We start from the raw sequence: 72,089 nt of genomic DNA, 5'->3' as shown, positions 1-72,089 counted from the left end.
TGGAAATATTTGCAAAAAAGGGCACCTTACATATTGAAACAACGTTTCTAAAAGTCTTACATACATTTTCAATATATCTGTCTTTATCATGGAGTCACAACCTTTGATTGATTGATTGCATTATAGGAAAGACAGTAAATATTTCAAAGAATGTCATCTAATTTTCCTCTTAAGACATTACCCTCTAATATATTTCAAACTCAAATAAAATTTTGTGAGTGTCCTGATCCTCTTGGCCTTATTTTGTTCATTGTTGCTTTCTACTTGCTTCTCCTCCTTGACTTTGCCATTGAAACCCATGCAACATTGACCTTTCCTTTTTTCATATTCTCGTACCTTCATGTCCCATAAACATGACCAATATGACTATCTGCTGTAATTTGGGAAAACAACATACCTGCTATATCTATGAATTCTTCCAAAGTCTGTCTTTTCATGGTGTATGTTTTAAAATGGCATGTTTTATAATAATATCATGAAATCTTATTTAATAGTGGGGCATTATAATAAATACCCAGATTTCAGTAAATCATACTTGATATTTTTATGTGAAAACTATTTAATTTTAAACTAAGTTTTAAATTTAAAAATCAACAAGGGAGATAGTATTTACAAATATGTAAAGGTCAATTTTATCATCATATGACACACTTGAAAACAAACATGGATAATTTTGTTGATTTACTTCGGAATTATGTAAATTAATTGAAGATAAGGAAATGACCCCAAACTGAAGATTCAGTACAATCTAGTCAACAAAGTTCATAAGCTTTAAATAGAAAAGGAATTATTAACAAATATGATACATAGCACCTTGTTTTATGATGACTAATAATTCTACTGATAAAAAACAAAAAATAAGACTTCTATATCTGTGCAGCTACTACTTACACTTTATAAAAAACTCATTAGAGAATAGCAGGAGAAAAACTGAAGTATTTATGCTATGTAAATAATAGCATTTTATAACCATATAGTGTCAGAGCTTGGAGGGAACACAGAGTTAATTCTAAACGAGTGCCATTATAAAGGTCACCCAACCGGTTTAAAACAGAACCAAAGCAGAATAGAAGCAATATGAAAAGAGAAAGGAATTAACATAGAGTCCCTATGGGATTGATAATGGGTTCTTTACATAAATTCTGTCTTGTAATACTTCTCAAACCCTGGTGAGCTAAGTACTATCATTATTCGCATTATACCAACGAGGCAGCTGAGACTCACCCAGGGTCAATTCAGTACTGATGAACCAAGTCAGTCTAGGTCCAAAGTCCTTGCTCTTTCCATTATGCTGCTCTGCCTCTCATATTTTCTTTTCCTGATTTCCTGTCCAGTGTTCTTTGGCTATATCATTCTGTTGATGTGCCTTTTCTGCTTTACCATTAATAATAGAAGCTCAAAGTGCAAGCAGATTTGAAACCATGCCTTATCCTACATTTTGTAGTACCTATTATATATATATATATATATATATATATATATATATATATATATATATATATATTATATCTCCACTGCTTCACTTGAAATCTCAGCCACGTGTGTGTTGCATAGATAGCAATTGCATGAAGATGAGAAAGTGTAATAACTTCATAATAGAATGATAATAATGTGCACGGCCATTAGGGCATGTTTTAATTCCAACATGCACTGAGTCTAGGATCAAGAAAGGATCCAATGGATGTAGTATTGGACCATAAGGTAGGAAGGGCACTCCTTAACCTTCTCTGAATCTTAGAAGATTTAAAAAGTGTGAAAGATAGACTGTGTCACAGACTTTCAAGCTCTTTTTCTCAAATCCATTTATAGAAAGCAGAGGGTAAAAAAAGGGAGTGCAGACATGGCCAGGCTCCAGAACACCCACTTCCACTGTAACTGTAAGCTCCATTTTCATCTGTTTTGTACATTAGACTTCTGTTTAGTACTTGATTTGAAGAAAATATATTTCTGCCAAAAATTTTAAAATAAAAATATTTTGATGATCTTTAAAGTTCCCTACTGTTCCAAATAATGTTGGTAGTATCATGATATTTATAAAATTTATTTAAATCTGACTGAAAACAAAGATCTGTTTAAGTAGTAAGAATACTTAGACTACACAATTTTTTTTTCTTCTGCTTATACATTTTCTTGGAAACACACCATTTTTTTTGCTGGTTTCAACTAGCACAACAGTTTTTTATCCAGCAAGTAATTTTTAAGGTCTCTAGTGTTTGAGTATATAGAAGGGATGTAAAAGGAAGCTATAAATTATAGAAGTTCTTTTTGAAATAATGAGAAAAACTGTCCTCTAAGACTAGCCAACTATAGAGCAAAAAAAGCTAATTAAATGGGTCTGAATGTGCAAAAATGTGCTTCTGACTGGCCTAACAGAAGAAATCAGTGTTCTTTGTTTTATTTCCCTTGGAATAATTAATTTATCATTAATCTATTTTTAATCAAAAATGTGTATTAGTCACTTACGTTTTTTATTAGCAGACTCATCCTGCCATCTAGTGGTGAGCTTGATGACAATTATTGTTTAAATAAGATAGTTATTTAAACCTACTAGGTAACTCGGTGATAAATGGAAAAGAATCCCCAAAAGCAAAAAAAAAAATCAAAGAATTTGTGTCAGAGTAATTGAACACCTTTTTACTTCCTTTGTATCATCAGGTATATTTCTCAATTCCTTTTCTTTTGAGTTACCTAGAACATTTAAAATAGTTTTGTACACTGGTTATCCTTAATTGTTTGCTGTCATTTTTACTGACCTTGATGAAAATGTTACTGTCAGTTAACTCATCCTCATTATTTTGAGAACTCTTAGGAACATCCAGCGAGCCTATCTAAAAAGAACTTTCTTTTTGTTATTGAGAAGACTTCCATCATCACCCTTTTAAAAATACTTCAATGTTTTTGTATTTTATTTATTAAACAGTAAATTGAATTGAGTAAAAATTCTTACTTTAACTTCTTGCCAATCTTATCTTCTCATGATTTTGTATGTCTATTCTAAGCTTAAGCCAAATCGAACTATTCACTGTTCCCACAAAACCCCACTTCTGTGTTTTGACCATCTTTTCACTTTACCTAGAAAGATTGTTGAATATATCTCTGTCTCTCAATATTCTACATATCTTTTAAGATACTTTCATTCATTTAGTAATATTTAAGTGTCCACTTTATGCAAAGTATAATTCTGGGAATAGTTGAGGTAAGTGAAAAGAGCTTAAGGGTTTATGTCAGAAAACCAGAGTTTAAATGTTAGCTCTGCTTCTACCTAGTCATGAGACATTGAACTAGTCATCTCCCCTGCTTTAGCCTCAGTTCTTTAATCTCTAAAAAATTGAATTAATAATAGTTGCTCACTGGATTGTTGTAAATAATGAATTACATAAGATACGCAGAAAAAAGAAAAGTATGCCATAAACATCTAGCACGGTGTGTCTGCCACATAAACACACCTTGAGTAAAACGTTACTTCTTCTTTGAAGCCTTTATCACTCACAAAGATGTGTTTTCCTTTACCACACAACACTTTGGAGAAGTATGGCATAACAGTTAAGTGTGAAGTTTTGGGAGCTAGATAGATGGAGGTTCAAATGTCAGCTTAATACTCACTAGTATGTGAGCCTGAGAAAACCACTTAATCTTCTGATCCTCAGCTTCCCCCCTTCAAACTTTAGATAATAACAGCTATTACTCACAGGGTTCTTCTAAGGATTAAATGTTATGCATGTAAAATGCTTTGATAGTATCTTCTGCTGTTGGTATCATAACCACATTTTAATATTTGTCTAGTCTCCATTACCTAATTGCAATATTTCTGAAGAAAAAGCTATATTCTACTCATGTTTATGTCATCCATAATGCCATGGACCTAGGTTTGTCTCAATAAATGTTTGTGAAATGACTTTGGAAAGCAAGCATTCATTCTTCAGGTATCACTGTGCACGTGAAGGAGTGGAAAGCACTGATGTACATGTAGGGTTACTTTACTAATCTCAGTGCCTCAATTCACATAAAACTGAGATCAGTTGCTAAATTTCTCTTAATATGTGTGTTTTGTTAAAACAGTCAAAAACACTTTGCATTGCTTTTTCCTTTCAGACATAAAATATTCAAGTGTTCAATATTTCCGGGCCACAAAACATCAAAACTGGAACACAAATGAACATGAAGCATCAAAGGCACTAGGTGGGCAATGGGCAAACTATTGCTAGTAATCTTACCAATATCTAGGCTTTGGCTAGAAATAGCAATTCCTTTGCCGTAAACTTGATGATTTTCAGCCTCCTATAAGTAGGAAAAAAAGTATTAAACATTTAATTATCTTAAAGTGACTTTGCTAAGTGAATTATCCAATATAACAACAAATCTGTGACAGAATAAAGTGTAGAATATGTGCTTACTCCACAGACTACTGGCTATCTAGGTGTTCTGGCTGTTTATCAACATTACTATTAAAATATGGTGTGGTTCTCTAAAAGATCTGGAGTTTCCCTTTTCTTGGAAGGCTGTCTTGATTAGAGTCAGACAGCCCTAGCCTTGAATTCCAGCTTGCATGCTTATTGTCTGTGTGACATTTAATGAACGGCTAAACCTCAAAATAAAATAAAATAAATAAAATAAAATAAAATAAAAGGTCTAGAGGTTCTATGAAAGTAAAAAAAAATGTATATTAAATATCAGAATCAGTTTACATTTATGAAAACTCTTATGGCAATTATAAGGTAAGTTTTCATTACCTCTTTATGTGAATGAAATATCACTCTGGTAATTGTTTTATCTTCAATCAGATACACTTCACAAATATAAAGTAAGAGATTCATTGGACCATTCTAATCTATTTTAGTAAGTAAAATGAATTGCCCAATTCAGAGACCATAATTTCTCTCATAGAAATTGTCTCAAATCCTTTTCTGGAGAGGAAGTGAAAAAGGCAGAAAGCAACCTAGTAAAATTCATCAGCCATTCACTTTGAAAAACCCAGCTTTAAATCCCACAATTTCTATTGACTCATTAAGAGGAAAAATGAATGTTATCATGGGACTCAAATTTTTTTTTATTTTTGTTTGCCTAGACAAAGTTGGTATGGAATTTGCAAAAATAGACACTCAAAAATAAGAACATGACCATGTATGCAGAACAGAGTTGTATAAGAAACCTGGACAAGGAATGTGCCATCAGGTCTGAACACTCAAACACAACAATCATTTGAATAAATTACTTAAACAGATTGTGCCCATCTCTCCCTTGAGATAGTTTAAATGCAGCATCTTTAAAAATCATGTTCAATCTTATGTCTACTGTCTGGCATAATTTAAGAGAATGATGCCCAAGGCTAGGTAATAGACTAGATTAAGCCTAGAGAGTCCTTCTGTTCTTTTATAATTATGATACAGTGAAATTTCAATTAACCAGAATATTTGGAGGACTGAACATCCTGAGAAATTTTATGTTATTTTGGTTTTTTTTTTGAAAATTGAAAAGGAAACCCATCTTAAATTTGGTCCAATTTTGTAAATCTTTTTTAGGTTGTCTGATTCTACTTTCCTGTCACATGACTATCATATTTTCTTCTTTGAAGCTTTGTAAAATTCAGGATCATCAACTTGCCCATCAATTCTTATTATCCAGGATTATTGAAATAACCAAGTTCAAGCGATATATTCTTAAGGCAGAGCAAACAAGATTTTATAATGGATTTGATGTGTGCACAAAGGAGAAAGCCTAAAGATTACACCATGATTTTGGGGCTGAGCAAGTGGCAGGAAGGAGTTGCCATTAACTGAAATGGGAAAATATGTGGAAGGATCTCATTAGGGTTGAAATATCAGGAGCTCAGTTTAGAATGTTCCTTTTGAGATGACTACTTGCCATTCAAGAGGAGATGATTGGTAGGCAGCTAGTCGTATGGATCTGTAGTTGAGGGGAGAGCCAGGTTTCTACTGCACAATTACCCAATCATTCTGTAATCCCCAACTTTAGTCAAAGTAACCATGTTCTATATCAGCGGTCCCCAATATTTTTGGCACCAGGGACCGGTTTCATGGAAGACAATTTTTTTCATGGATGGGGGTGTGGGAGGGGGATGGTTCAGGCAATAATGTGAGCGATGGGGATTGGCAGATGAAGCTTCGTTCACCTGCCTGCCACTCTCCTGCTGTGCAGCCTGGTTCCTAACAGGCCGCAGACCGGTACCTGTCGGTGGCCCGGGGACTTGGGACCCTTTTCCTATAGCATCGGATACAAAACTTTGAAGCTTCAAAGACATTTCCCCCCGCTAAATCATTTTTCCTCATGGTTTCCTATTACACATAAAAATGTATATATAATGTACTAAAAATCATAATAACAATACCCAATATATGCGTTATCTCATGTAATTCCCAAACTAATACTAGATGAGAGATACTTTTATTATCCTACATTACTGATGATGACACTGAGACTTAGATAGCTTTACCAAGGTCACACAAATGTGAGTTGAGTACTGGTTTAACTGTCTTCAGATCCCCAAATTTTAACCACAACCTTGTTCTGCCTCTCTCTGATGACATCATTTTCCCCTTTCTGCATTATTTTGCTTTTTTCAGCACACGTGCATGCACACACACACACACACACACACCTGCTTGTCAAGGTTTGTTATCAGTACAGATCAAGGTTAACAGAACTGCCATAGGCTCAGGTGCTTCTTACTACTGGTAGCTTCTTCAATCCAATTTCTCCTTTTCCCCTCTCAGTGTATTCATTTTGTTTTGGTATCAGATGAGAAAAATATTTGTTACATACTTGATATACATATGTGAGTACTTTGACATCACACTTCTCAGTTACAGCAGTGGGGGGAATATAGAGCTGGCAAAAATTGACATAATTTTAGGTAGAAAAGGGGCTCCAATTAATATTTTGGCATAATTAAATTTGCTACAATTATTTTGCCATGCAGATTGATTTCTGATGATAGTATTTTTGAATTCTGTAAACATGTTGTCAAGAAATCACTTGACATATAACTGAGTTATGCTTCTACTTACAACAGTAATGAAAACAAATATGGAAGCTATGCATTCTGGGTTTTTTCCCCACAAATAATACTTTCATATTGTTGATCAATGTATTTTTTCTCTCTTTCTCTTCATTTGTACTCAATGTGAGGATAAATTTGTCTATCATAGTCTAAATTTATTTTAAATGAATTTCTATGTCATCTTTTTACAGTTCCATGTACTTGTAGTTTCAAAATCATGTTCACAACCTGAGTTCGATTTCATTGACAATAGTCCTGTTTTATAGCTGAAGAGCCTCAGGGTCAGAGAAAGTAGGTGATTGACCCAAAATTTCTTATTCTTATGAGCAGCAGAGCTAAATTTACAACCTGATGTTCGAGTGCAATTTATCTCAAAATTTAGTGTACATAAGAATCACCCATGGATCTTGTTAAAATGATTAATTTGATTCATAAGATCTAGAATGCAGTCCAAGAGTGTATTTCTAACATGCTCCCTATTGGCAATAAGGCCACCAGGTCCAGGACCACATCTTGATTAGAAAAGGGCTAGATCAAACTGCTGTTCATAGTTGAATTCAGAAGAAGGATTTAGACTATTTGCTAAGTTTATTCACTCACTTTCAAATACATACTATGTTGAAATTTTGTGGATGTAAAGATGAAGAAGCCATAGTCCTTGTCTTCAAAGAATTCACAGTCAAATTGACAAGGTAAACGCCTGTAAAAACAAGTACATTGTAAAATATACATATATGAATGTGAGGTAATTTTAAAAGGAAAGCAGGATTTCATTCTTTCTGTAACTACAAAAACTCAAACAATGAAAAGATATACAATATATAAAGTGAGAGATCCCCTTTCATTTTCGTTCTTAGTCTTCAAAAGTAACTACATTTTTTCCAGTTTTATTGAGATATAATTAATATACATCACTATATAAATTTAAGGTGTATAACATAATGGTTTGACTTACATATATTGTGAAATGTTTGCCACAGTAAATTTAGCTAGAAGTAACTACTTTTAATAGATCAATGTATATTCTTCTAGATTTTGAAAATGAACAGAGAGATACATTAATTTCCAAAAACAGGATCATAGTCTATGTATTGTTCAGCAAGTATTTCTTTTAATTCAACAATGAACATCTTATTTCAATGTATCTATATATCTTTTTCCTCATTATTTTTAAAATTTTATACATAGCAAATTTTTTTCCAGTAGCAGTACAGCTTTATTAGATATTCTGATTTTGACTGTTTACATTATATAAAAAAAAACAATTACTCTGATTTGTATCAGCCAAATTGAAAATTTTAAAGGCATCAATATTAAAAAATGGAAGAGACAAAAATTCCCTGCTTATATTCAAGTTTAAGCTCTCAAATTAATATATTCTGAGTATTTTTCTTTTTCTTCAGTTACATATATATTATTTTCCATATCCTTTTCCATTAAAGTTTGTCACATAATATTGAATATAGTTCTCTGTGCTATACAGTAGGACCTATTTGTTTATCCATCCTATATATAATAGTTTACCTTTGCTAATCCCAAACTCCCAACCCTTCCCTCCCCTACCCCCTTTCCCCCTTGTAAACCACAAGTCTGTTCTTTATATCTGTGAGTTTCTTTTTGTTTTGTAGATATGTTTATTTGTACCGTATTTAACATTCCACATATAAGAGATATCATATGGTATTTGTCTCTCTCTTTCTGACCTACTTCGCTTAGTATGATAATATCTAGGTCCACCCTAGAGATATTCCAATGTGTATATGTGTGTGTGTGTGTGTATGTGTGTGTGTGTATGTATATATATATATCTATATATCTATATATATATATATATATCTCACAACTTTTTAATCCATTCATCTGTAGATGGACATTTAAGTTGTATCCATGGTTTAGCTATTGTAAAGTGCTGCTATGAATATAGGTCTGCATGTATCTTTTCAAATTACAGTTTTGTTCAGGAGTGCGATTGCTGTATCATATGGCAACTCTATTTTTAGTTTTTTGAGGAGCCTCCATACTGTTTTCCATAGTGGCTGCACCAATTTACATTCCCAGCAACAGTGTAAGGGGGTTCCCTTTTCTCCACACCCTCTCCAGTATTTGTTATTTGTAGACTTTTAATGATGACCATTCTGACTGGTGTGAGGTGGTACCTCATTGTAGTTTTGATTTGCATTTCTCTAATAATTAGTGATGTTGAGCAGCTTTTCATGTGCCTCTTGGCCATTTGTATGTCTTCTATGAAGAAATGTCTATTTAGATCTTCTGCCCAGTTTTTTGATTGGGTTATTCTTTTTTTGCTGTTGAGTTGTATGAACTATTTGTATATTTTGGAAATTAAGCCCTTGTCATTGGCATCATTAGCAAATATTTTCTCCCACTCCAAACGTTGTCTTTTCATTTTGTTTATGGTTTCTTTTGCTGTGCAAAAGCTTATAAGTTTTGATTAGGTCCCATTTGTTTATTTTTGCTTTTCATTGCTATTGCCTTGGGAGACTGACCTAAGAAAACATTGGTACAATTTATGTCAGAGAATATTTTGCCTATGATGTCTTCTAAGAATTTTATGGTGTCATAACTTAGGTTAAACTTTTTAAGCCATTTTGATTGACATGCAGCTGTCCAACTTTCCCAGCACCAGTTGCTGAAAGGACTGTCTTTTACCCATTTTATATTCTTGCCTTCTTTGTTGGAGATTGATTTACCATAGGTGGGTAGCTTTTTTTTTTTCGGGCTCTCTCTTCTGTTCCATTGATCTGTATGTCTGCTTTTGTACCAATACCACACTGTTTGGTCTGAAGTCTGGGAGGGTTATGCCTCCTGCTTTGTTCTTTTTCCTCAGGATTTCTTTGGAAATTCTGGGTCTTTTATGGTTCCATAAAATGTGGAAAGTTCCATGAGTAATTTGATAGGGATCATTATAAATCTGTAGATTGCTGTGGGTAGTATTGCCATTTAAATTATGTTAATTCTTCCAATCCAAGAATATGGGATATCTTTCCATTTCTTTGATCATCTTTAATTTCCTTTTTTAACATTTTGTAATTCTCAGCATATAAATATTTCACCTCCTTGTTGATGTTAATTCCTAAGTATTTGGGGTTTTTTTTGATGCAATTTTAAAAGGAATTGTTTGTTTACATTACTTTTCTGATATTTCATTATTAGTGTAAAGAAATGCAATTGATTTCTTGTATTGTGCTATGTTGCTGAATTCATTTGTCAGTTCTAGAAGTTTCTGTGTGAAGTCTTTAGGGTTTCCTATATGTAGTATCATGTCATCTGCTTATAATGAAATTTTTCCCTCTTCCCTACCAATTTAAATACATTTTATTTACTTTTCTTGTCTGATTGCTGTGGTTAGGACTTCCAATTCTATGTTGAAGAGAAGTGGTGAGAGTCTACATCCTTATCTTGTTACAGATTTTAGTGCGAAATCTTTCAGCTTTTCACTATTTTTTGTATTATATTAGCTTTGGGTTTGTCATAAATAGCTTTTATTATGTTGAGATATGTTCCCTCTATACCCACTTTGGTAAGAGTTTTTATCATGAATTTATGTTGAATTTTGTCAAATGTTTTTTCTGCATCTATTGAGATGATCATGGGTTTTAGTCCTTTCTTTTGTTTATGTGGTGTATTGTATTGCATTGATTAATTTGCATATGTTGAACCATGCTTGTGACCCTGGGATGACTCCAACTTGGTCGTGGTGTATGACCTTTTTTATGTGTTGTTGGATTCAGTTTGCTAATATTTTGTTGAAAGTATTTTTGTCTATATTCATCAAGGATACTGGCCTGTAATTTCCTTTTTCGGTAGTGTCTTTTTCTGGTTTCAGTATCAGGATGATGGTGGCTTCACAGTATATTTTTGGGAGTGTTCCTACCTCTTCAAATTTTTGGAAGAGCTTGGGAAGCATCAGTATAAGTTCTTCATTTTATGTTTGGTAAAATTACCCAGTGAAGCCTTCTGGTCCTAGACTTTTGTTTGTAGGCAGTTTTTTTTTTTTTTTTTTTTGGTTGGGGGGGACATTTAAATTACCGATGCTGCTTCATTTCTAGTGATTGGTCTGTTCAAGTTATCTATTTCTTCTTTATTCATTTTCAGTGGGCTGTATGTTTCTAGAAATTTGTCCATTTCTTCCAGGTTGTCAAATTTTTTGGCATATAATTGTTCATAGTATTCTCTTTTTTTTTTTGTATGTCTGTGGTATCAATTGTGATTTCTTCTCTTTCATTTCTTATTTTGTTTATTTGGTTCTTCTCTCTTTTCTTCTTGGTGAACCTGGCCAGAGTTTTGTCAATATTTTTTTAACCTTTTCAAATAACCAGCTCTTGGTTTTATTGACTTTTTATTGTTTTGTAAATCTCTATTTTATTTATTTCCTCTCTGAACTTTATTATCTCCTTCCTTCTGTTGACTTTAGGTTTTGTTTGTTCCTCTTTTTCTAATTATTTTAGGTGGTGGGTTAGGTTGTTTATTTGAGATTTTTCTTGTTTCTTAAAGAAGGCCTATATTGCTATGAACTTCCCTCCATGAACTAGTTTTGCTGCATCCCATAGATTTTATCTGGCTGTATATTCATTGTCATTTGCCTCAAGGTATTTTTTAATGTTTTCTTTCATTGTTCACCTATTGGTGTTTTAGTATCAGGTTGTTTAGTCTCCATGTAATTGTTTTTTTTTTTTTCTTTTTTTCCCCCGTCATTGATTTCTAGTTTCATGCCATTGTAGTCAGAGAAGATGCTTAAAATAATTTCTAAACTCTTAAATTTGATGAGGCTTGTTTTGTCTCCTAGTATGTGGTCAGTCCTAGAGAATGTTCCGTGTTCACTTGAAAAGACTTTTCTGCTTTATTTGGAGGTAATGTCCTGAAGATGTCTATTAAGTCTAACTGTTCTATTGTATCATTTAGGATCTCTGTTGCTTTATTGATTTTATGTCTTGCAGATATGTCCATTGATGTGAGGGGGGTGTTAAAATCTCCTACTATTTTTGTATCCCCATCAATTTCTCCTTTTATGTCTGTTAGTATTTGTTTTATGTATTTGGGTGCTACCATATTGGGTGCATATATGTTGATGGTTGCAATATAATTTCCTTGTGTTTACCTTTTATCATTATATGGTGTCCATTTTTATCTTTCTTTATAGCCTTTGTTTTAAAGTCTACTCTGTCTGATGAGTACTGTGACCTCTGCTTGCTTGTTATTTCCATTTGCATGAAATATCTTTATCCATCCCCTCACTTTCAATCTGTGTATGCATTTGCCCTAAAATGTGTCTCTTATAGGCAGCATATTATAGACTTTTTTTTTAATCCAATCTGCTGCTCTATGTCTTTTGATTGGAGTATTTAGTCCATTAACATTTAAGGTAATTATTGATAGATATGTACTTATTGCGATTTTAAACCTTATTTCCCATTGATTTTATATTTCTTCTTTGTCCCTTTCTTTTTCTTGTTTGTTTTCCTTTCGAGGTTTGATGATTTTCTTTTGTATTATGCTTATGTTAGCTTCTTTTTGTTTTTGTGAATCTATTGTATGTTTTTGATATGTGGTGCCCTATTTTTCAAACATGTTAACCCCTTCCTATCTCTACTTGCTTTAGACTGGTAGTCATATAGGCTCAAATACATTCTAGAAAAAAAAAAAAACCTGCATTTTATTACACTCTCCCCCATATTTTATGATTTTGATGTCTTCTTTTGCATCTTCATGATCATTATTTTGTTGTTCATCGTGGTTATCATCACTTTCACAGAATTTTTTTATTTATTTTTTAATCAGTGTACTGGTTTATTTAAGTGATTTACTTTCCAATTGTGATTTTCTCTTTCCTATAGATTCTTACTTCTTTTCTATTTAGAGAAGACCTTTTGATATTTCCTTTAGGATAGGTTTAATTTTGCTGTATTCTTCTAGCTTTTGCTTGTCTGAGAAAATATTTATCTCTCCATATATTTTAAATGCTAATCTTTCTGGGTAGAGTATCCTAGGTTTCAGATTTTCCCTTTCAGAATTTTGAATCTATCTTGCCACTCTCTCTGGCCTGCAATGTTTCTGTAGAGACATCAGCTGATAGCCTTATGGGGGTTCCCTTGTAACTGACTCTTTGTTTTTCTCTTGCTGCCTTAAGAATCCTCTATCTTTAAATTTTGCCATTTTTATTATAATATGTCTTGGTGTAGGTCTGTTTGAATATATCTTATTTGGGACCCTCTGTGCTTCCTGTATCTGGATATCTGTTTCCTTCTTTAAGTGTGGAAAATTTTCAGCCATACTTTCTTCAAATATATTTTCAATCCCCTTTTCTTCTCATTCTGGGATCCCTTATTATTCATGGATTGGGACACTTCACATTATCCCATAGACCTCGTATATTGCTTTAATTATTTTTTATTATTATTTTTTAAATTTGGATTTCTGTCTGCTGTTCTAATTAGGTGATTTCCATCATTTCATCTTCCAGATCACTTATTTGTTCTTCTGTCTTATTCATTCTGCTATTCATAGTCTTTAGTTCAGCTTTCCTCTCTTCAAATGAATTCTCTAATTTTTCTTGTCTCCTCCTTATACTTTCTAGTTTGTTTGTACAGTAATCTGCATTTCTGTCAATAGCTTTTCTTAATTCTTTCAGTGTTTTTATTATCTCCTTTTTGAAATCAGTGTCTATTAGACTGAAGAGGTGTATTTCATTGTTCTTTCAGGGGAATTCTTTCGATCTTTTAATTGGATGTGGTTCCTCTGCTTCTTCATTTTACTTATATTTCTCGTGCTCTATGAGTTTAGGAGAAATAAGTATCTACTGTGGCCTTGGAGGGCTATATTTATGTGGGAATGTCCCTGTGTAGCCTGTGTGGGTTTAATATTCTTTGGTGCAAGGGCTGTTTTAGTATGGATGCCTGCCACTTCTTTCCTGAGTGTATGACAATTATCCCCTTGATAGGGAATGTAACTGAAGTTTTGGTGACCAGAGCCTTGATAGGAGATATAACTAATGTTGTGGTGACCAGAGCCTGAAATGGATATTGAGCAGGATCTCCTCTTTGCTCTGTGGTTCTCACTGCCCTGTCAGGGTCAGGGTCTGCTTCTTAGTTTTCGAGTAGAAACCCCCAGATCTGTTTCTGAATGCATTTCTGATCTGCAGTGCAAGGTAGGTGGGATTGGGGTGTTCCCACTGGGAGAGGAGTCACTGAATATTCCTGTGCTGGATCTGTTCAACTGTGAGCATGCTTTGTTGTGTCACCTGTCACCTGTAGAGTGTGCTCACAAAGAGCACTGTTGTTAGCACTGTCCTTGGCCCCATCTCAACCATGGGTATTCTGGCAATCAGCTCTGGTATCTCTCAGGCATTTACCCCAGGCTACCAGCACAGATCCACTGAAGTCTGGTCCCAGGACTGCAGTAGTCGTGCCCCTTGGCCCACTGTAGGAGTTATGGAGGCATCTCAGACCAGGGCCCAGCCCAGCTCCCACGTGTACATGCCCACAAAGCCCACAGCTGTTAAGGCCAGATGTGTCCCAGCCACGGAAGCACTTGCTGTGTGTTCAAATGTTCCACAGGTTCTGCATTTACACAGCCAGCAAAAGTATGTAAATAAGATCGTCTATACCAATGTTTCCAGGTTCCACATATATGTGTTAATATACAATATTTATTTTTCATTTTCTGACTTACTTCACTGTATGACAATCTCTAGGTCCATCCAACTCTCTACAAATGACCCAGTTTCATTCCTTTTTATGGCTGAGTATTATTCCATTGTATATATATATATCATATCTTCTGTATCCATTTCTTTGTTGATGGACATTTAGGTTGTTTCCATGTCCTGAGTGTTGTAAACAGTGCTGCAATGAACATTGGTGTTGCACGTGTCTTTTAGAATTATGGTTTTCTCTGGTATATGCCCAGTAGTGGATTTGCTGGGTCACTTGGTAGCTCTATTTTTAGCTTTTTAAGGAAGGAACATCCCTACTGTTCTCCATAGTGACTGTATCAATTTACATTCCCACTAGCAGTGCAAGAGGGTTCCCTTTTCTCAACACTCTCTCCAGCATTTATTGTTTTTAGATTTTTTGATGATGACCATTCTGACAATTGTGAGGTGTTATTTATTTACAAAGCAGAAATAGAGACACACATGTAGAGAACAAATGTATGGATACCAAGGGGGAAAGGTGGAGGGTGGGATGAATTGGAAGATTGGGATTAACATATATATCCTATCAATACTATGTATAAAACAGATAACTAATGAGAACCTACTGTATATCACAGGGAACTCTACTCAATGCTCTGTTGTGATTTAAATGGGAAGGAAATCCAAAAAAAGAGGGGATATAATTATACTTATAGTTGATTCACTTTGCTGTACAGTAGAAACTAACACAATATTGTAAAGCAACTATACTCCAATACAAAGTTAAAAAAAAAAGGAATATAGCCTCATCTCTGGAAGGGTTTCAAAGTGGATATCACAGGAAACAGGATTCAATGTTTAGAGGACTTGGGTAGTCTGAAGCAATCTGGGGCACGTTGGATGTGGCAAAGGCTGTCATAGTCTCTCAACAGCCATTGTTCTCTCCCACTGAGCAGAACACTGACATTTTGATATGCACATTTCACAGGTTCTTTTGTAGGTAGGTGAGGCCATGTGATTAAGCAGAAGTATTGTATGGAAGCAAAAGTATTGTATGGGAGTAAGTACTTAAGTAAAGAAAGAAATTTAAAAATGAAAAAAATAAAATAAAACAAATCAAAACAAAGCCAGAAGTGGAGAGGTGTTAATTCATAGTGCATGCAGCTGTGGGGAGAAATTTCAGCTCTGTTTCCTAAGTCGCACCCTGGGGCTCAGCTGTGATTTCAGCCCCACACCTGCACTTGGGCAACTTACCCACATCTGTTTCCAGGACCTGCCTGGGTGGCCAGGGCGAGGGAGCTTACCCAGGCAGGAGAGAGCCAGGGTGGTGGCCATGGCATGAGAGACTGCTCAGGTGGGAGGTGGCCAGGGCGGTGACGTGGACACACCAGCCTGCCAAGGCGGGAGCCCCTCCTGGAACCTGCAGTGTCAAGAGCCAGGGTGTGGGGAAAGAGGCTGCAATGGCAGCCCCACCTCTCCCTTTCATGCCACTTAACAATGGCACTTCACATCTATAGCAGCCCGGGCTTTGTCTGCAAATACTCCCAGTTGCGGCAACACACACTCCAGCCCTTTCAGGCTGTCTTCACGCAGCCAACAGCTGTCCTCTCCCCAGGTCTGTTCTCCACCACCCAGCCCTTGCCCACACTGGTGGAAGTGCATCTCTGGCTGGGCCATGTAGGACAGTGGCAGAGAAAATCTGTGTAGATCTCTTTCTGTCCTGCTTGTCAAAAACTGTTTGTTGCACTATCCTCTGAGACTCTGAAGCTCCTTTTCTGTCACGCTAAGCTCCTCACCAGGGCGGGTGCTTCTCAGGGTTCAGGAACCTCTACTTTCCTTCACCTGCCTCCCAGGGTCTCGCAGGTCCCATTCCACTTCCTCTTTTTTTTTTCCTTTTGTCCTACCCAGTTATGTGGAAACCTTTCTTGTCCTTTCACATCTTTGAGGTCTTCTTCTAGGGTTCATTAGGTGTTCTGTGAAAGTTGTTCCATTTGTAGATGTATTCTTGATGTATCTGTGGGAGGAGGTGACTTCCAAGTCCTACTACTACACCATGTTTATTGGAGACTCTTTCCTCACTCATTTTAATGATGATGTAATTTTCCTATTAAGGAGACCACATAATTTGTTTAACTATCCCCCTATTATATACATTCAGTTTGCCTCTATTTTTTTTCTTGGTACAAATATTGCTTTAAGGGAGACCTTCAAGATGGCGGAGGAGTAAGACATGGCGATCACCTTCCTCCCCACAAATACATCAGAAATACATCTACATGTGAAACAACTCCTACAGAACACACTGAACACTGGCAGAAGACCTCAGACTCCCCAAAAGGCAAGAAATTACTCACGTAGCTGGGTAGGGCAAAAGAGAAAAGAAAAAACAGAGACAAAAGAATAGGGACAGGACCTGCACCAGTGGGAGGGAGCTGTGAAGGAGGAAAAGTTCCCACACACTAGGAAGCCCCTTCACAGGCGGAGATGGCAGGTGGCAGGGTGGAAGCTTCGGAGTCATGGAGGAGAGCACAGCAACAGAGGAGCAGAGGGTAAAGCAGAGAGATTTCCACACAGAGAATTGGTGCCGATCAGCACTCACCAGACCAAGAGGCTTGTCTGCTCACCCATGGGGGCGCGTGGGGACAGGGAACTGAGGCTCAGGCTTCAGAAGTCAGATCCTAGGGAGGACTGGGGTTGGCTGCGTGAACACAGCCTGAAGGGGGTTACTACACCAGAGCTAGCCTGGAGGGAGTTTGGGAAAAAGTCAGGAACTGCTTAAGGGGCAAGAGACCACTGTTTAGTGGTGCACAAGGAGAGGGGATTCAGAGCACCTCCTAAACGAGCTCCAGAGTCAAGCGTGAGCAACGGCTAACAGTGTGGACACAGAGACGGGCATAAAATGCTAAGGCTGCTGCTGCAGCCACCAAGAAGCCTGTGTGTAAGCACAGGTCACTATCCACACCTCCCTTCCTGGGAGCCTGTGCAGCCCGCCACTGCCAGGCACCCATGATCCAGGAACAACTTCCCCCGGAGAACACACAGTGCACATCAGGCAGTTGCAAAGTCACGCTGACCTCTTCTGCCATAGGCTTGTCCTGCATTCCGTACACCTCCTTCCACCCAGTCTGAGTGAGCCAGAGCCCCTTAATCAACTGCTACTTTAACCCAATTATGTCTGAGCAAAGAAGAGACGTCCTCATGTGACCGACATGCAGAGGGGGGACCAAATCCAAAGGTGAACCCCAGGAGCTGTGGGAACAAAGAAAAGAAAGGGAAATCTCTCCCAGCAGCCTCAGTAGTGGGGAATTAAACCTCCACCATCAACTTGGTGTACCCTGCATCTCAAGAATACCGGAATAGACAATGAATAATACCAAGATTGAGGTGGTGGACTTTGGGAGCAACTGTAAACTTGGGGTTTGCTTTCTGCATCTAATTTGTTTCTGGATTTATGTTTACCTTAGTTTAGTATTTAGATTTTATCATCATTGGTAGATTTGTTTATTGATTTGGTGGCTCTCTTCCTTTTTTTAATATATAGAAATATATATATTTTTTCCCTTTTCTCTTTGTCTGAATGTGTATGTGTATATTTCTTTGTGTGATTTTATCTATATAGCTTTACTCTTACCACTTGTCCTAAGGTTTTGTCTTTTTTTTTTTTTTTCTTTTTAGTATACTTTTTAGCACTTATTATCATTGGTGTATTTGGTTTTTGGTTTGGTTGCTCACTTCTTTCTTTCTCTTCTTTTTTTAATTACTTTTTTAATTTTTAATTTTTACTAATTTGTCTTGTTTATTTTAATAACCTTTTAATTTTATTCTTTCTTTCTTTCTTTCTTATTTTCTCCCTTTTATTCTGAGCCTTGTGACTGACAGGGTCTTGGTGCTCCGACCAGGTGACAGACCTGTGCCTCTGAGGTGTGAGAGCCAAGTTCAGGACATTGGTCCACTGGAGATGTCCCAGCTCCATATAACATCAAACAATGAAAGTTCTCCCAAAGATCTCCATCTCAACGCTAAGACCCATCTCCACTCAATGACCAGCAATCTAGTGTTGGACACCCTAGGCAAAACAACCAGCAAGAAAGGAACACAATCCCACCCATTAGCAGAGAGGCTGCTTAACATCACAGTAAGGTAACAAACACCAGAAAACACACCACCAGACACAGTCCTACAAACCAGGAAGACAAGATCCAGCCTCATACACCAGAACACAGGCACCAGTCCCCTCAACCAGGAAGCCTACACAAGCCAGTGAAACAACCTTAGGCACTGGGAGCAGACAGCAAACAAAAGGGAACTATGACTGCATCCAGAGAAAAGAAGACCCCAAACACAGTAGGTTAAGCAAAATAAGAATACAGAGAAACACACAGCAGATAGAGGGGCAAGATAAAAACCCACCAGAACAAACAAATGAAAAGGTAATAGGAAGTTTAAGGATTTTTATAAGGAACTGTGTACTGAATTAACACAGCTCTCAGTTGTCACTGCTGTACATTTGTTAAATATATGTTCATTAGTTGATACTGATTTTCAAGTGAAAATACAGCAGCTCATTCCTGATTAAGGAAGTAATGTATTATACCAGGTCAGTGTTCGAAGACTGTACTAACAAGAATTGGAACTAGAACAGTCTTTGATCATTTTAAACATCTCTGTCTAGAACAACTACTCCTATGCAAGATTGTTTCTATTCATCTAGGAGTAAATATAAGTTAGAATTTGCCATATCTTATTATTATAATTTTCCTTAATAGCTGAAGAAACATGCATTTAATGTAAAGGATAGATTTTAAAAATATTAGGACTTGATCATCTGGAGATGAGGACAAAGGAAATAAAATTAAAATTTATAAATTCATGGAAGATAGCAATTGTGTAAATTCAAACGTCTTGATTAAATTCTGGTATGTTAATGATTTGGAAGTATCTTTAAAAATTGAGATATCTCATTTTTCTTTAAGATATAGAATAAGAATCTACAACCTAGATTTTCAAAGAATTTTAGCTTCTATAACTCATCTAACCTGTGGTCTCCATCCTACTGTGCAGCTAAAGACTGAGGTTTTAGTGGGATATCATTATTTCTGCCAAATAAAGGGATCCAAGTTTGTCTGAACTCCTACTATGTACCAGGCACTAGTGTAAGTGCTTTACGTATGTAATTCCTTTAATCCTCACAGTAACCTTATGAGGTAGGTACTATTATCACCCAGTTTTATAGATGAGGAAACTGAGGTACAGAGCATTTAAGTGATTTTTTTCCCGATGTTTACACATGAACATGAAAAGCTGGCTCTTTTATGTTACCCTTTGGAGTACATTTTGAAGCTTTCAGGATTGTTCATTCCTTACAGTGCCAGCATCTGTGAAGAGAAACACTTATGTGTTCTCATGGTGATGGATGGGGACATTTGTAGGTACACACTGTCCACTGTCTTCTAAGTATTCACTGGTTTCTTATGTGATATGATTGACTGGTTTGATTTTGTTCCAGGGCATCAAAATGTTTTCAGCTGCCTAAGTGCATAAATGATGAATCGCAAGGTCTGTTCTGCTGTTCTTTCCAGTATGGGTGATGCTTAGTTGACACTGCAATCATGTGGCACTGGTAATGTTTTTGGGTACCCAAATCCATACTTTTTCCAAAATATCTCAATATCAGGAAGAGTACAGAAGCATGTCTACCACCCTACTTCACCACTAGAAAGATATCCACATCAAAGCTTCCTCATGGGATGACTTTGTCACAGCAAGTAACTTATTCAACGGGATAAGTGGGATGGGGGTGTGGAGTTTAAGTCTCAGTTTTCATCCATAGCTTTCTTTAGGCCCATGGGGCACTTGGACATCCCTGCCATGCCAAACTTGTCTCCACGGAAAACCAGGATGATCTTTTCTCTCTCTTGTCCTTACTTTTCTGTACTATTATCCAAGGTTCCCTTTCAGGCACTTTAGGTACTATTGAATACTTTCCCTCCCTGACTGTGATGACCTTCTTGAACATTATATCTTCCTTCTTCCTAAGGTTGCATTTAAACTTTTTATTCCCAATGGCAATAATGGTGGAAAAATAATGGATTACAGAAAAGAGAAGCAAGTGGGAGTTACCTTAAAAATATTATCCTTATAAATTTGTACATAACACTGGATTAATATTAGTTACCTCATCAAAGTATACGGTAATGAGGCAGAGATGGCTTGAGAAAGAGGCATATTAACTTTTCTGTATAAATCTCTATGTAGTTTGACTTGTTATGGAAAACTTACCACTTTCATAATTTTTAAAAGACAAAAATTATTTTTAAAAATAAACAAAAGGTAGAGAAAATTTATCAAGGCAAATAAGAAGAAATACTACTTAAAATGTCAAAGAGCAAATTTTGGAATACCCAGAAAGAAGATACAGAATAAAATATAGATTTATGAAATTTTAAAATGTTTTTCAGATATTCACATATAACAAGATCTGTAATGGGATATATATATATATCATAATAATATATAATATATATAATATATATATATCCATATATCCATATATATATATATATATATATATATATATATATATATATAAAATAGGCTGTGTCAGAACTAAGTTACAGGTCTAGTTTGAGAGTGATAAACTTCTGTTGGTGCTGTTGTCAGAGATAACCTCTTGCCATGAAATGACTACCAATTGAGTTTGGATGGCATTTCTTAGTTTTTTAAATGAATTTTCTATATATCACTCAAAAAATTCCAAATGCCAGTTGTGAATTTCACCTTCAAGTGTTGATGTAAAATATTAAAACAAAGGTCCGAGAGATATAGGATAAAAGATACCTGATCCAGAGGAGGCATTGATGCAGAAGCAAAATTAGAAAGTGTGGTATGTTTGCAGCAATGTGAAGAAGGTGTTTCAAGTAGGAGTGAATGATAAAAGATGTCAAATGCTCCTGATATTCCAAGAGTTTTTTCAGGTCAAAAAAGTGGTGCTGAGCACCTTGTCTCTAGAAATCAAACAGAGTATCTTCAAGCAAACTCCCAAAAGGAAAGAAATCAAACAGAGCAGCTTGGACTGAAACCCCAAAAGAAAAAAAAAAATCATGAACCTGTATCTGTTTGGCCTAGAGACCAATGACAACTTGATAAAATATTGCAGCCCCACCAGCTCAGATAGCTCACAGAATCATTGGACTGGTCCTAACAGCAAAGTAAATCAACTTTTGTGAGATGCCATCAATGATATAAGCTTTGAAGAGACTATGAATTGAGTTTTGCAATTTTTATATCAGAATTCACACTATATGGACTATAGGTAACATTCCTGGGCCAAAATGACATCAAAGACATGTAAAAATATATTCTAAAATAATGCCAATGGTTCCCAGGTTTTTGACTTATTGACCTAAAACAATAAAATAGCCAGTTATTTTACCAGCAAAATGGTATTATTTGGGAACAGCAAAGAATTGCAATTCAGAACAAGCTATCTAATGGTGAACCACAGGTAAGTCCAAGGAGCAAAGCAGAGGAACTTTATTTTATAGATGAGAAGGAGGAGTTGAGATGCGCTGTTATAAACAAATAGTCCATTGGAGGAAACTGGGAGTTTGAATCATATTAGCTTTCCATTGGCTGAGTTGTGGCACTCTCTCATTGACTGGGCTGTTGCTGGACAAGTAGAAATTCTTCCTTCTTCCTGCTGGGAAGTAAAGCAGTACCTTCTTCCTGTTGGAGATGCAAAGGTATGTCTCTTCATGTTGGATCTGCAATTGACATCAAGTGGTAGGGCATGAGAGCTACTCCTTCTGTCCTCCTGCCCTCATTTTAAATGAGTATTTCTGTTTATTATTTTTTACTGATCAAATATGTTTTCAAAATAATAAGTTGTAGCTTGATTTTACCTTATATATTTTACTATATAGAGTGTTTAAATAAAATCCAGAGCACTCATTAAATAATCACTATAGTAAAGAAGGGAAGGGAAAGCAGTAAAGAAGATGAAGAAACATGAAGAGAAGGAGAAGGAGTTAGCTTCCTTCACATGAGTTTTACTTCAGTATTAGTGGAATGTCTAACCTGTCATTCCTGCTCACTTGGTTTCTTGCTGTTGTTGTTGTTTTTATGCTTCACCAATAGGAGTCGTGGGCTGCAATTAATGCAGCTCTTCCAGCAACTTTTAGAATTCTTCATTTACATGATCATTCAATATGTATTATAAAAATAATAATAAGTTTATTACAAAATCATATCACAGAAAATAACAATAATTATATAACACACTGCAGGGCTAAACATATTTAGGGATCCTAGGAGAATAGTATTCTGCATGTAAAAGACTGCTTCTTCCATATCTCCCTCTATTTTGCATCTAGAATTTAGAATCCTTTTCTGAATCTAAAATGGAACTACTAGCTTAGTGGAACGGCTTATGTGTGGGAACTTCAATCCTTCTTATGAGGAATTCTACTTCTCATGTATTTAAGAATACCAGAAGTCTGGTCACAATAACCATTGTCATGGTACTCACACAGAAGTGGAAGGTGGAATAGAGTCTGCTTGTCATATGGGAGTCATAGAGGCCACCAAAGACCAGAATCATCAGGCTCCAGAGGAAAGTGCCCATGCAGCATTCCCTATGTTCCAGGCTGCAACAAGTGAGAGGGTCTTCAATTGGTATAATCACACTGTCATTCCAGTTGGTGTGAATGTCAATACTGTCAGAAATAAACTTCTCAGACCCAAACTACCAATAACAAAAAAAGGAGCCCCAGTCTTTAACTTCTTTCATATCAGGCAGTTTGACAATGGTTTCAAGACATCAGAGAAATTTCAGGCAGACCTATTTACTCAGCAAACCAAACTCTGAGGGAATTTGAGTCCTTCCAGGTATGTATTGCCCAACCTCTTCAAATGGCTCATGTTCATTGTAAAATTTCTGACTGGCCCAACATTTAGTAGTAAACTTGCTGATGTAATTCACCCAACTATTCTGAAAGGGAAATGACTAAGGATGTGTTCTACACACTGGTCAATACAGCATAAGGTGGATCACAGTGAGGGAACTGGACCCTAGATTTACTGAAGTCACAGAATCCCTAAACCTGCAGAAGTATCCCAATCTCTGCCCCACTACCATCACCTCAGAACTCAGATTTGAAGATAAAACTCTGGTTTAATGTTAAATATTTCAAGACATTTATCCAACAAACATTTATTAAACATATACAAGGCAACAGACACTGTTTTAAAAAGGATAGGTGGGAAAAATTGAGCTCCTAACATCACAGAGTTTATGGTCTCAAAGAGACATAATTATACATGTCACTATAATACAAAGTAATGAGTGCTAAGATGAGGTAATCACAGGGTGCTCTGGAGGCATGTGGCAAAGGCAGGAACCTAGACTGAAAGTCACATGTAAGGCTTTCTGGTGTAGAAGCATCTAAACTCAGATTTGAAGAACAAATAGGAAAGACAAGGGTGATAAGGGAAATTTAAATGGCAATGCTATTATCCTCTATGTGAAATTGTCTACATAAAATTTAGCATTATATTTAAGGTCTAGTTTTGTGTTTACCAAAAATAACTTTTATTGTTTTTTATTACTACAAAATAATACATGCTTACACTGAAAAATAATGACAAATACATATGAGCAATAAGAATAGAACACAAATCACCCATTAGTCCACAACCGTACACAATCTTTCATCACCTTGGTAAGACAACTACTTCCAAGTTCTTTTTAAAATGCATATACATTAGTCTGAATTTTTAACAACAAAAATTTATTATGCTGGTCATATTGGTTGATATTCTGGTTTTTAATTTTTATTTAATAGTTCATGAACACCTTTATGCATCACTTAATATTCTTTTATGATCTTATCTTTTAAAAAATACCAGTAAGTAGCAGCAATAAAAAAATAAATACGGGGGGGTTTGGATTATCTTTTGCTTTGGAGGATGTTCCAAAAGGGAATGGTGGGGTAGATAAGCATTTGTTGGGAGATTCATTGTGTGTCTTGCTGTTGCTCTTTCTTTTTTCCTCTCTTTTTAAATCTGGATAAATAAGGAAGAGAGAAAAAAGCTGCCAATGCAAAGCAATGAATTTTGATTTTTTTTTCTTTTTAAATAGCCAGTATGCATGGAGGGATCATATCTAAGAATTAAGAAGCTATTTTAAAAACATATGTGGCAGATAGGTGGAATCATAGTAGTTTAACATAACAACATAGGTTTCTTTCTGGTTGAAACCAAAAATAATAGAGAAAAGTTGGTCACTGTATTACTTTTTCTTAATTTAAAATGGAGATAGATGAAAATAAGGTTCCCATTTCTTTTCTGCTCTCTACAAAACTGAGATAATAACACCTTTCCTATCTAAATCATAGTGCTACTGAAACACAAGTCCACGTGCCCAATGCACAGTGAGGCCAAACAATACCAAAACACCAGAGTTTGGAACAAAGAGAGGTTTATTGCAGGGCCATGCAAGGAGATGGGTGGCTCGTGGCTTAAAAACTCCAAACTACCTGAAAGCCTTCAGCAAAGCCCTTTTATAGGAAAGGTGAGGGAGGGGTGTGGTTAGTTGTTGCAAACTTCTTGGTGTCAGATCGTTTGTTCTCAAGGGCAAGTCAAAGTCAGGTAATAATGTTCCTATAAATCTCCACCAAACAAATGTTACTCTCTGTTCTGACAAGAAAGGGGAAGGTCCCAAGGCACAACTTTCACGCTTTGAAGTCCAGGCCTGGCTAAGAGAAGGGGATCCCTGTCAGGGGTGGGGCTTACTGTGCCCCAGAGCATTCGTCCAACACCCAATCTTGGTCCTCCCACCAGTGCCCAGGTCTGGCTGAAGAGGCAGACCTCAGTTGGTGGCTCCCTCAAGGCCAGGTCCCGAGACCCTGCCCAGCTGTCATTGCTGAGGGATCCAGGCACGCTGCACCCAACTGGCCCTCAGGCTCCTTAGGCCGGCTAAACAGTGGGGGCCAGGTCTCCCAGATTGTGTCCCATGCAGACTTCTGCTGCCATTAAGTTGCAGAGGAAGGAATGGGTGAGAGGTTCACTGCTAACTCAGGGTCTGGGCCCAGCCAGTGGGCAGATTTGGCAAAGGCTCTGGAGCCCTGCAGGTTCCCTGGGCCCTTCCCACTAGTTCACCTGCCATCCCGAACTGGAGGGCCCCAGGGAGAAGGCCAGGATCTGCCTCTTACCTCTCTCTCCACCTGACAAACAGCCCCCCCCCCCAACTATTGGTGCAATGTCCCTCTAACGGTCACTTATTGACAGTTGCTCACTTGGGTACGGGACCCACTGCAGCGCGAACCAATGGCTGAATGGGACCCACTGTGGTGCCGACCAATGGCTGAGCAGGACTTTTAATGCCACTCTAACCATTCCAAATTAATGGTCTCTGCAGCACTCTATTCCAATAGCATTGCTGTGAATCTCAATTAAATTTATGAATGAGGGTTTGGTAAACTGAAAAATCCTATACAAATTATAGAATGCATTTTTTCCTTCCCACATGCCTGTCCTAACTCCCTTTCTTCTTTTCTTCCTGCCTTATAAAGAAACGCACTCAAAGCTGTAAGCAGCATAAATATAAGAATGATTAGGGAGCTATCAAGGAATGATGGAGGAATGTAGCTCTTTGGGAATTTTAGAGAATTACTACAGAATTTGCAAACACCAAATTTTCTATGGTAGGAAGTCTTAAGCAGTAGATAGACAGACAGACAGATAGATAATAGAGACATGGATATAATGAAGATTAGAGGGACAAAATAGTATTGATAAAATATGGTAAATATATTTCTGAGGAAGAAAAATAGAGAATCTTGTAAAAGTCACTAAGTGAGACTTTTGAAGTGGATGGAGGTGACTCAGGGCTAAGGCATGGGAAGAGTGAAAAAAGTAACAGAGTTGCAGAAGAAGTTGCTGCCATGGCTCTGTTTATCTCCATGTCTATAGTAACAGCCAGTATGTATCTCACTGAATGCATGCCTAGAGCACTGCTAAATTTTAATGTGGATTACCTCCTAATGACAACCCTATGAGCAAATAGTATTGCTATCCCCACTTTTCATATGAGGAAGCCTAAGTCAAAGAGAATAAGAGAAGTTTCCAAAGCCATAAAATTAGTAGTGACAGAATCAGAATTTAAACCCAGGCACTCTGTGTTACTCTTAAGCTTAGTCCAGGATCTATCACCTCAGTTCTAAAAGTGATTTTCTGGAACCAATCCTTCTAAACCTACCCTATAACTTTTCCTAAATATACTTTCATCATATTACTTACCTACAGGATCCTCTTAAGACTTATATCAGGACTAACCTCTGTTAACTGTTTAACCTTTGCCTGTTGTAGGAGCCTACCCTCCATCTCTCACCATGTTTCCTACTTCTCTGACTCATACAGTCTCCCACTTGAGTAAGGGCTTTGAGGAAGTAACTGTCTATTGTATTTAAAAAGTTCGAGTTAATTCAATAATTTCATTTATAAGATTTAATCCCTCAGTTTTCTTCACATCAAACAACCAGCAAATTGATAGAAGTTTTGAAATTTTCTTTTTTCTTAAGTCACCTTCTATTAAACCTGGCAATTATTCACTAAGTATTATATGCATAGACCAAGATCTTGGTTGGGAATCCAAAGGTGAATTAATGAATTCCAGAGGTCAAGGAATTTATAATGTAGATGACAGGACAGATATGGACTATAAGAGTTAAGAAAAAGATCAACCATTTAAAAAATGTGTTTTAATAATCGACATAGTTTTAGAAGTCTTAGCCATGGCAATCAGAGAAGAAAAAGAAATAAAAGGAATACAAATTGGAAAAGAAGCAGTAAAACTGTCACTGTTTGCAGATGACATGATACTATACATAGAAAATCCTAAAGATGCTACCAGAAAAATTCTAGAGCTAATCAATGAATTTGGAAAAGTTTGCAGGATACAAAATTCATGCACAGAAATTTCTTGCATTCCTATACACTAACAATGAAAGATCAGAAAGAGGAATTAAGGAAAAAGTCCCATTCACCATTGCAACAGCAACAACAACAATACCTAGGAATAAACCTACCTAAGGAGGTAAAAGACCTGTACTCAGAAAATTATAAAACACTGATGAAAGAAATCAAAGATGACACAAACAGATGGAGACATATACCATGTTCTTGGATTGGAAGAATCAATATTGTGAAAATGACTGTACTATCCAAAGCAATCTACAGATTCAGTGCAATTCCTATCAAATTACCAATGGCAATTTTCATAGAACTAGAAGAAAAAATCTTAAAATTTGCATGGAGACACAAAAGACCCCGAAGAGCCAAAGCAATATTGAGAAAGGAAAATGGAGCTGGAGGGATCAGGCTCCCTGATTTCAGACTATACTACAAAGTTAGACTCATCAAGACAGTATGGTACTGGCACAAAAACAGAAATATAGATCAATGGAGCAGGATAGAAAGCCCAGAGATAAACCCACACAGCTATGGTCAACTAAACTATGACAAAGGAGGCAAGGATATACAATGGAGAAAAGACAGTCTCTTCAATAAGTGGTGAAAACTGGACAGCTACATGCAAAAGGATGAAATTAGAACACTCCCTAACACCATACACAAAAATAAACTCAAAATGGATTAAAGAGCTAAATGTAAGACCATAAAACTCTTAGAGGAAAACATAGGAAGAATACTTATTGACATACATTACAGCAAGATCCTTTTTGACCCACCTTCTAGAGTAATGGAAATAAAAACAGAAATAAACAAATGGGACCTAATGACTATTAAAAGCTTCTGCACAGCAAAGGAAACCATAAAGAAGACACCAAGACAACCCTCAGAATGGGAGAAAATATTTTCAAATGAAGCAACTGACAAAGGATTAATCTCCAAAATATACAAACAGTTCATGCAGCTCAATATCAAACAAACAAACAACCCAATAAAAAAATGGGCAGAAAACCTAAGTAGACTTTATCCAAAGAAGACATACAGATGGCCAACAAACACATGAAAGGATGCTCAACATAACTAATCATCAGAGAAATGCAAATCAAAACCACAATGAGGTATCATGTCACTCCGGTCAGAATGGCCATCATCAAAAAATCTACAAACAATAAATGCTGGAGAAGGTGTGGAGAAAAGGGAACACTCTTGCACTGCTGGTGGGAATGTAAACTGATACAGCCACAATGGAGATCAGTATGGAGATTCCTTAAAAAATGAAAAATAGAATTACCATATGACCCAGCAATTCCACTACTGGGCATATACCTGGAGAAAACCATGAATCAAAAAGACACATGCACCCTAGTGTTCATTGCAACACTATTTAGCTAGGTCATGGAAGCAACCTAAATATCCATTGACAGATGAATGGATAAAGAAGATGTGGTACATATATACAATGGAGTATTACCCAGCCATAAAAAGGAATGAAATTGGGTCATTTGTAGAGATGTGGATGAACCTAGAGACTGTCATACAATGTGAAGTAAGTAGAAAGGGAAAAACAAGTATCATATATTAACGCATATATGTGGAATCTCTAAAAATGGTAGAGATGAACCTGTTTGAAAGGCCGAAATAGAGACACATTTGTAGATAACAAACCTATGGACACCAAGGTGGGAAAGTGGCGTTGGGATGAATTGGGAGATTGGGATTGACATATATACACTAATATGTATAAAATAGATAACTAATGAGAAATTGTGGTATAGCACAGGGAACTCCACTTCACTGTACAGTAGAAACTAACACAACATTGTAAAACAATTATATCCCAATAAAAAAAAATATATAGGGAAAAGTCCCAAGGTAGAGGATTGGGATTCCACTAGTTAAATATATACTCTCCATTCATGTGTGCAAAGTCAGGAGTTTGGAAAAACCTCATTTCAGAAAGTTTGATCTCCCTTGATGGTGTAAGCCCTATGAGAAGCATAAATAAACTGCTTTTGAATTGACTTAAAAAAAATGGGCCTCATTTTTAAGTTGGGAGCATTTTCTCCCTCCTTTTAGATTAGGGAGTGATGGAGGTTTAGGAGCTACTGCAGGTTTTAGATTTCTTTCATTGTTAACTTATTTTGATTGTTTTATTTGCCATAGTTAAAACTATAACATATCAGAGTCAGTTGTAGTTAAGAAGCATGCATTCTTAATGAAACTAACAAAATTTGGTTTTATTTTATTTTTTTTTTAATTTTTAATGCCTTCACAGTTCACATTGACATGCAGTTCCACCATTTAATTAATTAATTAATTTATTTATTTATTTGGCTGTGTTGGGTCTTCATTTCTGTGCGAGGGCTTTCTCTAGTTGTGGCGAGCGGGGGCCACTCTTCATCGCGGTGCGCAGGTCCCTCACTATCGCGGCCTCTCTTGTTGTGGAACACAAGCTCCAGATGCGCAGGCTCAGTAGTTGTGGCTCACGGGCCTAGTTGCTCCGTGGCATGTGGGATCTTCCCAGACCAGGGCTCGAACCTGTGTCCCCTGCATTGGCAGGCAGATTCTCAACCACTGCGCCACCAGGGAAGCCAGCAAAATTTGGTTTTAAAATCAATATTTTAAATTGATTCTTAAATGAAGATTACCTCCCATTTGTCATTATGCACAGAAGTGGATATACTATATCTTCACAGGTGATATACTTTTGAAAAAATGGTTAATATACACAACTACATAGTTTTTACTCTAAATACCAATGCTATGAAATCTTTCTCATCCATATGAAGACTTTAGGTGTTGCATTTAAATTCATATGATTGCATCCTTTTCTTTCAATAATCAGATTGAAACAATGATAATCCCTCATATTATTACACTGGAATTATGTGTGAAAAGCAAATTGGTGCTTTTTCAAAGATGATAAACTTATCTATATTCGTCACTATCCCAGGTCTCTAAAAGTAACTACATTACTTTCATATACAAACTTATAGTACAGACCCTTTGAGACTCAGAGATGAAATTATCCTTAACTTTAATGTGCCTGAATTATTATCAACATATTTGTGAGGGATTAGTTGGAAATATTTATGATAATTTAAAGGAAAATATGCAAATTAAGCTCATTTAATCTTTTTTTAATTTCATCAGCTCTTTCTCAATTTGTTTTGAAAGTGAACATTCTACAAAATGATATTCTCATGAGAAGCATACAATTGACTAGCTTAAGAACATTATGTTTATTGCTACCATTTTTCATCTTATTAATAAAAAAAATGAAAACTCAGACAACTACTAACAAAATTGTTGCTATTTCTAATTCCCCTGAAATGTGAAGATTATAAACAGACTTTGCCAGGAAAAGTACACATTGAGAATTCCTCAGATCGCTACTAGAATTTGTTTTTAATATGACAGATTTTCAAATTTTAATTAGAACACAAAACATAAAATGTACCATATGTGTAACTGAAATAAATCTGATGTTCTGATACTTTTTGTAAACTCAGCATCATTACTAGATCTTATCCCGGTGATGAAAAAGGAGATAATATTATTTCTTTTCACTTTGAACATAACTATGATTTAAGATAGGGCCATAGCTGTTAGGTAAAATTACTCAGCAATATAATTGGGGTGAAATGGTCACAGTGGAGAAGAAATGCTGATTATAGAAGTAGAGCAGGGCAATCATAGTAGATATCAACATAAAATAGGTGGATTTAGCATGGCTTGGACATGTGAATGAAATAACAGTAATATGAAATTTAAATATAGATATATGTTAATTAAGAAAACCTTCAAGTATATTGGAGTGAGGTGTTTTCTAGAAAAGATAAAATGTTGTGAGCTCCAAGGGGAAAGAAAAAAGATTTTAAAAATTAAATTTTATGAATTTCAAAAGTACCATTTCCACCATATATTTCTGGGTTTTGCCTTTTTTTCTCCTTCTGACATTATTTTTTAATTCCTTCTTTTCGATCAACCAATTTCATACAGATTCAAGTATATAGAAGTTTGGTGTTGAAGAAATCTGCCTAATATGAGTTCATCCTCAAGCTTCTCTCATCTCCAGAATATACTGTCACTTGCTCAGTCATCTAGACAGGTGGTAGAAAAATTATGTGGGGCCTATAGGAAGTGGGGAAATTCAATAGTCAGAGCCTACTTTTAGCTTTTGAACCCTGCATTGGAGTGAAGTTTTCTGAATGCTCAATGCAACTTTTGGTGCCAGGCAAAATTATCTAGCATTATGATAAAAATGACTTGCAAAGATCTCAACAAGTAATATTCTAATATAAATGTTATCATGAAATTCACTTATTCTCTAGACCAGGGACTGGCAAACCACAGTCAGTGGGCCAAATCGGACCCACTACTCATTTTTTAAAATTACTTTAGTTTTTTCAACACAACGATGACCATTTTTTTATTATTGTCTATGGCTGCTTTTGGACTCCAGTAACATAGTTCAGTTGTTGCAACAGAGCTTGTACACTTCTTAAAGCCAAAATAAAATTTTAAGGAAAATTTCAAATATTTTACTATAAGCATTATTTTGTTTTTGTTCTACTTCTATTAAAGTGAAAGATAGTTTATTTATATGCCCAAAATATTTATTATTTGGCTCTTTACAGAAAAATAGAAATGCCAACCTTTGTTCCATACATATAGCTGAATAACTTTATGAACTGGTTAGTACATAAATTAGAATAGAATTCTGGTGAAACTGAGCCTGCAACAAATAGTATATGTGTGATAAAGTTGGCCTGAAAAAGAGTTTTAATCTAGTATTTATACAGTAAAAGTGGTTTCCACAATATGAGTTTACCACCCAGTGTCAGAAGTTTGTTGGAATTCAGACAGATTTACTCATATAGTATAGGAATTAGTGACTTTTGGTAAACAAACTGTCCATATTGTTAATATGACCTATTAAGAGTTTGGCTCATTTGGAGAGGTTAAACATTTTCCATGTATATTATTAACATGTGAATAAATTTTCTTATATGGCAAGTACACCTGAGAAACAATACATATTTATTTTCATTACCTTGTTTCCCCCCCCACACAGCACCCACTCCTCACCATTCACTCATTAACCTCATGCCTTTCAAACCCAAAATTCACTGAAACAGTGCTTGAGAAGTTCAAGTTCACTGATAACCTCTAGATCATTCTATTCAGTTGATATAATTCCATCTTCATCTAACTAACTTCTCAGCAGCATTCTCCTCTTTTAAATATTCTTTTCTCTTGGTTTCCCTGCTACATCTCTACCACGTTTTATGTGGCTCCTTTGCAAGCTTTATTGATCAATTAATTGGTAGATGTCTTCAATTCTTATCCAGAAGTTTCCTCCATGGTCATGTTTCAATTGCCACTTTCCTGAAAATGCCTCAAAATTTATTTCTTCAGTCTGGACTATTTATCTGAGCCATAGACCCTTAAATCCAATTGCCCACTCATATATTTTCTTGGATATATTAAAGGAATCTCAAACTTGTGTTCAAAACTGAGCACATGATTTCTCCTCAAACATGCTCTCCTTGTATCTCATTGTATTGTATTGCCTTCTATTCATGCACACAAGACAGAAGCCCTAGAGTCATCCTTGACACTGGACTCTTTTTTACTCCATAGACCCAATATATCTTCATGCTTGGTTGATTTTTAAACCTTAAATTTGTTGACCCCAAAGTTATAGCAAGGGTATAATAGCCAATGTACATAGGCTACTAAATGCCAAACAGAGGAAACTTTAACTTAATTTTTGCGTGGTCATTAGTTTTAGATGACTTCAATATTAAACAAATGAAAGTACACAATTTTGTTAAAATTTTAATCCCAGGCAAATACAAGCATATCATAGGTAGAGAGAGCTCAAGTATTTAACCATAACCCTTGGGAGCCACTAATCCCTCTTGCAATACAGATTGAATCCAGCCAATACTCACCACCTCCACCACCATCTCTCATTGGAATTAATGCAATATCCCCATAACTGGTTTTCTTGCCTCCAATCAGGCCCTTTTCTGAATGGTTCTCCAGACTTCGGTCAGGAAAAATGAGTCTAATCATGTCAGCTCTCACCCCAAAAGGTGAAAAAGTTTATTTAGTGATTTTCCACCCTCAGTGTATAAATGGAACGCTTTACCATGTACTACAAGACCTTATATGATATTATTCTTGTCTCCTTCCTCAGCTTTATCCGCCAATATATACAACTTGTTTTTTCCACTACAATAATTTACTTTAGGGCTCACATATTTACTACCATACCTCCCAATACATGGCTTTCATTTTTTTATTTTATTTTTATAACATCTTTATTAAAGTATAATTGCTTTACATTTTTGTGTTACTATCTGCTGTATAAAAAAGTGAATCAACAATATGTACACATATATCCCCATATCCCCTCTCTCTTGCTTCTCCCTTCCACCCTCCCTATCCCACCCCTCGAGGTGGTCACAAAACACTAGGCTGATCTGCCTGTACTATGTGGCTGCTTCCCACTAGCTACCTATTTTACATTTGGTAGTATATATAACTACATGCCATTCTCTCACTTCATCCCAGCTTACCCTGCCCCCGCCCCATGTCATAAGGTCCATTCTCTATGTTTGCATATTTATTCCTGTCCTGCCCTTACATTCTTCAGAACCATATATTTTTTAAAATTCCATATATATGTGTTAGCATATGGTATTTTTCTCTTTCTGACTTACTTCAGTATGACAGACTCTAGGTCCATCCACCTAACTACAGATAACTCAATTTCATTTCTTTTTATGGCTGAGTAATATTCCATTGTATATATGTGCCACATCTTCTTTATCCATTCATCTGTCAATGGACACATAGGTTGCTTCTTTGTCCTGGTTATTGTAAATAGAGCTGCAATGAACATTGTGATACATGACTCTTTTTGAATTATGGTTTTCTCAGGATATATGCCCAGTAGTGGGATTGCTGGGTCATATGGTAGTTCTACTTGTAGTTTTTTAATGAACCTCCATAATGTTCTCCATAGTGGCTGTATCAATTTACATTCCCACCAACAGTGCAAGAGGGTTCCCTTTTCTCCACACCCTCTCCAGCATTGATTTTTTGTAGATTTTTTGAAAATGACCATTCTGACTATTGTGAGGTGATACATCATTGTAGTTTTGATTTGCATTTCTCTAATAATTATGATGTTGAGCATCTTTTCATGGGTTTCATGGCAGTCTGTATATCTTCTTTGGAGAAATGTCTATTTAGGTCTTCTTCCAATTTTTGGATTGGGTTTTTGCTTTTCCATTTTGAGCTGCATGAGTTACTTGTATATTTTGGAGATTAATCCTTTGTCAGTTGCTCCTTTTGCAAAAATTTTCTTCCATTCTGAGGGTTGTCTTTTCGTCTTCTTTATGGATACCTTTGCTGTGCAAAAGCTTTGAAGTTTCATTAGGTCCCATTTGTTTATTTTTGTTTTTATTTCCATTTCTCTAGATGTTGGGTCAAAAAGCATCTTACTGTGATTTATGTCAGAGTGTGTTCTGCCTATGTTTTCCTTTAAGAGTTTTATAGTGTCTGACCTTACATTTAGGTCTTTAATCCATTTTGAGTTTATTTTAGGGTATAGTGTTAGGGAGTGTTCTAATTTCATTCTTTTACATATAGCTGTCCAATTTTCCTAGTACCAATTATTGAAGAGGCTATCATTCCTCCACTGTATGTTCTTGACTCTTTTTGTCAATAAATTAGGTGATCATATGTGTGTGGCTTTACCTGTAGGCTTTCTATTCAGTTCCATTAATCTATATTTCTGTTTTTGTGACAGTACCATAGAGTCTTGATTACTGTAGCTTTGTAGACGAGTCTGAAGTAAGGGATCCTGATTCCTCCAGCTACATTTTCCTTTCTCAGAATTGCTTTGGCTATTCGGGGTCTTTTATGTTTCCATGCAAATTGTGAAAATTTTTGTTCTAGTTCTGTGAAAAATTCCATTGGTAGTTTCATAGGGACTGCAGTGTATATGTAGATTGCTTTTGGTAGTATAGACATTTTCACATCGTTGATGCTTCCAATCCAAGAACATGGTATATCTCTCCATCTGTTTGTATCATCTTTAATTTCTTTCATCAATATCTTATACTTTTTTGCATATAGGTGTTTTATCTCCTTAGGTAGATTTGTTACTAGGTATTTTCTTTTTTTGTTGCAGTGGTAAATGGGAGTGTTTCCTTAATTTATCTTTCAGATTTTTCATCATTAGTGTTTGGAATGCAAGATATTTCTGTGCATTAATATCGTATCCTGCTACTTTACCAAATTCATTGATTAGCTCTAATATTTTTTCTGGTAGCATCTTTAGGATTCTCTATGTATAGTATCATGTCATATGCAAACAGTGACAGCTTTACTTCTTTTCCAATTTGGATTTTTTTTATTTCTTTTTCTTTTCTGATTGTTGTGGCTAAAGCTTCCAAAACTACAATAGTGGTGAGATTGGGCCACCTTGTCTTGCTCCTGTTCCTGGAGGAAATGGTTTCAATTTTTCATCATTGAGAATTTTGTTTTCTGTGGGTTTATCATATATGGACTTTATTAAGTTGAGGTAAGTTCCTTCCATTACTATGTTCTGGAGAGTTTTTATCATAAGTGGGTGTTGAATTTTGTCAAAAGCTTTTTCTGCATCTATTGAGATGATCATATAATTTTATCCTTCAATTTGTTAATATGGTGTATCACATTGATTGATTGCATATATTGAAGAATCCTTGCATTGCTGGGATAAACCTCACTTGTTCATGGTGTCTGATCCTTTAAATGTGCTGCTGGATTCTGTTTGCTAGTATGGTGTTGAGGATTTTTGCATCTATGTTCATCAGTGATATTTGCCTATCGTATTATTTTTTGTGACATATTTGTCTGGTTTTGGTATCAGGGTGATGGTGACCTCACAGAATGAATTTGGGAGTGTTCCTCCCTCTGCTATATTTTGGAAGAGTTTGAGAAGGATAGGTGTTAGCTTTTCTGTAAATGTTTGCTAGAATTAATCTATGAAGCCATCTGGTCCTGGGATTTTGTTTGTTGGAGGATATTTAATCACAGTTTCAATTTCAGTGCTTGTGTTTGGTCTGTTCATATTTTCTATTTCTTCCTGGTTCATTCTCAGAAGGTTGTGTTTTTCAAAGAATTGGTCCGTTTCTTCCAGGTTGTCCAGTTTATTTGTGTATAGCTGCTTATAGTGCTCTCTCATGATCCTTGGTATTTCAGCAGTGTCAGTTGTTACTGCTCCTTTTTAATTTCTAATTATGTTGATTTCAGTCTTCTCCCTTTTTTTATTGATGAGTCTGACTAATGGTATATCAATTTTGTTCGCCTTCTCAAAGAACCAGCTTTAATTTTATTGATCTTTGCTACTGTTTCCTTCACTTCTTTTTCATTTATTCCTTATTTGACCTTTATGATTTATTTCCTTCTGCTAACTTTGGGGTGTTTTTGTTGATCTTTCTCTATCTGCTTTAGGTATAATGTTAGGTTGTTTATTTGATACGTTTTTTGTTTCTTGAGGTAAGATTTTATTGCTATAAACTTCCCTCTTGGAACTGCTTTTGCTCCATCCCATAACTTTTGGACCATCGTGTTTTCATTGTCATTTTTTTCTAGGTAGTTTTTGATTTCCTCTGTATTTTCTTCAATGATCTCTTCATTATTTAGTAGCGTATTTTTTCACCTCATATGTTTGTATTTTTTTACAGTTTTTTTTTCCTGTAATTGATATCTAGTCTCATACTGCAGTGTACGGAAAAGATACTTGATATGATTACAATTTTAGTAAATTTACCAAGTCTTGATTTGTGACCCAAGATGTGATCTCTCCTGGAGAATGTTCCATGAGCACTTGAGAAGAAAGTGTATTTTGTTGTTTTTGGGTGTAATGTCCTATAAATATTAATTAAGTCCATCTTGATTAATGTAGCATTTAAAGCTTGTGTTTTCTTATTTATTTTCATTTTGTTTGATCTCTCCTTTGGTGAAAGTGGTGTGTTAAATCAATCTATTATTATTTTGTTACTGTCAATTTCCCCTTTTATGGCTGTTACCATTTGCCCTATGTATTGAGGTGCTCCTGTGTTGGGTGCATAAATATTTACAATTGTTATATCTTCTTCTTGGATTGATCCCTTGATCATTATGTAGTGCCCTTCTTTGTCTCTTGTAGTAGTATTTATTTTTAAAGTCTATTTTCTCTTATATGAGAATTGCTACTACAGCATTCTTTTGATTTCAGTTTGCATAGAATACCTTTTTCCATCCCCACACCTTTAGTCTGTATGTGTCCCTAAGTCTGCAGTGGGTCTCTTGTAGGCAGCATATAATTTGGTCTTGTTTTTGTATCCATTCAGCCAGTCTATATCTTTTGGTTGGAGCATTTAATCCATTTACATTTAAGGTAGTTATCAATATCTATGTTCCTATTACGATTTTCTTAATTGTTTTGGGTTTGTTATTGTAGTTTTTTTCCTTCTCTTGTGTTTCCTATTTAGTGAAGTTCCTTCAGCATTTGTTTTAAAGCTGGTTTGGTGGTACTGAATTCTCTTAGCTTTTGTTTGTCTATATAGGTTTTAATTTCTCCATCGAATTTGAATGAGATCCTTGCTGTGTATAGTAATCTTGGTTGTAGTTTTTTTTTTCCCCCTCTCATCATTTTAAATATGTCCTGCCACTCCCTTTCGGCTTGCAGGGTTTCTGCTGAGAGATCAGCTTTTAACCTTATGGGGATTTCCTTGTATGTTATTTGTTGCTTTTCCATTGCTGCTTTTAATATTTGTTCTTTATATTTAATTTTTGATAGTGTGAGTAGTATGTGTCTTGGTGTGTTTCTCCTTGGATTTACCCTGTATGGGACTCTCTGCACTTCCTGGACTTGATTGATTATTTCCTTTCCCATACTAGGGAAGTTTTCAGCTATAATATTTTCTCAGTACCTTTCTTTTTCACCTTCTCTTCTGGAACCCTATAATTCGAATGTTGTGCATCTAATGTTGTCCGAGAGATCTCTGAAACTGTCTTCAATTATTCTCATTCATTTTTCTTTATTCTGGTCTGCATTAGTTATTTCCACTATTTTATCTTCCAGGTCACTTATCCATTCTTCTGCCTCAGTTATTCTGCTAATGATTCCTTCTAGAGAATTTTTAATTTCATTTATTGTGTTGTTCATCATTGTTTGTTTGCTCTTTAGGTCTTCTAGCTTCTTGTTAAACGTTTCTTGTATTGTCTCCATTCTATTTCCAAGATTTTGGATCATCTTTATTATTATTACTCTGAATTCTTTTTCAGGTAGACTGCCTATATCCTCTTTATTTGTTTGGTTTGGTGGGTTTTTACCTTGCCACTCATCTGATGCATATTTCTCTGTCCTCTCATTTTGTTTAACTTACTGTGTATGGGGTCCCCATTTTGCCAGCTGCAGGTCTGTATTTCCAGTTGTTTTTGGTATCTGTCCCCAGTGAGTGAGGTAGGTTCAGTGGCTTGTGTATGCTTCCTGGTGAAAGGGACTGGTGCCTGTGTTCTGGTTGGTGGAGCTGGATTGTTTTTTCTCTTTGGCAGGTCCATTACCGGTGGTGTGTTTTATGGTGTCTGTGCACTTAGTGTGATTTTAGACAGCTTCTCTGCTAATGGTTAACGTTGTGTTCCTGTCTTGGTAGTTGGTTGTCATGGGGTGTCCAGCACCGGCAATTGCTGGTCATTGAGGGGACCTGGGTCTTAGTGTTGGGATGCAGATCTCTGGGAGAGCTCTTGCTGACTGATATTAGTTGTGCTGGGAGGTCTCTGGTGGTCCAATGTCCTGAACTTGGCTCTCCTACATCAGAGTTTCAGGCCTGACACCTGGCCGGAGTACCTAGACCCTGTCAGCCACACGGCTCAGAAGAAAAGTGAGAAGAAAAAATAAAGAAAGAAAAACTAAACTAAACTAAAATAAATGTATTAAAATAAATTAAAATAAATTATTAAAATAAAAAAAGTAATTAAAAAGATAGAAGAGAGCAACCAAACAAATCCACGAATGATAACAAGCACTACAAACTAAACTATGATAAACATATAAATCAGAAACTAGTCCATCACATACAGCAAACCCCTAGTCTATAGTTGTTCCCAACGTCCACTGTCTCAATTTTGTGATGATACATTGTCTATTCAGGTATTCCACAGATGCAGGGTACATCAAGTTGATTGTGGAGATTTAATCCGCTGCCCCTGAGACTGCATGAAGAAATTTCCCTTCCTCTTCTTTGTTTTTACAGCTCCTGTGGTTAAGCTTTGGATTTTGCCCCAGCTCTGCATGTAGGTTGCCCTCTGGTATCTTTTCTTTGCCCAGACAGGAGGTGATTAAAGGAGCGGCTGATTAGGGGGCTCTGGATCACTGATGCTGGGGGGAGGAAGGGGTACAGAATGTGGGATGAGCCTGCAGCGGCAGAGGCCAGCATGAAGTTGCAACAGCCTGTGGCACTGTGTGTTCCCCCGGGGAAGTTGTCCCTGGATCCCTGGACCCTGTCAATTGTGGGCTGCACAGGCTCCTGGGAGGGGAGGTGTGGATACTGACTTGTACTTTCACACAGAGTTTTGGTGGCTGCAGCTTCAGCCTTAGTGTTTCATGCCCGTCTCTGGTGTCCATGCAGATAGCCATGGCTCGTGCCCATCTCTGAATCTCATTTAGGCAGTGCTCTGAATCTCTTCTCCTTGTGCACCTGGAAACTATGGTCTTTTGCTTCTTACACAAGTCCAGACATTTTCCCAGAATCCCTCCCAGCTAGCTGTGGTGCACTAGCCCCCTCAGGCTGTGTTCACACAGCCAACCCCAGTCCTCTCTCTGGGGTCTAAACTCTGAAGCTCGAGCCTCAGTTCCCAGTCCCCACTCACCCCAGTGGTTGAGCAGACAAACCTCTCAGGCTGATGAATGCTGGTCAGCACTGATTCTCTCTTCAGGAATCTCTGCTTTGCCCTCTGCACCCCTGTTGCTGTGCTCTCCTCTGTGGCTCAGAAGCTTCCACACACACACACTCACTGTCTCTGCTAGTGAAGGGGCTTCCTAGTGTGTGGAAACTTTTCCTCCTTCACAGCTCCCTCCCAGTGGTGCAGGTACTGTCCCTATTATTTTGTCTCTGTTTTTTCTTTTTTCTTTTGCCCTACCCTGGTACATGGGGAGTTTCTTGCCTTTTGGGAAGTCTGAGGTCTTCTGCCAGCATTCAGCTGGTGTTCTGTAGGAGTTCTTCCACATGTAGATGAATTTCTGATACATTTGTGAGGAGGAAGGTGATCTCCATGTCTTACTCCTCCACCATCTTGAAGGTCCTCACTATGGGGATTTTACACAAGCAGTTTCCTCTTTTTTGAAAGCTTTGTCTTTCCCTCTTCATCTATTTACCACATTTTATCCTTGTGATATTCTCTCATAGATATCTTTTTTTAAGGGAAGTTTTATTGGACTCTCTTTGTTAAGTCCAATACTTTCGTTATACATGCTCATAGCATTTTATACTTCGATTTCTTAATACTCACCACAATTATAATTTTGTGTTCATTTACCAAGTTCACTTACTACAGTTTATTTTAAAGTCTGTATGACAGGATTTTTTCCTCTTGTTCCCATTGAACCACCAGACTCAAGCACAGTGCATGAAACCACAACAATCTATTTTTTTAAATAGTTAAATGCTTGTATGAATGAATTGACCTGCTTGAATACATAATTCTAACTTCTAAATGAAAAATATCTTAAAGAAAACAGAAGGACTTACAATGCGCAAGTTTCACATTTTTATCTTACTGAACACTCACAACAAACTCTTGTGACAAGTGCTAGATTTCTTTCAATTTTACAGTTGAGGAAACTGTAGCCCAGTTAAATTATTGCACTGCCCTTAATCACATAATTAGTAAGTAGCAGGGCCAGTATTAAAACTCAGATCTATCTGGCTCTAGATTGCCAGAGTGATTCCATTATATCTTCTTGGGCAGGCAGGAAGAAATTGTTTTTAATAAAGCTAAGTTTCCTTTAAATTTTTCTGACCAATAAATATTACAAGTAACTCACATAAACAAAGCCAGCATTCTAACATATATATATATATATATATATATATATATATATATATATATATATATATATATATTACATTTTTCTCCTTATAATTGACAAGTCTATATTTTGTCTAGGTGAATGAAATATATATGTATGTCTCTAAGGAACCAAAAGCAAATAGATGCTTTCTGTGGATTTGTCATATATGGTCTTTATTATGTTGAGGTATGTTTCCTCTATGACCATTTCGTGGAGAATTTTTATGATAAATGGGTGTTGAATTTTGTAAATAGCTTTTTCTGCATCTATTGAGATGATCATATGGTTTTTCTTCCTTAATTTGTTAATGTGGTATATCACCTTGATTGATTTGCATATATTGAAGAAACAATGCAACCCTGGGATAAATCCTACTTGATCATGGTGTATGATCCTTTTAATGTGCTGTTGGATTCTGTTTGCTAGTATTTGTTCAGGATTATTGCATCTATGTTCATCAGTGATATTGGTCTGTAATTTAATTTATTTGTGATATCTTTACCTGATTTTGGTATCAGAGTGATTGTGGCTTCATAGAATGAATTTGGGAGTGTTTCTCACTCTGCAATTTTTTGGAAGAGTTTGAGAAGGATTGGTGTTAGCTCTTCTCTAAATGTTTGATAGAATTCGATTGTGAAGCCATCTGGTGCTGGACTCTTGTTTGTTGGAAGATTTTAAATTATGGTTTCAATTTCATTACTTGTGATATGTCTGTTTATATTTTCTAATTCTTCCTGTTTCACTCTTGGAAAATTGTAACTTTCCAAGAATTTGTCCATTTCTTCCTGGTTGTCCATTTTATTGGCATACAGTTGTTTGTAGTAGTCTCTTATAAACCGTTGTATTTCTGTACTGTCAGTTGTGATTTCTTCTTTTTCATTTCTAATTTTATTGATTTGCGTCCTCTCCTTCTTTTTCTTGATGAGTCAGGCTAAGGGTTTATCAATTTTGTTTATCTTCTCAAAGAACCAGCTTTTAGTTTTATTGATCTTTGCTATTGCTTTCTTCATTTCTATTTCATTTATTTCTGTCTGAACTTTATGATTTCTTTCCTTTTACTGACTTTGTGTTTTCTTTGTTCTTCTTTCTCTAATTTTTTTAATTGTAGGGTTAGATTGTTTATTTGAGATTTTTCATATTTCTTGAGGTGATATTGAATTGTTTTAACTTCCCTCTTAGAAATGCTTCTGCTGTGTCCCATAGGTTTTATGTCTTAATGATTTCATTGTCATTAGTTTCTATTTATTTATTTTTTTTTAATTTCTTCTTTGATTTCTTCAGTGATCTCTTGGTTATTTAGTAGCACACTGTTTAGCCTCCATGTATTTGTGTCTTTTACAGTTTTTTTCCTGTAATTGACTTCCAATCTCATAGCAGTTTGGTCAGAAAAGTTGCTGGATATGATTTCAGTTTTCTTAAAATTTCCAAAGCTTGATTTGTGACCCAAGATGTGATCTATCCTGGAGAATGTTTCATGTGCCCTTGAGAAGAAAGTGTATTCTGCCACTTTTGAGTGCCATAGTCTATAAATTTCAATTAGGTATATCAGTCTATCGTTTCATTTAAAACTTGTGTTTCCGTATTTATTTTCATTTTAGATGATCTGTCCATTGGTGTAAGTGGGGTGTTAAATTCACCTACTATTATTGTTACTGTCTATTTCTCCTTTCATGGTTGTTAGAGTTTTCCTTGTGTATTATGGTGCTCATATGTTGTGTGCATAAAACTTTATAATTGCTATATCTTCTTCATGGATTGATACTTTGATCATTATGTAGTGTCCCTCTTTATCTCTTGTAACAGTCATTATTTTAAGTCTCTTTTATCTGATATGAATATTGCTACATCAGCTTTCTTTTGATTTCCATTTGCATGGAATATTTTTCCCATCCCTTCACTTTTAGTCTGTATGTGTCCCTAGGTATGAAGTGGGTCTCTTGTAGACAGCATATATATGGGTCTCATTTTTGTATCCATTCAGCCAGTGTGTGGGTCTTTTGGTTGGGGTATTTAATTCATTTATATTCAAGGTTTTTATCGATATATATGTTCCTCTTACCATTTTCTTAATTGTTTTTGGTGTGTTTTTGTGAGTCTTTTTCTTCTCCTGTGTTCTCCCCTTAGAGAACTTTCTTTAGCATTTGTTGTAAAGCTGGTTTGGTGGTGCTGAGTTTTCTTAACTTTTTCTTGTCTGAAAAGCTTTTGACTTCTCCTTCGAATCTGAATGAAATCCATCATATTCAATGGTGAAAACCTGAAAGCATTTCCACTAAGGTCATGAACAAGACAAGGATGTCCACACTCACCACTCTTATTCAACATAATTTTGGAAGTCTTAGCCACAGCAATCAGAGAAGAAAATGAAATAAAAATAGAACAATTTGGAATAGAAGAAGTAAACATGTCACTATTTACCAATTACATGATATTATACATAGAAAATACTAAAGTTGTCACCAGAAAACTACTACAACTAATCAATGAATTTGGTAAGTTTGCAGGATACAAAATTAGTTCACAAAAATCTCTGGCATTACTATACACCAACAATGAAAAATCAGAAAGAGAAATTAAGGAAACACTCTTACTTACCACTGCAACAAAAAGAATAAAATATCTAGGAATAAACCTGCCTAAGGAGGTGAAAGTCTTGTACTCAGAAAAGTATAAAACACTAATGAAAGAAATCAAAGATGACATAAACAGGCGGAGAAATGTACCATGTTCTTGGATTGGTAGATATCCAATGGATAATAATGGATCATTACTGTGAAAATGACTATACTACTCAAAACAATCTACAGATTTAATGCAATCCTTATCAAACTACCAACGGCATTCTTCAGAGAATTAGAACAAAAAAATCTTACAATTCGTTTGGAAACACAAATGACCCTGAATAGCCAAAGTAATCTTGAGAAAGAAAAGCGGAGTTGGAGGAATCAAGGCTCCCTGACTTCAAACTATACCACAAAGCTACATTAATAAAGAGAGTATGGTACTTACACAAAACCAGAAACATAGACCAATGGTACAGGATAGAATGCCCAGAGATAAACCCATGCACATATGGGCACCTAACTTATGACAAAGGAGGCAAGAACAAACAATGGAGAAAACACAGCCTCTTCAGAATGTGGTGCTAGGATAACTGAACAGCTACATGTAAAATAATGAAATTAGAACACTCCCTAACAACAAACACAAAAATAAACTCCAAATGGAGTAAAGACTTAAATGTAAGACCAGACAATATTAAGCTTTTAGAGGAAATCATTGCAAAAACAGTCTTTGACATCAACCACAGCAATATCTTTTTTGACCCACTTCCTAGAGTACGGAAATAAAAACAAAAATAAACAAATGGGACTTAATTAAACTTAAAACCTTTTGCATAACAAAGGAAACCGTAAACAAGACAAAAAGACAACACTTATAATGGGAGAAAATATTTGCAAATGAAACAGCAGACAAAGGAATAATCTCCAAAATATACAAACAGCTCTTGTAGCTCAATATCAAAAAACAATCAAGTTAAAAATATGGGCAAAAGACCTAAATAGACATTTCACCAAAGAAAGCATACACATGGCCAAGAGGCACATGAAAAGCTGCTCAACATCACTAATTATTAGCGAAATGCAAATCAAAACTACAATGAGGTGTCAACTCATGCTGGTCAGCATGGCCATTATCAAAAAATCTAGCAACAATAAATGCTGGAAAGGGTGTGGTGAAAAGGGAACCCTCCTGCACTGTGGGTAGGATATAAATTGACACAACCACTATGGAAAACAGTATGGAGGTTCCTTAAAAATCTAAAAATAGAACTAGCATATGACCCAGCAATTCCACTACTGAGCATATACCCTGAGAAAACCATAATTCAAAAAGAGACATGTACCACAATGTCCATTGCAGCACTGTTTACAATAGCCAGGACATGGTACCAACCTAAATATCCAATGAAAGATGAATAGATAAAGAATATTTGGCACATATATACAATGGAATATTACTCAGTCATAAAAAGGAACGAGATAGAGTATTTGTAGTGAAGTGGATGGACCTAGAGTTTGTCATACAGAGTGAAATAAGTCAAAAGAGAAAAACAAATACCATATGCTGATGCATATATATGGAATCTAAAAAGAAAAAAAAAATAAGACAGTACTGATGAACCTAGTTGCAGGGCAGAAATAGAGAGGTAGACACACTACCAAATGTAAAATAGTTGGCTGGTGGGAAACAGCAGCATAGCACAGGGAGATTGGTTTGGTGCTTTGCGATGACCTACAGGGGTGGGTTAGGGATAATGGGAGGGTGGCTCAAGAGGGAGGAGATTTGGGGACTTGTGTAGGCATATGGCTGATTCGCTTTGCTGTGCAACAGGAACTAACATGGTATTGTGAAACAATTATACTCCAATAAATATCTATTTAAAAAAAAAAAGGAAGTAGACCTAGTATTATCTAAAGTAAAACATTGAAAAAGCAAACCTAGAAGTAGTCATCCTTAATATTTGAAAACTGTGCATTAGAGTCTCAGTAATGCAGTCCTTTCCTTTCCTAGAGATGGTTTCACTGTAGAATATTTGAAGAAAATCAATATAAACATCTTCCTTTAGGCAGGGTATGTTGAAAATAAGTGCATGTCTACTACACAAATTTCATCATTTCTTGGAAAGAAAAAAAATTAATCATGGAAATGAAGAAATTGTAAAGAATGATATGAATCTTTGATCTCAGTAATGAAAAGCAAATGGTTGCTAATGTTTATGGCAATTCTTTCATTTTATTGGTAAATCTTTTCCACTCATAAATGATTTTTCCTTGGCCTCCAGGAATAGTACCAAATAAGACACTGCAGAAACAATTTTATACACCTTCTCTTAATAAAAAAAAAATAATAATAATAATAAGCCATTTTAACAAGGGACAGAAATCACTGCACTGAAAATTAAACATCGCCAAATTTCAATGCAGCATAAGCTAAAGGCCACCTGTTAATAATTAGAATGATTCTGAACAAGGAGTAAGGAGTCTATGATGCTCAAAAAAAAAAGCAGTGAAATTGTTCAGACATGATATTTGCTCTCTTTTTCTGTTTAATTGCCTCACTTAGAAAGAAAGCCACTGCATTTGAGAAAGGCAGTCTCTCCCTATTTGAACAGAGTGAATCTTTGTAATAGGGAGTGTATAAAAGAATGGACTGTGAAGCTGTCTTTTCATGGCCTAGTTAGAATAGGTGTCAGGTTCCATTGCTGTAAATTAATGACCAGTGTGCTCTTTACTGAAAGGGATCTCTTCTTTCCCTGGTCAGGCAGCTGGAGAAACACAAAATAAATACAGAACAAGGCCAAACTAATTCTTCTTGTTCTTACGGGGTTGTCTTTCTAAAAGAAAGACAATTTGGCTCAGAGTCCCTTAGACTTTATTATTTCTTTGAGTAATTGCGAAAGTAGTTGGTCTTTAATGAAGAAATTAAAAATACGACCAAAGTAGGGTTTTCCTCAATCCTAATTAGATGTTTGGTTACACTGGCTCAGCATATTTAGTGGGATAATTACAATTAAAGTGCAGAGATAATATCTAGTTAAAGAACAAAAATAATATTTTTAATTAGTTCAGTGTATTTTTACACCAACACACATAATCATAGTTTCCTTATTGAAATGCAAAGCCTATTCAATAATGAATTTCTTGTTTAAGTCAAGAAAGCTGACTAGAGATTTCAGTAACTGACTCTGATTGTCACTTTACAATTTCCACTGAAGCATTTTCCAGGTAAAACTCTGCACTTACTTTTCCAACTTAGGCAATTTTTAGACAAATTTGCCTTTCTGTGTACATAATGATATATAAATACCCACTCCCTGATTAGGCCATGTTTTTCCATGTTTTTGTGACTATTTGCCTAAAGACTGAGTCTTATAGGCCAGTGTTTCTCAGAGTGCAGTCCAGCATCAGAAGCATCAGAGGTGTTTTTAAAATGCAAATTTCTGAGCCCAATACACACAAGTATTTCAGTTGCACAGACCACATTTTGAGAACCACTAATAAAGGTCATGATATTTTCCCTTGGAAAGATGTTCCCAGTATTTTGCAAACATTTTACTTAGCTGCCTCATTTAATGAAACAAAAATGACCTCTTAATGGAGCAGTTATGTGGACAACTCTCAGCCTTTGATAAAATTGGTAAATTTGTGTTTCTGACTTGGTCAAAATATCTTTGATTTATATCCCATCTGAGTGGCTTTCACATAAAAATGTTTTCAAATAAAAAAATTGACAAACAAATAAGTAAAACCTTTGGAGATTGTCTACACTGCTGAAACGGGTATGAGACCCATTGTTAAGAACTAAGGGAAAGGGAAAGGACAGGGTGCATAGGTCATAGTGAAAACAGGTAACAAGGCATAAAGATGAGTTTTTGATCTGAGTGTACAAGTTAGACTCTAGAAAGTCTACAGAGCATTGCCATGGTCAAAAATTGAAAAGAGAATGCAGCAGAGCCCCCTGGCATAGGTGGTCTTAGCAGTTACAATTCAGAAAATAAAACTCAGGCCCATCTAGTTAATCTGACCCTATGCTGCCGTTTATGAGAACTTCCAGTTTAAAAGTTCATGACCTGGAGTCTAAATACTCTTAAGGGGCCCATGAATGACTTTTACACGAGTTAGAAATGTCCTGAAACTATGCAAAGATTTATGTACATGTGTGTTTTTACTGTCTGAGGGAGGGAAGGTAAGGTTGTCCATAATCTTAATCAGTTTCTCAGAGATGTTTATGACCCCACAATAGGTGAAAAAACACAAAAAGTCTCTTTTGATTTTCATTAAGGTCCCTTAATTCTACAAACTTACTGAAGTGGGGTTAGAGGTTGAAGCAAGCTGAACATCTGAAAAGTTGGGATGAATGGGAAAACTAATTCCACGCAGAGGTAATTGACCTAATATGGCTAAAGCATTATTTCATTACCTGGGCACTGACACAATATGCCATTTTATCCACCCCCACCAGTCCCCCCAATGCCCACCCCCACCCCGCAACACACATAGCAGAAACAGTAAGCCTCAGCTCATGCAGAGCTTGTACTTGCCAAAATATTGTCAAAATAAAGGAAAACAAGAAATATGACCAGGGCAAGCAGTTCTTAACTCTAATTTTGAGGTTCATCTCTTGTCCAGTCCAACTTCTTTCTGTTTCTTTGAAACCAAGCTTGTTCTCACCTTCTGAACTCTTGTTCTTCAGTCTAGCTGGAAAATTTGCCACTAGATCCTAAAATGTTGGTCCTAAAACAACAGGGGGATGCCTTTCACTCATTTTTATTAAAGTAGGCAGTCTCTATCTCTAAGTTCGTCAGGTACTTGAATGATACTCATGTATTCAAGGTCACTATAATCAGGGTGATTCCATCAAGATCCTGTACCAGAAAAGCTTATGGTTGTTGGGACATGATTTTGACTGGGTAGGGATAAAGGATAGGTCAATGAATGCTGGAATGCCTCTTTGTGAGGAAACTGCAAGTGTGCTAAAGCTGATATAAAACATAGTTTATAATCCTGATGATCGGAAAATATTCTATGCAATAGTCACCTACTTGTTGGAGAAGCAGACAAAGTGAAGGTAAGGGTAGGAGGGTATAACTAGTTCTCCCACGAAGCAGGACTCCTTGGAACAACTATTTGCCTGCCACTTATAAGACTTTTTGTCTCAAATTAACTTAAAATCTAACTTGATCTATACCTTACTCCTGAAGGTAAGTATCTCAAATACTGCTGTGCAAGCTAATAGTCAATAATTACCTGGTATAAAGTCCAGAGTTTGTATGAAAACATGCATGTAGTTAATCACTTATTCATTCAAGGAGCATTTATTCTAATCTGGTATAGATTGTCAATGAAGAATTGTTTCAGTTCGAATCAGTTCAACCACTGTAAAAACAACATATGCAGATGGTCATTGCCTTTTACAAGGTACCAAAAGAAACATTTCCATTAAATAGCTTTACTATCAATGATTGTAATGCTTGCCCATTCTCTATGCTTGAGTTTCACTTTGGGAGCATATTTAAAATAAATCCTGCTACATGTGGGAGTCACAAATATGATATCAAACTAGATTGATTAGGTTGTACTGGCAGTAACAAGTAAAGAGGATCCACCAAATTTTATCAATTCCTAGTGAGAAAGAGATTAAAGATAATTAAGAGATTTGGGAACTCGATTTTCTATTTTGTCTCAGATTTCCAAACTTGAACTCTTTTTTTTTAACATCTTAATTGGAGTATAATTGCTTTAAAATGGTGTGTTCTTTCTGCTTTATAACAAACTGAATCAGTTATACATATACATACGTTCCCCTATCTCTTCTCTCTTGCAACTCCCTCCCTAGCAAACTGACTATCCCACCCCTCTAGGTGGTCACAAACCACCTAGCTGATCTCCCTGTGCTATGTGGCTACTTCCCACTAGCTATCTATTTTATGTTTGGTAGTGTATATATGTCCATGACACTCTCTCACTTTGTCACAGCTTACCCTTCCCCCTCCCCTTATCCTCAAGTCCATGCTCTAGTAGGTTTGTGTCTTTATTCCCATCTTACCACTATGTTCTTCATGACTTTTATTTATTTATTTTATATGTATTTATTTTTTTATATTTTATTTTTTTATTTTTATTATTTATATTTATTTTTTAATTTTTTAATATTTATTTATTTATTTTTATTTCCTAGATTCCATTTATATGTGATAGCATATATTGTTTTTCTTTTTCTGACCTACTTCACTCTGTATGACAGACGCTAGGTCCATCCACCTAACAACAAATAACTCAATTTCATTTATTTTTATGGTTGAGTAATATTCCATTGTATATATGTGCCACATCTTCTTTATCCATTCATCTGTTGTTGGACACTTAGGTTGCTTCCATGTCCTGGCTATTGTAAATAGAGCTTCAATGAACATTTTGGTACATGATTCTTTTTTTGGGGGGGGGGAGGTACACGAGCCCCTCACCGTTGTGGCCTCTCCTGTTGTGGAGCACAGGGTCCGGACGCGCAGGCTCAGTGGCCATGGCTTGCGAGCCTAATGCTCTGTGGAATTTGGGATCTTCCCAGACTGGCGCATGAACCTGTGTCCCCTGCATCAGCAGGCAGACTCTCAACCACTGCACCACAAGGGAAGCCCCATGACTCTTTTTGAATTATGGTTCTCTCAGGGTATATGCCCAGTAGTGAGATTTCTGGGTCGTATAGTAGTTCTATTTGGAGTATTTTAAGGAACTTCCATACTGTTCTCCATAGTGGCTGTATCAATTTACATTCCCACCAACAGTGCAAGAGTGTTCCCTTTTCTCCACACCCTCTCCGGCATTTATTGTTTCTAGATATTTTGATGATGGCCATTCTGACCGGTGTGAGACGATATCTCATTGTAGTATTGATTTGCATTTCTCTAATGATTAATGATGTAGAGCATTCTTTCATGTGTTTGTTGGCAATCTGTATATCTTCTTTGGAGAAATGTCTATTTAGGTCTTCTGACCATTTTTGGATTGGGTTGTTTGTTTTACTGTTATTGAGCTGCATGAGCTGCTTGTAAATATTGGAGGTTAATCCTTTGTCAGTTCCTACATTTGCAAATATTTTCTCCCATTCTGAGGCTTATCTTTGGGTCTTAATTATGGTTTCCTTTGCTGTGCAAAAGCTTTTTAGTTTCATTAGGTCAGTTTTATGTATTTTTGTTTTTATTTCCATTTCTCTAGGAGGTGGGTCAACAAGGTTCTTGCTGTGATTTATGTAGTAGAGGGTTCTGCCTATGTTTCCCTCTAAGAGTTTGATAGTGTCTGGACTTAAATTTAGGTCTTTAATGCATTTTGAGTGTACTTTTGTGTATAGTGTTAGGGAGTGTTCTAATTTCATACTTTTACATGTACCTGTCCAGTTTTCCCAGCAACATTTATTGAAGAGGCTGCCTTTTCTCCACTGTATATTCTTGCCTCCTTTATCAAAGATAATGTGATCATAGGTGCATGGGTTTTTCTCTGGGCTTTCTACCATTTTCCATTGATCCAAATTTCTCTTTCTGTGTCAGTACCATAATGTCTAGATTACTGTAGCTTTGTAGTATGGTCTGAAGTCAGGGAGCCTGATTCCTCCAGCTCCATTTATTGTTCTCAAGATTGCTTTGGCTATACGGGGTCTTTTATGTTCCCATACAAATTGTGAAACATTCTGTCCTCGTTCTGTGAAAAATGCCAGTGGTAGTTTGATAGGGATTGCATTGAATCTGTAGATTGCTTTGGGTAGTAGAGTCATTTTCAAAATGTTGATTATTCCAATCCAAAAACCTGGTATATCTCCCCATCTATTTGTATCACCTTTAATTTCTTTCATCAGTGTCTTATAATTTTCTGCATACAGGACTTTTGTCTCCTTAGGTAGGTTTATTCCTAGATATTTTAATCTTTTTGTTGCATTGGTAAATGTGAGAGTATTCTTAATTTAACTTTCAGATTTTTCATCACTAGTGAATAAGAATGGCACAGATTTCTGTGCATAAATTTTTCTATCCTGCTACTTTACCAAATTCATTGATTACCTCTAGTAGTTTTCTGGTAGCATCTTTAGGATTCTCTATGTGGAGTATCATGTGATCTGCAAACAGTGACAGCTTTACTTCTTCTTTTCTGATATGGATTCTTTTTATTTCTTTTTCTTCTCTGATTGCTGTGGCTAAAACTTCCAAAACTATGTTGAATGAGAGTGGTGAGAGTGTGAAAACTTGTCTTCTTCCTGATCGTAGTGGGAATGGTTTCAGTTTTTCACAATTGAGGATGACGTTGTCTGTGGGTTTGGCATATATGGCCTTTATTATGTTGAGGAAAGTTCCCTGTATGCTTACATTCTGCAGGGTTTTTATCATAAATGGCTGTTGAATTTTGTCGAAAGCTTTCTCTGCATCTATTTACATGATCATATGGGTTTTCTCCTTCAATTTGTTAATATGGTGTAGCAGGTTGATTAATTTGAGTATATTGAAAAATCCTTGCATACCTGGAATAAAACTCACTTGATCATGCTGCATGATCCTTTTAATGTGCTGTTGGATTCTGTTTGCTCGTATTTTGTTGAGTAATTTTGCATCTATGTTCATCAGTGATACTGGCCTGTAGTTTTCTTCCTTTTTGACATCTTTTTCTTGTTTTGGTATCAGGGTGATTGTAGCCTTGTAGAATGAGTTTGGGAGTGATCCTCGGTCTGCTATATTTTGGAAGAGTTTGAGAAGGACTGGTGTTAGCTCTTTTCTAAATGTTTGACAGAATTCGCCTGTGAAGCCATGTGGTCCTGGGATTTTGTTTTTTGGATGATTTTTAATCACAGTTTCAATTTCAGTGCTTGTGATTGGTCTGTTCATATTCTCTAATTTTTCCTGGTTCAGTCTCGGCAGCTTCTGCATTTCTAAAAATGTGTCCATTTCTGACAGGTTGTCAATATTTTTGGCATAGAGTTGCTTGCAGTAATCTCTCAAGATCCTCTGTATTTCTGCATTGTTAATTGTTACTTCTCCTTTTTCATTTCTAATTCTATTGATTTGAGTCTTCTCCCTTGTTTTTTCATGATGAGGCTAGCTAATGATTTATCAATTTTGTTTATCTTCTCAAAGAACCAGCTTTTAGTTTGGTTGATCTTTGGTATTGTTTCCTTAATTTCTTTATCATTTTTTCCTGATCTGATCTTTATGATTATTTTCCCTCTGCTACTTTTGGCGTTCTTTTGTTCTTTCTCTAATTGCTTTAGGTGCAATGTTAGGTTGTTTATTTGAGATGTTTCCTGTTTCTTAATGTAAGATTTTATTGCTATAAACTTCCCTCTTAGAACTGCTTTTGCCAGATCCCATAGGTTTTGGGTTGTCGTGTCTCCATTGTCATTTGTTTCTAGGTATTTTTTGTTTTCTTCTTTGATTTCTTCAGTGATTACTTCGTTATTAAGTAGTGTATTGTTTAGCCTCTATGTGTCTGTATTTTTTTACAGATCTTTTCCTGTAATTGATATCTAGTCTCATAGCACTGTGTTTGGAAAAGATACTTGATATGATTTCAATTTTGTTAAATTTACCAAGGCTTGATTTGTGACCCAAGATATGAGCTATCCTGGAGAATGTTCCATGAGCACTTGAGAAGAAAGTGTATTCTGTTGTTTTTGGATGGAATGTCCTATAAATATCAATTAAGTCCATCCTTTTTAATGTATCATTTAAAGCTTCTCCTTCCTTATTTATTTTCATTTTGGATGATTTGGCCATTCATGAAACTGGGGTGTTAAAGTTCCCTACTATGACTGTGTTACTGTCGAATCCCCCTTTTATGGCTATTAATATTTGCCTTATGTATTGAGGTGCTCCTATGTTGGGTGCATAAATATTTACAATGGTTATATCTTCTTCTTGGATCGATCCCTTGATCATTATGTAGTGTCCTTCTTTGTCTCTTCTGATAGTCTTTATTTTAAAGTCTATTTTGTCTGATATGAGAATTGCTACTCCAGCTTTCTTCTGATTTCCATTTGCATGGAATATCTTTCTCCATCCCATCACTTTCAGTCTGTATGTGTCCCTAGGTCTGAAGTGGGTCTCTTGTAGACTGCATATACATGGGTCTTCTTTTTGTATCCATTCAGCCAGTCTGTGTCTTTTGGTGAGAGCATTTAATCCATTTTCATTTAAGGTAATTATCGATATGTATGTTCCTATTCCCACTTTCTTAAATGTTTTGGGTTTGTTATTGTAGGTCTTTTCCTTCTCTTGTGTTTCTTACCTAGTGCAGTTCCTTTAGCATTTGTTGTAAAGCTGGTTTGGTGGTGCTGAACTCGCTCAGCTTTTGCTTGTCTGTAAAGGTTTTAATTTCTCCATCAAATCTGAATGAGAGCCTTGTTGGGTAGAGTAATCTTGGTTGTAGATTTTCCTCTTTCATCACTGTAAATATGTCCTGGCACTCCCTTCTGGCTTGCAGAGTTTCTGCTGAAAGATCAGCTGTTAACCTTATGGGGATTCCCTTGAGTGTTTTTTTTTTCCCTTGCTGCTTTTAATATTTGTTCTTTGTATTTAATTTTTCATAGTTTGATTAATAAGTGTCTTGGCATGTTTCTCCTTGGGTTTATCTTGTATGGAACTCTCTGTGCTTCCTGGACTTGATTACCTATTTCCTTTCCCATATTATTGATGTTTTCAACTATAATCTCTTCAAATATTTTCCCAGTCCCTTTCTTCTTCTCTTCTTCTTCTGGGACCACTGTAATTCGACTGTTGTTGTGTTTAATGTTGTCTCAGAAGTCTCTGAGACTGTCATCAGTTCTTTTAATTTTTTTCTCTTTATTCTGCTCTGCACTACTTAGTTCCACTCTTTTATCTTCCAGGTCACTTATCCGTTCTTCTGCCTCAGTTATCCTGCTATTGATCCCTTCTAGGGTGTTTTTAATTTCATTTTCTGTGTTGTTCATCATTTCTTGTTTCCTCTTTAGTTCTTCTAGTTCCTTGTTAAATGTTTCTTGCATTTTCTCTATTCTATTTCCAAGATTTTGAATCAACTTTACTATCATTATTCTGAATTTTTTTCAGGTAGACTGTCTAATTCCTCTTCATTTGTTAGGTCTGGTGGGTTTTTACATTGCTCCTTCATCTGTTGTCTGTTTTTCTGTCTTTTCATTTTGCTTTTCTTACTGTCTTTGTTATCTTTTCACAGGTTTGTAGTTCCCATTTTTTTCATGTCTGTCCCTAGTGGCTAAGGTTCATTCAGTGGGTTGTGTAGGTTTCCTCATTGAGGGGACTAGTGCCTGTGTTCTGGTGGATGAGGCTGGACCTTGGCTTTCTGGTGGGCAGGTCTACATCTGGTGGTGTGTTTTGGGGTGTCTGTGGCCTTATTATGATTTTAGACAACCTTTCTGCTAATGGATTTGGCTGTGTTCCTGTCTTCCTGATTGTTTGGCATAGGATGTGCAGCACTGTAGCTTTCTGGTTGTTGAGTGAAGCTGGGGGTTGTTGTTGAGATGGAGATCTCTGGGAGGTTTTCACCATTTGATATTACATGGAGCTGGGAGGTCTCTTGTGGACCAGTGTCCTGAAGTTGGCTCTCCCACCTCAGTGGCACAGCACTCACTCCTGTCTGGAGCACCAAGAGATTGGCCTCCACATGGCTCAGAATAAAAGGGAGAAAAATAGAAAGAAAGAAAGAAAGAAAGAGGATAAAATAAAATAAAGTTAAAATAAAATAATATTATTAAAATAAAAAATAATTATTAAGAAAAATTTTAAAAAAGAAAGAAAGGACAGACAGAACCCTAGGACAAATGGTGAAAGCAGAGCTATACAGACAAAATCTCACACAGAAGCATACACATACACACTGACAAAAAGAGGAAAAGGGGAAGAAATAATATATCTTGCTTCCAAAGTGTACCTCCTCAATTTGGGATCATTCATTGTCTATTCAGGTATTCCACAGATGCAGGGTACATCAAGTTGATTGTGGATCTTTAAGCCACTGTTTTTGAAGTTGCTGGGAGAAATTTCCCTTTCTCTTCATTGTTCGCAAAGTTCCAGGTGTTAAGCTTTGGATTTGGCCCCACCTCTGCGTGTAGCTCGCCTGAGGTGTGTGTTCTTCGCTCAGAGAGGACGGGGTTAAGGGAGCAGCTGATTCAGAGGCTCTGGCCCACTCAGGCCGGGGGAGGGAAGGGCACAGAGTGCAGGGTGATCCTGTGGCAGCAGAGGCCAGAGTGACGTTGCACCAGCCTGAGGCATGCTGTGTGTTCTCCTGGGGTAGTTTTCCCTGGGTCATGGGACCCTGGCAGTGGTGGGCTGCACAGGCTCCCGGGAGGAGGTGTGTCGATAGTGTCCTGTGCTTGCACACAGGTTTCTTGGTGGCGGCAGCAGCAGCCTTAGCATCCTATGCCCGTCTCTAGGGTCCATGCTGTTAGCCGCGGCTCACGCCCATCTCTAGAGCTCCTTTAAGCAACGCTCTTAATCACCTCTCCTTGCTCACCAGGAAACAAAGAAGCAAGAAAATGTCTCTTGTCTCTTCGGCAGCTACAGACGTTCCCTGGACTCCCTCCCGGCTAGCCTTGGTGCACTAACCCCTTCAGGCTTTGTTCACGCTGCCCACCCTAGTCCTCTTCCTGCATCAGACCAAAGCCTGAGCCTCAGCTCCCAGCCCCTGCCCACCCCGGCAGGTGAGCAGCCAAGTATCTCAGGCTGGTGAGTGCTGGTCGGCATGGATCTTCTGTGCGGGAATCTCTCCACTTTCCCCTCCACACCCCTGTTGCTGTGCTCTCATCCACGATTCCAAAGCATTACCCCTCCGCCACCCACAGTCTCCACCTGCGAAGGGGATTTCTAGTGTGTGGAAACCTTTCCTCCTTCACAGCTCCCTCCCACTGGTGCAGGTCCCGTCCCTATCCTTTTGTCTCTGTTTATTCTTTTTTCTTTTGCCCTACCCAGGTACTTGGGGAGTTTCTTGCCTTTGGGGAGGTCTGATGTCTTCTGCCAGCATTCAGTGCGTGTTCTATAGGAGCCATTTCACGTGTAGATGTATTTCTAATGTATCTGTGGAGAGGAAGGTGATCTCCGCGTCCTACTCTTCTGCCATCTTCAACTGTCTGCAAAGTTGAAGTCTTGATATGCAACTTCCTCTACCCTCTTAAAGCCAGGTATTCAAAGACATTTATTAGGGCTACCATATCCAGGAAAGCCACATTGATCTAACTAAAATAAGAAATTAGAAATATTAAAAGCATTGAGACCTTGCCATCAGAGAACTGAAATGACCCTCTTAACACAGCATTCTAGTTAGCTTCCAGCCTGGGAATTACAGATATTTCCTATTTTAAAATTCCTTTGATTATTTCTTGTGATTAGCAAAAAATAAACAAACAAAAACCCCAAAGAAACAACAACAACAACAAAAAAGCAAGTACTAACCTTAAACTACAAGGATTCTCCTTTTCTGCCTTCCTTTCTACCCCACCACCCCATAGCCATGGTTTAATTGAATTTTCCATGTGACATATTCTAATCATGTACTCTGAGTAATGTGTAGAAGGGGTATGGGTTAAAATTTAATTTGAAACCCTGGCTGACAAATTATATATATATATATATATATATATATATATATATATATATATATATATACACACATATATACATACATGCATATATATACATATATATGTATATAGATAGATAAATATAGACATATAGATAGATATCCTCATGTATATATGAGGATGAAATTTGGTATACATATATATACCTTCCAACTATACTCTCTCACTCTAGGTGTTACTTTAAAACTATTGATACAAGTTTACCATGTTAGTTTAAAATATTTATAATATTTTCCTCAAATCATACAGCAATTTTTGTTTTATGGAAGAAAGGAAAGACTTCTGAAAGTTCCCTTTCACCAGCAAGAAAATTTTCATTCAGCATCATCTCATTACTGCTCTTCCTCTTGCTCACAGCTACTTTCAACCTTCCTTCTGTTTCTTTGGCACACCAAGCTTGTTCTCACCTTTTGAACTATTACTTTTTACTCTGGCTGGAACAATTTGTCCCTCTATCTGAAAGCTTGGCTCTAAACCAACAAGTAAATGCCTTTTAATGCCTTTCTATTAAAGCAGGAAGTCTATCCCTGAGCAATTCTGACAGTACCCACTGCTAGTGACCAGATGACCCTCTATCCACTTTCTGGTTATTCTGCATGTCTCCTCAAGCTCTATTGGGAAGTAAAATGGTGGAAGCTTTTGAATTGTTTTTCTCCTGAGACCTGCCATTTTTTACGGTACCTCTAGTCAGTACTCTGGAGAAGCAGTCATTAAGCAGGTTGCAGAATTGAGTCATTCTGAAAGGATATTAAGAAGTAGTTTGGGCACAGGATGAGGAGGACTTAGGAAACTGCCTGGAGTCTAAATGAGAATCTGATGGTACCCTCCCCTCCTCAAATACTTTTCTTATCTGATAGTGTCTGAAATGTTTACCCAAAAATGTTTCCTAAAGGAGATATTAGAGATGGATGTTGAAACATAAGTAGGGAGTCACAATGTAAAGACAGTGGTTTCTCACAGGGAAGATTTTATCTTCTTCATTTCTTCCCTTCTCAATCACTAAGGGAAAGACTGCCCCATTCTGAACCACCAAAGGTTTTAGACCAAACTCCAATACATAAGGTTCTTTCCCTTCTCTCACTTTTCTACCAACTGTGCTCCATCCCCAAGGAAAGACTCCTGTATCTCTTGTGGCAACTAGAATCTATTCATTAGTGTGCTGGGCCTCTACCTGTTTTGTTCACCACTACAATATCCTCAGTGCTTACATCAGTATCCTAATAAATACTGGATAAATAGCATTTGAATGAATGAATGTACCCAGGATTTCTATTTCATCTTTTAGCATTAACACAAAAACATTCCTTTATTCCTCTCACTTGAAATTGATGATTTAGTCTCTTTACTATATGACTAAGATTCAAGAATGTGTCCCCTGTCTTTATTTCATTAAGAAAGAAAGATGACAGAAGAGTAAACAATAGAACAGTTGGCAGGCTCAGCCTGAGCTTAAAAAAATTATGCAATGACTTTGAAAGATTGGAAAGAATGTCCAAAAGCTAGAATTTGACAACCAAACTTGTCAGGGGCACAGTGAAGGTCAGTGTGTCTGTGGATGGGTCCTACAGTATCAAAAATAATGCTCTGGATGATTCAGCAACACTCTGTGGGCTGCCATTCATCATTGTTATAACATTTGATAGGCATAAATGTGAATAGTTTATTTCTACTATTTCAGCTATTTCAAGTCATATATCATATTTTGTTGATCAGACAACTCATTTTTGAGGTAGGTTTGTAGCAAAAGAACAAAAAACAAAAACACAACCACAGAACAAAAATCTCTCCGATCTAGTCTAACTCCTTACTTGAATTATTTAAAAAATAACTCAATATTAAATACTATTTTATTCTGATGCTCCATGTTCATGTGATCTTAAATATGTGTTATGCTTTCACCATGCTAATTATTTATTTTTTTAAGTTTTTTTTTTTGATGTGGACAATTTTTAAAGCCTTTTTTGAATTTGTTACAATATTGCTTCTGTTTTATGTTTTAATCTTTTGGTTGCTAGTCATGTGGGATCTTATCTCCCTGACCAGGGTATGAACCCACACCCCCTGCACTGGAAGGGGAAGTCCTAACCACTGGACCACCAGGGAAGTCCCTTAAATTTTAGTCTTAGTCAGTAATACAATTAAGGCATACATTTGATATACTTTTAATGACTGATTTATGAACTTTCATTTTTAAAAAATTAACAAATCACATTTATTTAATTATCCCATAATAACTCTGCCTTTGGGAATCAAATCTTCCAGCTATCATGTGATGGGGCAAAGATAATGAAAGTGGAAATGAAGGTTTAATTCTGCAATGTATTTTGCTTTCTCAGCATCCTATGACACCTCTAGAGTTATAGGAGGCTTCATCTGAAAAATGAGACTTTTGGATTAGTGATCTCTAAATTGCCTTCTAACACTATTATTCTACAGCCTAAGGTTTACTTTAAAACGTCGTCATTCACTTCCTTTTTTTGTGTGTTGGGGGTGGTTTATAAACAACAAAAAAAAATATTTCTCATGGTTCTGGGTGGGAAGTTCAAGATCAAGACGCCTGTAGATTTTGTGTATGGTGAGGGTTTCCTGGTTCATAGACAGCTGTTTTCTCGCTGTGTTCTCACATGGAGGAAGGGGCCAGGGAGCTCTCTGGGGTTGCTTTTATAAGAACACAAACCCCATTCATCAGGGCTCTACCCTCATGACATAATCACCTCCTGAAGGCGGCACCTCTTAATACAATTAAATTGGGGTTAGGTTTCAACATATGAATTGGAGAGGGGAGGGCACAAACAGTATATTCATTTGCTATCTTTTAACTCCACTTCTCATTAGTTCAATTGTGAATGTTGCAGTTTAACTTACATCATTTTACCTATTCAAATTTAAATTATATATGTTGGATTAGAAAATATGCTGACTTTTATCTGGAAAAAAAGCATAAAAATGACTTTCAAAAACTACAATGCAGTTGAAGAAAAAAAACGTGTGCTAGTGAAAACATGTTAAATACCACCTTTCCAAAACAAAACAAGTAAACAGGAAAGAGTTTTCTGTCTGGAAACTCCGATATTGAATATTATGCAGTTAGAAATAGAAACGTATTAGGTAACTCAATATCACTTTATAAAATGCTTAGCTACCACCTCTTGAAAGTAAAAGATACTTTTGTGTAATGGTGAAAGGGAATTATTTTCCCTTCCCCTGCAAGATCCAACAATAAGGCTATATTTATGGTATTTAGTGCTAAACAATTACTCAACTACTACAGAGGCAAATTTCTCAAGCCCACTTTCTACATAGTTGGGCTTTCTATATAGAAAAGCCAATGAATATTCCTCCATGAAACTGAGTCTATTATATTATCAAAAGATATATTAAAATTCATAAAGAGAAGATAAAATAGTCTTGATGTTGTGTCACATGTAGGTAGAAATAAAGAGGAAGAGGGAGAGAAGGAAGGAAAGAGGGAGGGAGGCAGGGAGAGAAGGAGAGAGGGAGGGAAGGAGAGAGAGAGAAATTTGTACCTGGATTTTTAAATTTCCTTTGTGAAGTAATAGGAGAGATTATCCAGCAAATGTAAGAGGGGAGATGGAGGATTTAAGGGCTTGGAGAAGGTAATAAAGTATTAAAGTGACTTCATAGAGGATTAGGTGAGTAGCTGACGAGAAACTTGCTGGTCCATTGCTTAAGGCACATTTGCAATATAGAATTAAACTTAGAGTCCTTGCCCTAAAAAAAAAAAAAAAGGCCTGATTTTAAAAGAAGGAGTCAAGGCAAAAATATATGAAAGAGTTAAATAAATACAGGCAGTATGGAATTGAGATTTATAAATTCTCATCCATGACAATTTCTCTATGAGTTTAAATAAATTATCTAATTCTAGTTTGAAAATTTACCTTGAAATATGGATTAGTTTAGATCAATTTTGTGTCCTTTTGTTCACTCACATACTCAATCATGTGTCTTTTTTCTACCTGTAGACTATTTTGAATAGCTGCAGGTAACAAAATCTCTTCCTTGACAGTTTGCATTATCACTTCAAAATAAACAGCAAAAATGGGAAGCAGTCCTTAATAGCACAGCCAGTGTTTTCTGCTATGAGACTGAGACTCTGATTTTCATCTTGTTTTATACCCTGTGGAGCTGAAGCATGCCTGCAATTCCCATTAACTTCAAAAAGAGCTCATACTCAGATCAGCTCCTCAGGAGTGTAGAACAACAAAAGAAATCAAAATAAAACAGAAAGAGAAGAAAAGAAAGAAAAGAAAAGAAAAGAAAAAAAAAAGAAAGCTTCTTACTCCAAGAGGGATTATTTTTGCTTTATATATTATCTGTTCTTGTTACTGGAGCTATTATTTAGTGCAGCACTTGGACATTTTGATCTATGTGACACACACAGTAAACAGTAGATAGGAGATAGGACAAGAAAACATTAGCATAGGTGTCAGTACAGATATCTGATAAAACTATTGAAACTTAATGATCCTTGTCAGCAAATAGGTTTATGAGAGTGGCAATGGATCAATTATAATCAGTTTCTTCTGGGAGGCTAAGCACATTTAAACAACAAATTTCTCGGGCTTCCTTGGTGGCGCAGTGATTGAGAGTCTGCCTGCCGATGCAGGGGACGTGGGTCCGTGCCCCGGTCCGAGAGGATCCAACGTGCCGCGGAGTGGCTGGGCCCGTGAGCCATGGCCGCTGGGCCTGCACGTCCGGAGCCTGTGCTCCACAATGGGAGAGGCCACAGCAGTGAGAGGCCCGCGTACAGCAAAAAAAAAAAAAAAGAAAAAAAAATTCTCATCTTCTTTCACACTTGAAAAAGTTGAGCTCTGCTTATAGATAAATTCATACTGGAATAAAAACCACATGTTGAAATAATCCAGGGAAAACAAAAGACCTCTTATAACATTGAAAATGTTGTGGCGTCGACCTTGTTCTACATTAATACTGGGCTCAGAATCAGAAAACAAGCTTGCTATATTTCACCCTACCTTTTCAGTCCACCTCCCCTGGACCTGTTTTCACCAAACACAGGTGAATTTTGCTTATCCTATAAAGAATCAACTGTAGGGGGAAAACGGCTATTTTTGTAGTTCAAGTGATAGATTATGATGGATACAAATAGGATAGGAGACAGAGAGAATTGGATAAAAGGGGATAGATTTGGGAATTAGAATGGACATGACTTGATAATGAATGGAATGTGACCTAAGGTGTGGGTAGGGGGAGGGAAAATCATAAAGATGACTTCTATAGTCTCATAAGGTTATTTAAGGATTAAATAATGTCTGTAAACTGCCTGGTGGAAAGAAGTGTTAATAAAATTAACTATTATTGTTAAAACATCAGAGGGGAGATTTCCACAGAGTTTCTGGGGGTATTGGTTATGAAGAAAATAAATATTTGTTTGTTTGTTTTTCCCATTCTCATGAGAATTCTACTAGACTATTAGCAGTTTCTCTTAGAAATGTGTAACAATGTCAATGGAGTAACACGATAAATTGTACATTTCTATTTCCACTTCCTTGGAGTGATGCATTTAGAAGCAAACTAGCCAAGACAACTCCAAAAACAGAATACTTGGAATAAATTCATGCCATATAAAGGTGACCTAGTATTACAAATTCATGTAAGTTTTCAAAACATTTTTCTAAAATCTCTCATGGGAAATAAGGCAATTTATAAATGGAACTGTTTAAGTGAAGAAGCTAAATGTGACGTCTATAATGTGGTAGGATAACTACTGTCTTTATATTGTTTCTTATTACCCTTCCAACTTAATAATAAGTAACTATATTCCCGTTTTGCAGTAGACTCTTTTGTACTGCCATATAATACTATAAGAAACATAAATTTCTCCTGAACATTAGCAGTCTATCTTGAATAGTTAATTGACAAAATAATGTCAATTTTCAGTATATAGAGGAATAAAAAATACACACACTGAGGGAGCTATTGTATCACCCACCTCTGATAGTATTCAAGGATGATCCTTTAGAGCTGACATACTTATCCCAGTTTTTACAAGTCAGTAAGAGCTTGAAAATTAACACAATAACAGTCTTGGAGGCTAAGGCCAAACACACTTTTGTGATGTAATTTATTACTCTTCACAAAACAAAATTCTGTGATGGAAGTTTTTAATTACTTTTCTCAGTCATTTCTTTTGGTTTGTTTAAAAGCATAAACACACTGAAATAATAGTAACAATAATATCATTAACAGTAGCAATAGTAAACTTTCAATGATGGACATCTATATACTAGAAACTGTTCTAAGACATTTTCATGCATTATATCATTTAATTATTTTAATAACACTGAACTAGTTTCTATTATTATCTCCATTTCACAAATGGAGAAAATTGAAGCATAACTGGTTTTAATAACTTGACCAAAGTCAAACAGTATGTAACTAGTAGAACCAGGATTTGTAGCCATAACAATATGCCTCCACAGGCCATGGTTTTAATCAGTATGTTCTACTGCCTTCCCAGAATATGGCAGTACAGTGTCAAACACTAGTGTCACCATCATTTTCCACAAGCAAATAAACCTAAATAACATGTCTTTGGATAGCCATCAGAGTGTCACTTATTTCTCAGTTACATATCAGTTGCATTACTGGGATGGCAAAACTTGCAGAATTCTTTCCTTTATACTTCGGCAGTTTGGGATGTTTCTGTCATCACTTCTATTGCCACCACCACTGATGTTTTACTCATAACCCTAATTGCTGCCATAGGAGCAGACGACTATATGTTGCCTATGTCTTATTTTATTCTTTTGCCAGCACCTGAATCCATCTCCAAATTGTCAGTTGAGATTTTTCCAAATGGTGCAGTACCCATGTTATCAATTATTCCTTGAAAAATGTTTCGTCATCAAATATAATTTGGAAATGCTAAGTTAAATATAGTTTTTGATTACAGTAATTATTGGCTCATTTAATAAAACTATTATGTATTTTGAATCTGCAATATAAGGCAATCATATCTAGTTTTTTCCCATTGTTGTTTTAACAATGAGATAATATGTTTTTCTCAGAAAAAATGATTAACTCCTCATGAGAAACAAGTTCTACAGAGCACACTTTGAGAAATACTGCTGTATCTTTATAGTTCTTAGCCTTACATTTAAATGGTATTTTTAAACACTTATGTAGGCCTAAGGTGACATGTTTGAAAGACAGATGTGTTCGCGGGTCATCTCTTAGAAACACCTGCTTTAAATTATTAGAGTATAGATTCTCACAATCACTCTACTCCTTACTTTTCCTAAACAATGATTTGGCTGCAGGGACTATAGATTTTAGGCCCTCTATATGTATGTTGGTCCTTTCACATTTATGGCCCTTGAATAGAGGAATTTGGGACTAGTTTCCTGAGGGCTAGGTCAGAGGACATTTGAGATACATTCAGTGATGCCCTGAAATCTGTTTTTACTTGCTGGGATCATCCAATAATTGAACCTAAGAATGTGGAATTTTGTTTGCTCCTACTTAAAAGTGAGTTCCTTGCTTCCCTGGAGACCCAGGGTGATTTCTGATGTAAAGTTCCAGATGCCTCTTTGTTATACCAGAGTTCCAAATGTGGATACAAAGGTTAAGTACCTATAGCAATCCATGCTCAGTTAGTCTCTGAAAGAATATAAAAATAGTCTTTTATTCCACCTAGTACACACCTTGATTCGATGATGGAAGTACATGATATGAAAGGGAAAATTTAACATTTATGGAACACATATTATGACCTAGACCTTTTCACAAGCATCATCTCATTTAATACCAACTATTTGTGAGGTGATCCAATTGCACAGATGAGAAAACCGAAACTTAAAGAATTTAGTTTTTGCATCCAAAGTTACATAGCTGTTATTTGGTACAAGTAATATGTGATTTTTCTATAATTACATCATGTTTAGTCAACATATTCACAATTGCCCTAATACATAGTGTTTATTTCTTCTTATTTCTGTTTAGATTTTTATTTCTGTTGGCTTAGAATTTACACGAGAACAGAAAATCTTTCTGGATTTAATTGAATAGTGTTAGAATCAAAAGAAAGCTTGAAAGGGTGAAATTGTGTAGAAATTTTGTTAGTGAAAAGCAACTGAGGTGTAAATAATGTAAAGGCAATTTCTAATTGATTCTAGCATGTAGTTTCTGTTTTTCCATGATAATTTAAATTTCTAATAACTAATTTCAAATCTACTATTTAAATAACATCATAAAAGCTTGATTTAGAGGGTTCTAAAAAAAGCAGTTTATCCAGTTTTGACACCCACATTCTCTGTATGATATTACCTACAAGATATTTAAAGATGGAAATAAAGTGTTGTTATTTTAGACTCATGTTAAGTACCACTCAAAGTGTAGATGTACCTTCTCTGAAGTCATCCTTGACATCATGGAAGTGTTAATATACACATTGCAAAGGATTTCTCTTCTAGACTCCACAAAGCTTTCAAACTTTGAGGATGCTAACACAAAAGACAATTCCAAAGGGTAGACCCTGACCACAAACAATTGGAGAAGATTTATCACAGATACATCTCAATGGGTATAATTGACATTTATCTGGAATACTGCCCCTAAAATACAGCTTTACCTAATTCTCAAATCCAAAACAAGATCTTTTGACTAGTACTGTTTCTACATCTAAATAGAGACTATGAGACTATTAAGTTCTACATTAAAAACAAACAAACAAAAAAACCCCAAAACAACAACAACAACAACAAAAATTTTACTGGTTTTCTGTCTGGTAAGACCCTAGGAGTTTCTATATCTCCTTTCTTCCTTTCCTTCCATAGGCTCAAATGATTCCATTTACCTCAACAACAGAAAAGTGTGGTAAAAGGCTTTGAATTCAAGCCTCTTGGATTCTCCCTCTGCTATTTATGAACTGTGTGTTTTTCTGGGATGCCCCATAACTTCTGCAAACTTAATTTTCCTAAATATAAAACAAATATATTATTTCCAACATTGTTGTTATAATTAAATGAAATTATTTTTGTAATTGTTTAACGTACAACCTGACACATGGATGCTATGCAATCAATGTTAGGTCAACACGGTTTGTTTTTTTTTTTTTTTTGCAGTACGCGGGCCTCTCACTGTTGTGGCCTCTCCCATTGTGGAGCACAGGCTCTGGACACACAGGCTCAGCAGCCATGGCTCACGGGCCCAGCCACTCTGCGGCATGTGGGATCTTCCCGGACCGGGGCACGAACCCATGTCCCCTGCATCAGCAGGCGGACTCTCAACCACTGCGCCACCAGGGAAGCCCGGTCAACACTTTTTAAAGCTGCAACTATCTACTCTTTTTCTTAGGGCTCTTCACTTTCGCCTACACACCGCTTCTGGCTTCTGCCCTAGAAAGTTTTATTACTTTGCCTGTTTTACCAAGCTTCTGTGTGCTGCCAGTGACTCCTGCCCTGTGATTCAGAATATCCCATCCTAAATAGTTTTTGTCATCTTCATGCTTTCTAGAAACCTTTTATATCTTGTCTCTGAAAGATATATCCTTTCCCCTGGCCCACAGATTCAGGTACTCAGTTGATGGCTGGCAGCTTATATACCAGGTTATTTCTACCTATGAGTGAAGCTCAAATTCTTATTATAAATTTAAGTTTGAGCTTAAACTCTTTGGAAGTTGCATGGCTGTAATAACTAACTTTCATCTTTCCTGGCAACCACTTTGGCCAAATCACATTTCTTTTACATGGCTTATTCAAATGTATTTTTCTGATTTAAATAACTGTAGTTTTATTTCTGAAGTGAAAGTCAATGGTAGTTTATGTCCTATTTGCAAAGACTAAATGGTTGACATAATTTGAGAAGAATGAGTGAGCTAACCTCTATGGTTTTGTTTTATTATTGAGTGACTCATTGAATGATTCTATATCCTTCAGGCAAGTGAAATTAGCATTATAATTTTGTAATTAAAAATAGCTTGAACATAAAGAAGCATCAATATGCAGGATGTCCATCAAAGTAAAAAAAAATTCTGTCACAAACCCATACATAAGAGCAACAATACACAAACATTGCTTTAAAATAAGTTAGGCATCTCCATCTCTCCTATTCTTTGAGGACAACCTATAAAAGATTACCTTAAAATATTGACAGTAGCTGTTTTAGAATTGAATATTTATGTTTAAATATGTTAGAGAATTGAGTGCCAGAGAATTATGATATTGTGCTTAAGTTTTCACATTTGCAAATAGACACCCAAAGATATTAAGTAGATAAATGTTTGAACTACAGATGTTTTAGTGAGTAATGCTCTTAACAAACACCTTGTTATGGTAGTGATTAATAATTTTCAATCAAACTGAATTTAACAAAAATTAAATGATTTTCAAGATGCCTCAATACAAGTTCCATGGTTAGTAACAAAGTTATGACTCAAACTCAGGTCTCTTCATCTTATCCCAGATTATTTTCTGATATACTACACTGCCTATTTATAGAATTTTGATAAATGAAGACAATGGTTAGGTACAGATAGGGCTACTCACTTTGGCATTAGTGCCAAATATGATCTATTGATAAACCAAAAAATAATAATATACTAAACAAATCTTCAAGAAACAGTACTACAAATCTCTGTCTCAGTAGATACATTAAATTTGGTTACAATAGCTAGGTAAGACTTTGAAAGATAGCAGCCAATGAACTAATCCACTTTAAATGTACATGTTCTTTATCAAAAGACTAGCTTAAATAATTGATATTTGGGGAAATTTTCTGATGTAGTCTGCCTGTTCTTCTCCAAATGTTTAAAATTTTATTCTTGGAGTAAACTAATACATCAGAAGACTATATAACAACATTATATAATGTGACTCCTCTCCCAATCACCACAAATTACTTTCAGTGAGTTGTATTTTTATGTCAAACTCCTGAAATTTCTCAAAGTATTACAAAAGAAATAGGCATATGAAATATTTTAATGTACTTTCCATAATAGAAAAGTTATCCACCAACACTTCTGTACAAATTAATTAATTAATTTAGATATTTGTATTAGGGAAAGCTGTGCTTCTCCAGAGGTTCAGATCAAATAGCTCTATAAAGAGACTTGCAACCTATCAATTTTCAGCCTGCATCCCACTCCCACTCCCCATAATATCTGATGCTTCCAAGGGCTAAAACTCTGAAGAGTTCTACTGGGCAGTTTGGAATGTGTCTTGCCAGTATCCCTCTCTGCAGGAAATTGAGTTTTTCCACTGATAGATCAGTTGTCACTGTTTAAATCACATGTCTTCTATATGTTTGATGAAATCTCTTGCCCATTATTTTCTCTCTCCCTTACTCATTGTTCTGTACACAAGTACAGTTTTTTCCCTATAATTTTAGATATGTTTTGTAAGGTGAGAAAGTAAGATGTGTGATCAACTGTCTATGTTCAACAGAAAGTCTAGTCTAGACATTCCATTCTTTAACTTTAAATGATCATAATTCTTGAGCAACCTGGGAAGGTGGCCAAAATGGCAGAGTAGGAAGACCCTAAGCTCAATTCCTCCCACGGACACACCAAAATTACAACTATTTACAGAGTAACTATTTATGAGAACGACCTGAAGACTAACAGAAAATATATTCTACAACTAAAGATATAAAGAAGTAACCAGAACAAGACAGATAGAAGGGGTAGAGATATGGTATAGTCAAGACCCACTGCCCTGGGTAGGCAGCCCACAAAAGGGAGAATAGTCACAATTACAGAGGTTCTTCCCAAGGAGCAAAGAGTCTGAAACCCATATTGATATCCATAGCCCAGGGAGCCCCAGAAAGGTCAGGCTTTGAAGTCCAGCCTGGTTTGGGTACTGAGGAGCTGGAGGCCTGAAGGAAATAGAGACTTTATTTTTAAAAGGCATGTCCCAAATCTCACAAGCTCTGAGTCAGAGCAGGGACAGTAATTTGAAAGGGGCCTGGGTCAGACTCACTTGTTGATCTTGGAGAGCCTCCTGAAGAGGCAGGAGGCAATTGGAACTTCTCCTCAGGACATAGACACTGGCATCAGCCATTTTGGGGATCTCGTTCTACCAACAGGACACTGGTGCTAGCAAGCACTGTTTTGGAGTCCTCCTTCTAAATTATTAGCACCAGGGACATACTTGTCCACAAGCAGGCTGGCATAGTTCCATGATTCCCAGGACCATGAAGCCAGTCACTTGGTGACTCAGCAGGCTGGCACCAGCATCAGGTCACCTCAGCCCTGGCACCCTGGTGCCCTGGACACAGCTACCCCAACCATTGAGCCAGTAACAGCCTTGGCCCCCTCAGACCCAAGCCGGTCATCCCTGGACAAAGCCCTGCCACTAGCACTCAGAGTCAAGACCCTGGCCCCCCCTTGGGCTCACAGCCAGCCAACTCAAGACCTGGCCCCACTCAACAGCAGGCCAGCACCAGCCCCAGGACAATCCAGGCCCTGCAGCCACCTGTGTGGGGAATTGGGTCTGCTCACCGGTGGGTCAACACCAGCCCTGGGGCAACCCAGGTGGCATCATAAAGAATAAAATACTTAGTAATAAACTTACCTAAGGACAAAAGAGACCTATACTTGGAAAAATATAAGACACTGATGAAGGAAATTGAAGAGGACATCAACAAATAGAAAGTTATACTGTGCTCATTGATTAGAATTAATACTGTTAAAATGACCATACTCCTTAAGACAATCTATAGATTCAATGCAATCCCTATCCATTTTCACAGAACTAGAACAAATAATTCTAAAATTTGTATGGATGCACTTCCCTGGTGGTGCAGTGGTTAAGAATCCCCCTGCCAATGCAGGGGACAAGAGTTCAATCCCTGGTCTGGGAAGATCCCACATGCCATGGAGCAACAAAGCCCATGTGCCACAACTACTGAGCCTGTGATCCACAACTACTGAAGCCCAATCACCTAGAGCCCGTGCTCTGCAACAAGAGAAGCCACTGCAACGAGAAGCCTGCACACCACAACAAACAATAACCCTTGCTTGCCACAACTAGCAAAAGCCCTTGTGCAGCAACAGAGAGCAAAAGGAGCCAAAAATAAATTAATTAATTAAAAAAAAAGAAATGGACTAAAATTATTAAAAAATAAATGAATAAAATAAAATTTCTATGGAAACACAAAAGGCCCCAAATAGCCAAAACAATCTTGGAAAACAACAAAGCTGGAGATATCACACTCCCAAATTTCAAACTATACTACAAATCTACAGTAATCAAAATAGTATGATACTGGCACAGAAACAAATAGACACACAGATCAATGGAACAGAATAGAGAGTCCAGAAATGAACCCACACTTATATGGTCAATTAACCTATGACAAAGGAGGCAAGAATGTACAATGGAGAAAAGATAGCCTTTTCAATAAATGGTGTTAGGAAAATTGGACTGTTACATGCAAAACAATCAAACTAGACTACTTTCTTACACCTTTTACAAGAATAAACTCAAAATGGATTAAAGCCTTAAATGTAAGGCCTGAAACAATAAAGCTCATAGGAGGAAACATAGACAGTGTGCTCTTTGACATCAGTCTTAGCAAAATTTTTTTGGATATGTCTCTTCAGGCAAGGGAAACAAAAGCAAAAATAAACTAATAGGACTAGATCAAACTGAAAAGTCTTTGCACAGCAAAGGAAGCTATCAAGAAAAAAAAAGGTAGCATACTGAATGGGAGAAGATATCTACAAATGATATATCTGATAGGAGGGTTAACATCCAAAATATACAAAGAACTTGTACAACACAACATCAAAAAAAGGAACTCGTTTAACAAATGGGCAGAATACCTGAAAAGACATTTTTCCAAAGAAGCCATACAGATGACCAACAGGCACATGAAAAGATGTTCAATATTACTTATCATCAAGGAAATTAAAATCAAAACCAAAATGAGATACCACTTCACACCTGTCAGAATGGCTATCATCAAAAAGACAATAAATAACAAGTGTTGGCAAGAATATGGAGAAAAGTGTACCTTTGTGCACTGATGGTAGGATTGTAAATTGGTGCATCCCCTATAGAAGATAATTTCTCAAAAAATTTTGAAATAGAATCTACTCAAAATGTTTAAAAATAGAATTTCCATATGATTCAGCAATTTTACCTCTGGGTATTTACTCAAAGAAAAGAAAAACACTAATCCAA

The sequence above is a fragment of the Hyperoodon ampullatus genome (genome assembly GCF_949752795.1).
Source record: "Hyperoodon ampullatus genome assembly, chromosome: X".
Taxonomy (NCBI): domain Eukaryota; kingdom Metazoa; phylum Chordata; class Mammalia; order Artiodactyla; family Ziphiidae; genus Hyperoodon; species Hyperoodon ampullatus.
This window is presented reverse-complemented; position numbering follows the sequence as displayed.